This window comes from Dama dama, chromosome 22 (genome assembly GCF_033118175.1).
Source record: "Dama dama isolate Ldn47 chromosome 22, ASM3311817v1, whole genome shotgun sequence".
Lineage (NCBI taxonomy): Eukaryota > Metazoa > Chordata > Mammalia > Artiodactyla > Cervidae > Dama > Dama dama.
In genome coordinates this window covers 20,699,051-20,771,139 of record NC_083702.1, presented here as the reverse complement: position 1 = coordinate 20,771,139, position 72,089 = coordinate 20,699,051, and the positions used below count along the sequence as shown (strand labels likewise).

The 72,089-nt window shown below is 36.8% G+C and overlaps 2 protein-coding genes and 2 pseudogenes across 2 annotated transcripts; all 4 read right to left on the bottom strand.

Moving 5' to 3' along the window:
- Positions 1-228: 228 nt before the first annotated feature.
- On the bottom strand, positions 229-9,104 carry LOC133043271 (NKG2-A/NKG2-B type II integral membrane protein-like; annotated as a pseudogene).
- A 15,875-nt stretch (positions 9,105-24,979) lies between these two features.
- LOC133043770 (NKG2-A/NKG2-B type II integral membrane protein-like) lies at positions 24,980-36,505 on the bottom strand. Its single transcript, XM_061124996.1, has 7 exons — positions 36,278-36,505; positions 35,786-35,884; positions 35,257-35,310; positions 34,590-34,741; positions 27,501-27,601; positions 27,070-27,190; positions 24,980-25,108 (listed from the first exon to the last, which is right to left on the bottom strand). Exons 1-6 carry the CDS (start codon positions 36,462-36,464, stop codon positions 27,073-27,075), a joined length of 711 nt encoding a protein of 236 aa, XP_060980979.1. The 5' UTR covers positions 36,465-36,505; the 3' UTR covers positions 24,980-25,108; positions 27,070-27,072.
- An 8,544-nt stretch (positions 36,506-45,049) lies between these two features.
- Positions 45,050-48,287, bottom strand: LOC133043066 (solute carrier family 25 member 3-like; annotated as a pseudogene).
- Positions 48,288-56,521: 8,234 nt separating this feature from the next.
- LOC133043769 (NKG2-A/NKG2-B type II integral membrane protein-like) lies at positions 56,522-66,357 on the bottom strand. The gene is made up of 8 exons (XM_061124995.1): positions 66,261-66,357; positions 64,705-64,815; positions 64,054-64,152; positions 63,209-63,262; positions 62,093-62,244; positions 59,042-59,142; positions 58,608-58,728; positions 56,522-56,648 (listed from the first exon to the last, which is right to left on the bottom strand). The coding sequence occupies exons 2-7, from the start codon at positions 64,772-64,774 to the stop codon at positions 58,611-58,613; spliced, it is 594 nt and encodes a 197-aa protein (XP_060980978.1). The 5' UTR covers positions 64,775-64,815; positions 66,261-66,357; the 3' UTR covers positions 56,522-56,648; positions 58,608-58,610.
- Positions 66,358-72,089: the final 5,732 nt, after the last annotated feature.

The window sequence follows — 72,089 nt, the reverse complement described above, 5'->3', positions numbered from 1 at the left end:
TTCTCAAATATCAAATTTTGATATTTCATGTAAACAGACTCAGGAAACGTGACATTTTAGAAAGTTTGAAAGCCATAAACATATCGTTGAGTAAAAAAGGCCAGACACAAAAGGAGTGATATCTATACTTTTCGGTGTGCATATTATATTTCAACAGTGTTTTTAAAATTAATTTATTTTTTATTGAAGGAAATTTTTTTGAATTTTTATTTTGAATTTTTATTTTTTTATTTTATTTTGAACCTTTATTTTTATGTTTATTTTGAATTTTTATTGAAGGAATTTATTGAAGGAATGTTTATTGAAGGAATTTACAGAATTTCGATGTTTTCTTTCAATGGTTTTTGAAAACATTATTAAAACAAATAACATAATTCATTTCAAAATTTATGTAATCATAACAACATTTCCTTTTCATAAAAGATAAAGTTACTCAACAGCACCCAAACTCACTTTTTAATTCTCAAGCTTATGCTTGCAATTATATGCATTTGGAGTCTGACAGTCTTCTGCTTTTATGCCCCATGAGGATAGTACAGCACACTTATGTTCATCACGTAAATAGTATGTTATCCTGTTATAAACAAAAAGTATAATTCTGTTATATTCTATGAAGACAACTCATGAAGCAATAGTATTAAAATGTAACTGTAATAAAAGATATTTTGAAAATGGGTAATGACGTTTTTAATAAAATTTCAGTAAGAGTTTGTTATTAGGAAAATGGGCTACAGAGTAGCCCATTTTTGAACATTTATATCAACATTTTATTAACTTTCAACATCTTCTTCAGCTTTCTATAATTCAATGAAAACAAATGTATTCATATTAATAACATTTCTTTATTTTTCCTCTTCTATACAGCATTCATTTTAAAAACTTACTTTAGTTTGAAAATTGAACGGTTTAGCCACATCCATGGTTGACCACGACCTTCACGGAAGACTGGAATCCACGATGTAATTGATAGGGACATCAGAAATTTCTAGCCCAAAATAAAGAATTTTCACTTAAATATCATTATGAAAAATTTTTATTACTTTTTAAAATGCAAGTCAAAGGATGAATTCTTTCATAGGATCTTTAGTTCTTTGAACAAAATGAGTATGTTAGATTTTACATCTAACACTATAATACATAAAAGTTGAGTACACCAAAGCCTTGGACTGTGTGGATCACAACTGTGGAAAATTCTTAAAGAAATTGGGAATATCAGAGAAATTGGTATTTCTTACCTGCCTTACCTGCCTTCTGAGAAATCTGTATGCAGGCCAAGAAGCAACAGTTAGAATCAGACATGGAACAACAGACTGGTTCCAAATAAGGAAAGGAGTACGTCAAAGCTGTATACTGTCACCCTGCTTATTTAACTTATATGCAGAGTCCATCGTATGAAATGGCAAGCTGAATGAAGCACAAGCTGGAATCAAGATTGCCAGGAGAAATCTCAATAACCTCAGATATGCAGATGGCACCACCCCGCCCCCCCCCCCCGCCCCCCCTTCGCTTATGGCAGAAAGCGAAGAGGAACTGAATAGCCTCTTGATGAAAGTGAAACAAGAGTGAAAAAGCTGTCTTGAAACTCAACATTTGAAAAACTAAGATCATGGCATCTGGTCCTATCACTTTATGGTAAATAGATGGGGAAACAATGGAAACAGTTACAGACTTTATTTTCTTTGGCTCCAAAATCACTGCAGATGGTGACTGCAGCCCTGAAATTAACACTTGCTCCTTGGAAGAAAAGCTATGACCAACCTAGACAGCATATTAAAAGCAGAGACATTGCCGACAAAGGTCCGTCTAGTCAAAGCTATGATTTTTCCAGTAGTCATATATGGATGTGAGAGTTGAAGGAAAGCTGAGGAAAGCTGAGCGCTGAAGAACTGATGCTTTTGATCTGTGGTGTTTGAGAAGACTCTTGAGAGTCCCTTGGACTGCAAGGAGATCAAACCAGTCAAGCTTAAAGGAAATCAGCCCTGAATATTCATTGGAAAGACTGATGCTGAAGTTGAAACTCCAATACTTTGGTCACTTGCTGTGAAGAAATGACTCATTGGAAAAGACCCTGATGCCGGGAAAGATTGAAGCAGGAGAAAAGGATGACAGGGGATGAGATGGTTGGATGGCAGTCAATGGACGTGAGATTGAGCAAGCTCCTGGAGTTGGTGATGTATAGGGAAGCCTGGCATGCTGCAGTCCATGGGGTCTCAGAGTTGGACTTGACTGAGCGACTGAACTGAACTGAACTTAGTTCTTTGAATAGAATGAGCATGTTAAATTCCAAATGTAATACTAAAATCATAAAAGTTGTAAGCTGGAATTTTTAATATTGCAATAAATATTAACCATGTCTGTACTTTTGATTCAAAATTAATTCAAACATTTATACCCATCAGTTTATGACTTATCAGTTATCAAACACTTATACTTATTCTAATGTTAAAAAGGAATTTCGTTATTTTTGAGGACCATTTAATAAAGGGAGTATTTACAAAGACATGAATTAGTTGTACATATCCCACAAAAGAATACACTTAGTATATCAACTTGGGGATATTGACAGCTGTGAATTGTATCTAACCTTAAGCCTGAGGGATAAGAAGGTGGAGTAATTGAATAGAATATGTGCAGTAAGGAAAATTCTGATTCATGTAATTTAGTTTTTACTCATGTCAAAACTAATATAACAAGGCTTTAAATAAGTTTTAAGATTCTGTGATGTTCTTTTTTCTGGATACTGTGAGTATATCATTGCATTTCTCTACTATTATACAATCCTCAGAATTTCAGTTTTAGAAGAAAATTAAGGCAATGAAATTGAGAAAATAAGTGACATGAGAGCCGAAGATTTAGTTTTCTGAGTCTGACACCATTCTTTGACTAGATAAACCCCAAAGCAATCTATTTCTGTGGAATCCAGTGGACGAGACAAGGGGTCAGAGAATCATTTCTCTCTGTTACTCCCTGCTCAGTTCAACTGTAGACACGGGGACTAATGAAAGACACAAGAAAGAAGAACCCTGCATGTGGGAAGAGAAAAGTGAAGAGGTTTGAGACTATCCAGTAGCCCTAATCCTCTGTAATCTCTAATGACTTCTCCATGATGAGAGAACAAGGTGGGAGGGGCGGGAACAATAATTATGGGCATCTTGTATAGGGGACTTGATGAAAGTGAAAGAGGAGAGTGAAAAAGTTGGCTTAAGGCTCAACATTCAGAAAACTAAGATCATGGCATCTGGCCCCATCACTTCATGGAAAATAGATGGGGAAAAAGTGTCAGACTTTATTTTTCTGGGTTCCAAATCACTGAAGATGGTGATTGCAGCCATAAAATTAAAAGATGCTTACTCTTTGGAAGGAAAGTTATGACCAACCTAGGTAGCATGTTAAAAAGCAGAGACATTACTTTGCCAACAAAGGTCCGTCTAGTCAAGGCAATGGTTTTTCCAGTGGTCATGTACGGATGTGAGAGTTGAACTGTGAAGAAAGCTGAGTGCCAAAGAATTAATGCTTTTGAAGTGAGGTGTTGGAGAAGACTCTTGAGAGTCCCTTGGACTGCAAGCAGATCCAACCGGTCCATCCTAGAGGAGATCAGTCCTGGGTGTTCATTGGAAGAACTGATGCTGAAGCTGAAACTCCAATAGTTTCATCACCTCATGTGAAGAGTTGACTCATTGGAAAAGACCCTGATGCTGGGAGGGACTGGGGGCAGGAGGAGAAGGGGATGACAGAAGATGAGATGGCTGGATGGCATCACCAACTCGATGGACATGAGTTTGAGTAAACTCCGGGAGTTGGTGATGGACAGGGAGGCCTGGCGTGCTGTGATTCATGGGGTCGCAAAGAGTCGGACATGACTGAGTGACTGAGCTGAACTGACTGTATAGGGGACGACAGAGGATGAGATGGTTGGATGGCATCACTGATTCAATGGGCATGGGGTTGGGTAAACTCCGGGAGTCGGTGATGGAGAGGGAGGCCTGGCGTGCTGCAGTTCATGAGGTCGCTAAGAGTCAGACTCGACTGAGTGATTGAACTGAACCGTATCCTCCCCACCATCAGATAAAGTGACCTGGGCCTCTTACTTCCCAACACCCAATGACTAACCTAACTCTAGCAGGTGGCATAGGTCAGCCTTTCCTCCTGTGTTGAGAGAATCCTGTGGGCAACACAGGTGAGCCTTACAAGGTGGTCCATCAGAACACCTGCTAACAAGGAGCAGAAGAACTGGAAATCACCAAACGTGCATTAATGGTTTAAAAATGAAAATAAAGTATCATGAAGTCATATTCCATTGTTTAATGGAATATTAAGAGATCTTAAAATAAGCCAACTACAAATATGTACAAAAACACAAGTGAACTCTAACAAATGTAATATTGACTGAATCAAGCCTTTAATAAAGTGTTTGAAACACTTAATATCTTACCATTTCCTCTTCATTATCTATGTAAAGCAGAGTAGAATTCTTAGTAGTGCAGGACATCAAACTCCCATCCAATGTTTCTTTTTCCAAACTAATAGAATAGCAATTGTTGGAATATGTAAACCACTCTTTTGGACAACAACCACAATGAAATTCTGGAGAAAGATTATGAATTACTATTCAAAGGCAATTTGAATTTTAAAAAACAAAAATTAACTTACATGTATGCATAGATATAAACATGTATGTATATATATAACATAGCTATATGCCCTCAAGGCTGGTACATATAAAATAAATCTCACCCATACTTTCACAGCGTCAGTCTCTCCTACCCCAATTTATGTCTCTATATAAAGCAAACATATAAAAATATCTCCTCTTTACGTGTCCTAAAAATCAAGAAATGAATCTTTTATTCTAGAGTAGCAAAATTATTTGTCTTTTACCATATTACAGCAGGCAAAAATTGGAGTCAATTGCCAACAATGGATATGGTGATCATCTTGTTGCATAGGGAAAAACACTCTCCCTTAATCATTATTTAGGCAAGTTTGTTGCCCGATTTTGTAATTTATCTTCTACCCCTAAATCTTTTCTTATTTTCTCTAGCTTAAGATATCATATTTCCCTTAGGTCACATGTGAAAATTAACGGAAAATGGATGAAGCACAAACATGAAAAAGTAAAAACAATGCTTTAGATAACATAGGTGAAAGTTATGATCCTGTATTAGGCAACGATTTCTTAGATATGATACTAAAACCTCTGTTTTAGAACAACAATATTTTTTATATCTTATAGCAAGATAAAATTAGAGTCAATTGCCTATAATGGATATGGTGATCATATTGTTGCATAGGGAGAAAGCCTCTCTTATGATGAATATTTAGGAATAATTATAATTTATTTTCTACCCCAAAATCTATTTCTGTCTCTCTTATGATAAATATTTAGGAATATTTATAATTTATGTTCTACCCCCAAATCTATTTCTATCTCTCTTATGATGAATATTCAGGAATATTTATAATTTATGTTCTACCCCAAAATCTATTTCTAAGAGAGAGACAAAATACAAAGTATATTTATATTAGTGTTTGAAATCATTATGTACCTTTCTGGAGCTTTGTTACTGGAGAGGAATTATTCTGTTCTGATATTTGGTTACCTAGAAAAAAAAGGAAGTAACCTTTTAAAATATTAACTTGAGTTAAATAAGTTAATTGGGGCTTCCTGGTGGCTCAGATGGTAAACCGTCTGTCTGTAATGCGGGAGACCCGGGTTTGATCCCTGGGTCGGGAAGATCCCCTGGAGAAGGCAATGGTAACCCACTCTAGTACTCTTGCCTGGAAAATCCCATGGACAGAGGAGCCTGGTAGGCTACAGTCCGTGGGGTCGCAAAGAGTCGGACACGACTGAGCGACTTTACTTAAATAAATCATAACAATTTTAGTTTTTAGTTTAAACATTGTGTTTTTAGGATTTAGGATGATCTGGAAAAAATTGCTTTAAGAATAATTAATGAGGTAATGAAGACTGCTGCAGTTGCTGCTAAGTCGCGTCAGTTGTGTCTGACTCTGCCATAGACAGCAGCCCACCAGGATCCTCTGTCCTGGGGTGTGTATATTTCAAAAACCTTAGAGAAGAGACTCCACCACCTCTTACAATACTTGGTTCAAGCAGTCTCAAGAATTAATTTGTTTTTCTCAATAAGGCGTTTAAGTTTCCTAAAGTATATCTATGAGTTATGAAATCAGAAAATATCTGTGTATATATTTAATTTTCCCTACAATCATTCTGTAATTTATACTTTGCACAATCTCAGAATAACCCTTCAATACTTAGGCTAAATGCACACATTAAAATAAGAGTTATATTCCATAATAATATGAAATTTTAGAAGCACTGACGATCATTAAAATGAAAGGTTCAATCATAATCTTTCAAAACCTGACTTACGTGGAATAAAAGTTATCACTCTCACTATAGTATACATCAAGACAAAACAGATGATTCCCAGGATCACAATAATGAGCTACTCTCGAGCTGATGGTGAATCTACAGGGAGAGAAAAGGAAACACTGAGAAAGGAGTAATGTAAACAGTTATTTTAGAACAAAAGATCCCACATTCATGAGAATTCAAAGACATAAATTGGACCCCAAAACAACATTGCAATCCTCCTCCCAAAATATACCATTCTTTTTTCAGCGAATATAAGGCTTCACAATTTCTGGATCAAAGACTCCAAATTACAGCAATGCCTGGGTAGGTAGTCTTAGAAGAGGGCATGGCAACCTTCTCCAGTATCCATGTCTGGAGAATCCGCACAGACAGAGGAGCCTGGCGGGTTATAGTCCATGGGACTGCAAAGAGTCGGACACAACTGAGCGACTAAGCAGAGCACAGCACATATGTCATATTAGAATGCTGTATTTCAAACTCCAGCTGTAAGCCTCATTAATAAAATCATGTAAGCGGGTAAAGGCTTACACTTGCAGTGGTAGTTCCTGTCATTCCATTGACATAATGAGAGGCGTTTTGAAAGTTTAACTCCACGTAGGTTTTCTTCTGCTCAGCTGCTAAAATTGATCTTTTCACCCTCTTACCTCTCATTTGCTGTCTCCTGCCGTCCTTAACCAGACTCGGTTCTGAGTAGTTTTCCTTTTGGTTCTTCATCTCTGTGGCTGTTTAATGTCAAGGATGGTGCTCTATGGAAACTTTACATAAGTAGTTAATAAATGGGGTATAAAATCACAGGAAGCCTTGAAGGGTTAAACTGGGTGATGTGTGAGATCAGTTAAGAGCACTCACTTAGCAGCTGAGCAAATCCAAGTTTGGTTCTCATTTCAGTAGACCATTAGACAACTGTTTCAGGATAGAGTAAGTAGATTTAAAAATAGTATTTGGTGTTTAATAACCAAGAGTGGTGGTAAAGGGCAGGAGGTGAGAAGGAGATTCAAGAAGGAGGGGACATATGTACACCTATGGTTAATTCATGCTGATGTATGACAGAAATAAAACCAATATTGTAAACCAATCATCAATCAGTCAAAAACAAATAAATGTTAAAAAGATAATATTCTCTGTTTGACATAATGTTACTTCTTTATTGGAACAATGAAAATCAGTAGATTACTGAAAAAGTTCATGAATAGTAATATCCTGATCAATGGAAAGTCAAATTTCACAGAAACCCTTTAAAACTGTTATAATAACTTTGTTCAAATTAAATGTCCATATTGTGAAAAAATGCACCAATTATATCAGTAAATTTAAAATCCATTAAAAGTTAAAGACAGCTTTCTACAGATGAGGGAATAATAGTATTGGCATATATCATACACTCCACTAAATTATGTTAATTGGGACATTCATTTATGAAAAGGGAATGAGATGCTATCAAATAATTCTTCTACTTTGAGTGATTGTGGAGCTCTAAGAAATCATTAAAAAATCAAATATATATTTTACATGTAAAAATGGTACATAACATATTAAATTCTCCAAAACTTTTTATCATATAAAGACAAAACAATGTTAAAATGTCTTTAAATAAACACTTATTTTACATGAGTAATTGACAATTGACAATGGCTAAGATATGAAATCATAAAATGATAAGAAAAAGCATACATCATTTATGGAAGAACAATGTTGGTACAAACTTCCAGGAAGATCCTGAGGCTAAGTCACTGAGGGTAACTTCAGTTGTGTCAGCAATTATAATATGTCAATAATGTGCCTTAATAATTCAGTCAATGGATTCTGTAGTCAGTGCAATCTACAATTAATTCTGGCTTTGAAATTTACAATGTATAATCTTCAGAAATTATTTAGTATTTAGCAAATGAGTTTACTAATCTAAAATGAGAATATAAATGTGTATGATATAAAGCATGTAAAACACCAAATATTAAATTTTACATTAATTTTATTCCTTATTTTAATAAAATTGCCATGGTATTATTCATATCAGGCAATATAATTTATAAGACAGAAATCTCTGTTAGTGTGATTTATCTTTTTTCAATATTATGATCAAGGTTTTATAAAGCATTTGAGTGTATATAATTGAATTAATCCAGCATTTTACTGTAGGTATCATATTCTGATTTTTTTTTTAACTAGATCTGTGAAGAATTCTATTATCCATTAACAGTTCTATGAATCCATTTTAAGAATCTATTTTTAAGGGCTGAGTTAAATACTTAATAATATATCTAATTATATGTCTATTGATGACAAAATACAATGTGAACTGTTCCTTGTCCTGATGCTCATGATACTTCACTTTAAATTGCATTGATTAACAAACGCAGTTATACATGTATGTATTCCCCTGAATAATGTCTGCAGGCAAGAATTTGAACATTTTAAGAAATCTTCCAAATACTTCATATTTTTATTCTTAACTTTTCCCCAAAATTCAAATGCCAAAATATCAAATACAGATACCAATATCTTTCAAATTTCTTTGCTTAGCAATTATCCCTAAGTCAAACCACGTTAGCATTTGTAATCTCCTGATAAATGAGACGAGGAATTAGGAAGGAGAAGGAAACACATACCTTCTACAGGCCAGAGTCCTGCCTCTTCTCGAGATTGGCCAGGTTACTGTGATAATCAAACGATGTCTGTGGCCTTCACAGACTGCCCTGTGAAGGCCCAGAGTGAAGCAATAGTGGCAAAAGTACATTTCTCATCACTGTGTCACTGAAACAGGAAATTCTAAACTTGGGTATTTTGAAGAGAGTTTATTTCATCACACAGCTCCAGAATATAGGAGCCTTTGGTTATGGAGTGTATCAGTTAGTCTGTCCTTTAGCAAGTACATTTGAGAACTGATTTCACTTTTTAAAAGATATCGGGGGACAAAGGACATGACCACCATTCTGTTAACTAGCTTTCATTTCATTCATCAAAGCTGAACATTTACGCCTTATCAAGAGTAACTTCAATGTTTAAGTTTTACTTTTAGGTAAGTTTGCTAAATCTAGGCATTATTTATTTGTATTCCTTATACTCTCACTGTGTCATTTCTATTACAATGGAGAAAATCATAATTCCATTAACATTTCATATTTAAGGCTGCTGCTACTGCTGCTGCTGCTAAATCGCTTCAGTTGTGTCTGACTCTGTGCGACCCCATAGACAGCAGCCCACCAGGCTCCGCGGTCCCTGGGATTCTCCAGGCAAGAACACTGGAGTGGGTTGCCATTTCCTTCTCCAGTTCATGAAAGTGAAAAGTGAAAGTGAAGTCGCTCAGTCGTGTCTGACTCTCAGTGACCCCATGGACTGCAGCCTACCAGGCTCCTCCGTCCATGGGATTTTCCAGGTATGAGTACTGGAGTGGGTTGCCATTACCTTCTCTGATTTAAAGATACTTGTCCCTAATTCAGAAGAGTTACTATATTTTATTTATTTACTTTTCTTTCTTTTTTTTTCATTTATTTTTATTAGTTGGAGGCTAATTTCTTTATAATATTGTAGTGGTTTTTGCCATACATTGACTTGAATCAGCCATGGACATACATGTATTCCCCCTCCTGCCTCCCTCACCATCCTATCCCTCTGGTCTTCCCAGTGCACCAGCCCTGAGCACTTGTCTCATGCATCCAACCTGGGCTGGTGATCCGATTCACCCTTGATAATATACTTGTTTCAGTTGTATTCTCTCAGAACATCCCACCCTCGCCTTCTCCCACAGAGTCCAAAAGTCTGTTCTGTACATCTGTGTCTCTTTTTCTGTTTTGCATATAGGGTTATTGTTACCAACTTTTAAAATTCCATATATATGCGTTAGTATACTGTATTGGTGTTTATCTTTCTGGCTTACTTCACTCTGTATGATGGGCTCCAGTTTCATCCATCTCATTAGAACTGATTCAAATGAATTCTTTTTAATGGCTGAGTAATATTCCATGGTGTATATGTACCATATTTCTTATCCATTCGTCTCCTTTCTGTTTTGTTCCATTAATCTTCTTTCTCAAGACTGCTTTGGCTATTTGAGGTTTTTGTATTTCCATACAAATTGTGAAATTATTTGTTCTAGTTCTGTGAAAAATACCGTTGGTAGCTTGATAGGGATTGCACTGAATCTATAGATTGCTTTGGGCAGTATAGTCATTTTCACAATATTGATTCTTCCAATCCATGAACACGGTATATTTCTCCATCTATTTGTGTCCTCTTTGATTTCTTTCATCAGTGTTTTATGGTTTTCTATATATAGGTCTTTCATTTTTTAAGGTAGATATACTCCTAAGTATTTTACTCTTTTTGTTGCAATGGTGAATGGTATTGTTTCCTTAATTTCTCTTTCTGTTTTCTCATTGTTAGTGTATAGGAATGCAAGGGATTTCTCTGTGTTAATTTTATATCCTGCAACATTGATTAGCTCTAGTAATTTTCTGGTAGAGTCTTTAGGGTTTTCTATGTAGAGTATCATGTTGTCTGCAAGCAGTGAGAGTTTTACTTATTTTTTTCCTATCTGGATTCCTTTTATTTATTTTTCTGCTCTGATTGCTGAAGCCAACACTTCCAAAACTATGTTCAATAGTAGTGGTGAGAGTGGGCACCCTTGTCTTGTTCCTGACTTTAAGGGAAATGCTTTAAATTTTTCACCATTGAGGTTAATGTTTGCTCTGGGTTTGTCATATATAGCTTTTATTATGTTGAGGTATGTTCCTTCTATGCCTGCTTTCTGGAGAGTTTTTATCATAAATGGATGTTGAATTTTCTCAAAGGCTTTTTCTGCATCTATTGAGATAATCATATGATTTTTATCTTTCAGTTTGTTAATGTGGTGTATTACATTGATTGATTTGTGGATATTAAAGAATCCTTGCATTCTTGGGGTAAAGCCCACTTGGTCATGATATATGATCTTTTTTATATGTTGTTGGATTCTGCTTGCTAGAATTTTGTTAAGAATTTTTGCATCTATGTTCATCAGTGATATTGGCCTGTAGTTTTCTTTTTTTTTGTGGCATCTTTGTCTGGCTTTAGAATTAGGGTGATGGTGGCCTCATAGAATGAGTTTGGAAGTTTGCCTTCTTCTGCAATTTTCTGGAAGAGTTTGAGTAAGATGGGTGTTAGTTCTTCTCTAAATTTTTGGTAGAATTCAGCTGTGAAGCCATCTGGTCCTGGGCTTTTGTTTGCTGGAAGATTTCTGATTGCAGTTTCAATTTCCTTGCTTGTGATGGCTCTGTTAAGATCTTCTATTTCTTCCTGGTTCAGTTTTGGAAAGTTATACTTTTCTGAGAATCTGTCCATTTCTTCCAAGTTGTCCATTTTATTGGCATAGAGCTGCTGGTAGTAGTCTCTTATGATTCTTTGTATTTCAGAGTTGTCTGTTGTGATCTCTCCATTTTCATTTCTAATTTTGTTGATTTGGTTCTTCTCCCTTGGTTTCTTGATGAGTCTGACTAATGGTTTGTCAATTTTATTTACCTTTGCAAAAAACCAACTTTTAGCTTTGTTGATTTTTGTTACGGTCTCTTTTGTTTCTTTTGCATTTATTTCTGCCCTAATTTTTAAGATTTCTTTCCTTCTACTAACCCTGGGATTCTTCATTTCTTCCTTCTCTAGTTGCTTTAGGTGTAGAGTTAGGTTTTTTATTAGACTTTTTTCTTGTTTCTTGAGGTAAGCCTGTAATGCTATGAACCTTCCCCTTTAGCACTGCTTTTACAGTGTCCCATAGGTTTGCGGTTGTTGTGTTTTCATTTTCATTCTTTTCTATGCATATTTTTATTTCTTTTTTGATTTCTTCAATGATTTGTTGGTTATTCAGAAGCGTGATATTTAGCCTCCATATGTTGGAATTTTTAATAGTTTTTTTTTTTTTTTTTTTCCTGTAATTGAGATCTAATCTTACTGCATTGTGCTCAGAAAAGATGACTGGAATGATTTCAATTTTTTTTTTTAATTTACCAAGGTTAGATTTATGACCCAGGATGTGATCTATTCTGGAGAAGGTTCTGTGTGCACTTGAGAAAAAGGTGAAATTGATTGTTTTGGGGTGAAATGTCCTATAGATAGCAATTAGGTCTAGCTGGACAATTGCGTCAGGTAAAGTTTGTGTTTCCTTGTTAATTTTCTGTTTAGTTGATTTATCCATAGGTGTGAGTAGGGTATTAAAAATGTCTCCCACTATTATTGTGCTATTGTTAATTTCCCCTTTCATTCTTGCTAGTATTTGCCTTCCATATTGCAGTGCTTCTATGTTGGGTGCATATATATTTATAATTGTTATATCTTCTTCTTGGATTGATCCTTTGATCATTCTGTAGTGTCCTTCTTTGTCTCTTTTCACAGCCTTTATTTTAAAGTCTATTTTATCTGATATGAGTATTGAGACTCCTGCTTTCTTTTGGTCTCCGTTTGTGTGAAATATTTTTTTTTCCAACCCTTCACTTTCAGTCCATATGTGTCCCTTGTTTTGAGGTGGGTCTCTTGTAGACAGCCTATATAGGGCTCTTCTTTTGTATCCATTCAGCCAGTCTTTGTCTTTTGGTTGGACATTCAACCCATTTACATTTAAGGTAATTATTGATAAGAATGTTCCCATTGCCATTTGCTTTGGTGTTTTGGGTTCGTGGTCATACAACCTTTCTGTGTTTTCTGTTTAGAAAAGATCCTTTAGCATTTGTTGAAGAGCTGGTTTGGTGGTGCTGAATTCTCTCAGCTTTTGCTTGTCTGTAAAGCTTTTGAATTCTCCTTTATATCTGAATGAGATCCTTTCTGGGTACAGTAATCTGGGTTGTAAGTTATTCTGTTTCATTACTTTAAGTATGTCCTGCCATTCCCTTCTGGCCTGAAGAGTTTCTATTGAAAGATCAGCTGTTATCCTTATGGGGATCCCCTTGTGTGTTATTTGTTGTTTCTCCCTTGCTGCTTTTAATATTTGTTCTTTGTGTTTGATCTTTGTTAATTTGATGAATATGTGTCTTGGGGTGTTTCATCTTGGGTTTATCCTGTTTGGGACTCTCTGGGTTTCTTGGACTTGTGTCACTATTTCCTTCTCCATTTGGGGGAAGTTTTCAGCTATTATCTCCTCGAGTATTTTCTCATGGCTTTCTTTTTGTCTTCTTCTTCTGGGACTCCTATGATTCGAATGTTGGGGCGTTTCACCAGAGGTTCCTGAGGTTGTCTTCATTTCTTTTAATTCTTTTTTTCTTTTTTCCTCTCTGCTTCATTTATTTCCACCATTTTATCTTCTACTTCACTTATCCTATCTTCTGCTTCCGTTACTCTACTCTTGGTTTCCTCCAGAGTGTTTTTGATCTCATTCATTGCATTATTCACTGTTAATTGACACTTTTTAATTTCTTCTAGGTCCTTGTTAAACATTTCTTGCATCTTCTCAATCCTTGTCTCCAGGTTATTTATCTGTAACTCTATTCTGTTTTCAAGATTTTGGATCATTTGTGTTATCACTATTCTATATTGTTTCTCAGGTAGATTCCTTATCTCCTCCTCTTTTGTTTGGCTTGGTGGGCATTTTCATGTTCCTTTACCTGCTGGGTATTTGTATGCCTTTTCATCTAATTTAGATTGCTGTGTTTGGGGTGCCCTTTCTGTATTCTGGTAGTCTGAGGTTCCTTTTTATTGTGGAGGTTTCTCCCAGTGGGTGGGGCTGGACGATTGGCTTCTCGAGGTTTGCTGGTTAGGGAAGCTTGCATCGGTGTTCTGGTGGGTGGAGCTGGATTTCTTCTCTCTGGAGTGCAATGGAGTGTCCAGTAGTGAGTTTTGAGATGGGTCTATGGGTTTAGTGTGACTGTGGGCAGCCTGTATATTGATGCTCAGGGCTATGTTCCTGTGTTGCTGGAGAATTTGCGTGGTATGTCTTGCTCTGGAACTTATTGGCTCTTGAGTGGGGGTTGGTTTCAGTGTAGGTATGGAGGCTTTTGGATGGTCTCTTATTAATTAATGTTCCCTATAGTCAGGAGTTCTCTGGTGTTCTAGGTTTTGGGCTTAAGCCTCTGGCCTCTCGATTTGAGTCTTATTCTTCCAATAGCCTCAAGACTTCTCCATCCATACAGCACTGATAATAAAACTTCTTGGTTAATAGTGAAAGGATTCTCTACAGTGAGGGACACCCAGAGAGGTTCACAGAGGTACATGAAGAAGAGGAGAGGGAGGAAGGAGATAGAGGTGAGCAGGAGGAGAAAAGGGGGAATTCAAGAGAGGAGAGACAGATCTAGGCACTACTCTGTTCCCTAAGTGTTCTCCGCAGCCCAGAACACCCACAGAGATTCACAGAATTGGACTGAAAAGGGGGAGGGAGGAAATATAGGTGATTTGGGGGAGAAAAAGGAGAGTCAAAAGGGGGAGAGAGTGAGCAAACCAGTAATCCAACTCCTGAGTAAAAATGAGTACTGAAGCTTGGATTCTTAAATGTCCAAAATCATTATCAAATACTGAATAAAAAAGATTAAAAGTCTAGAGTAGAGGTTAGACTCTTAAAAGTACAATATTATTAAAAAAACAAAAACACAAAAAAATTAAGAAATATATATGAAGGTCGCCTTAAATATAGGGTCTTTTTTTTTTTTTTTTTGGCCAGGTTATAGTGGGTCATAAAAATGAAAATTAAGGAGTGATAGAGGAGTTTAAAAAAAAAAGAAAAAATTTTAATTAAAAAAATTATAATAATAGTAAAAATATATCTAGGAATTTCTCTGGAGCTGTTGTGGGCAGTGTGGGTTCCTTGTTCCAGCTTACACTTCTCAATATATAGGCCCCTTCCAGTGTGGCTGGTGTTAACTACAGAGATTTTAATCTGTTGCACCTGTCACTTCTAAACCGGTTCCCTTTGTTTATTTGGCTTCTGTTTGCTGGTCTCTTCAGTGTCTAATTTCCGCCCTGACACAAGTGGGCGGAGGTGGTCTCTTGTTTAGGTTCACTTGTTCAGTCGTGCTGTGGGGAGGGAGGGGCACTGCAGACAAATCTCACTGGCCTGTGTGGGGAGCACTTGCAGTGTTCCGGCCACACTGGGTTTGTCCCCACTCACGGCGTGTGTGCTTTCCCCGTCTACACTGCTCAGGCTCCAGGTTGCTCTACAGGGAGTGGCGGGCCCTGAGTTGCATGCACTTCCCAGGCCTAAGCCGCTCAGGTTCCAGTTTTCGGGTACTCCACAAAGGCGCAGACTCGGTTGGGCCTGCGTTTTGTGCCTCCCCACTGAGCAACTCAGGCAACCAGGAGCTTGACGAGCGCACTCTCCCCGGGTGCAGTGCGCCTTCTCCCCTCCGAGGTCCTGGCCTCAGTTTCCAGACGCGCTGGTCGGGTGCGCCTTGTGTCTCTTCTGGGGAGCTGATTTCTGGCTGTGGCCCTCCCGGCGGATGTCAACCATCCAGAATCTCCGGAAGTCTTTGGTTAGAGACTGGAAGCCTGTTTGCAGTTTGGTTGGGGATGCCGTCTCTGGGGCCGAGTTTGCCCCTTTCCTCTCCCCCCCTGTCTCCTGCCTCTGGCGGGGATGGGCCGGTGCACAGCCGGCTAGCTCTTCTCTGGAATTGCTCAGTACTTTGTTCTGCGATCGTGCCAGCAGTGTGTTCGGTTAGCGTGTTTTTCGCCGGTTAATTTTCTCTCTCTCTCTCTCTTGCTATCACACAGTTTGTGTTGTTCTCTCTTGTTAGCTCCCTCCGATTGCCCTCAGGGCACTCAGGCCCGGTCCTTACACTAAGCAATGCTGCCCGCTCCTCTCCGTTCAGCCCCCACTTGCTGGTGGCGGATGCGAGCGTCTGGGGTACTTTTCTCTGGGAGTTGTTTTTAGGCATGCAATCTGTGGGTTTTATTTATTTTTCCTCCCAGTTAGGTTCCCTCTGAGATTCAAAAAGTTCCCCCAGACCCGCCAGTGAGAGGGTTTCCTGGTGTTTGGAAACTTCCCCTATTAAGACTCCCTTCCTGGGACGGATCTCCTTCCCTAACTCTATTATCTCTCTTTTTATCTTTTATATTTTGTCCTACCTCCTTTCGATGACAATGGGCTGCTTTTCTGGGTGTCTGATGTCCTCTGTTAGTTATCAGAAGTTGTTTTGTGGAGTTTGCTCAGCGTTCAAATGATCTTTCGATGAATTTGTAGGGGAGAAAGTGGTCTCCCCATCCTATTCCTCCGCCATCTTAGCTCTTCTCCGAGTTACTACATTTTAAACTTTATTTTAACTGGCATCTAATTTTTAGCTTTCTAAAATCTAGAAAAATGGAATGTAAATCTGTAGTTATATACCAGTTTATTGTTGTTGTTCAGTCATGAAGCCGTGTCTGTCTCTTTGTTACCCTGTGGACTGCAGCAGGCAAAGCTGCCCTGTCCTTCACTATTGCCCTGAGTTTGCTCAAATTCACATCCATCGAGGGGCTTCCCTGGCTCAGATGGTAAAGAATCTGCCTGTGATGCAACAGACCCGGTTCAATCCCTGGCTGAGGAAGATCCCCTGGAGAAAGAAATGGCAACCTCCTCCAGTATTCTTGCCTGGAAATTTCCATGGAGAGAGGAGCCTAGCAGGCTGTCATCCATGGGGTCACAGGGTCGGACATGACTGAAGAGACCAGGCACACACACGACTACATGTCCATTGAGTCAGTGATGTCATCCAGCCATCTACTCCTCTGTGGGTCTCATCTCCTTTTGCATGGAATGTTTTCCAGCATCAGGGTCTTTTCCAATGAGTCAGCGCTTTGCATCAGGTGGCCAAAGTATTGGAGCTTTGGTTTCAGCCTCAGTCCTTCACATGAATACTCAGGGCTGTTTAGTTCCTCTTCACTTGCTGCCATTAAAGTGGTATCACCTGCTATCTGAGATTGTTGATATCTCTCCCTGCAATCTTAATTCCAGCTTGTGAGTCATCCAGCCCAGCATTTCATATGATGTACTTTGCGTAATAGTTAAATAAACAGGGTGACAATACACATCTTTGATGTACTCCTTCCCCAATTTGGAACCAGTCCGTTGTTCCATGTCTGGTTCTAACTGTTGCTTCTTGACCTGTATATAGGTTTCTCAGGAGGCAGGTAAAGTGGTTTGCTATTTCCATGTCCTTAAGAATATTGCACATTGGTTGTGATCCACACAATCAAAGGCTTTAGCGTAGTCAATGAGGCAGAAATAGATGTTTTACTGGAATTCCTTTGTTTTCTTTATGATCCAGTGGATGTTGGCAATTTGATTGCCACAGCATCATCCTTTAGGATTTGAAATACTGCAGCTGGAATTACACCACATCCACTAACTTTGTTTTTAGTAAAACTTCCTATGTCCCACTTGACTTCACACTTCAGGAAGTCTGGCGCCTGGTGAGTGACCACATCACTGTGGTTATCTGGATCATTAAGAGCTTTTCTGTACAGGTATTCTGGGTATTCTTGCCACCTTTCCTTAATCTCTTCTGCTTCTGTTAGGTCCTTGACATTTTTGTCCTCCCTTGTGCCTATCTTTGCATGAAATATTCCCTTGGTGTCTCCAATTTTCTTGAAGAGATCTCTAGTCTTTCCCATTCTATTGTTTTCCTCGATTTCATTGTATTGTTCACTTAAGAAAACTTTATCTCTCCTTGCTAACCTCTGGAACTCTGCATTCAGTTGGGTATATCTTTTCCTGCTCCTCTGCCTTTAACTTCTCTTCTTTTCAAGGTGTTTGTAAGCTGTTTGTAAGCTATTTGCAAGCTATATTATGTCCTAATAATATAGACTAATATTTTAAATTTCTATAGCAATTGCTAATGGCTACCTATATGGTGATGATCCTTATTGTATTTTATATTAATAAACTAAATAAACAATATTCTATTACCCACTTCATTGAAGTGAAGCAAGCGAAGCATTCCTTAGTGATGCCAAATAACATAAAATTCAGTAATATTCACTTTTAAAATTTGAAGGGAAAAATGAAAGTCCCTCAGTTGTGTCCAACTCTTTGCGAATCCATGAACTGTATGTAGCCCTCCAGGCTCCTCTGTCCATGGAATTCTCCAGGCAAGAATTCTGGAGTGGGTAGCCATTCCCTTCTTCAGGTGGTCTGCCCAACGCAGAGATTGAAACAAAGTCTCTTGTAATGCAGGCGGATTCTTTACCAGCTGAACTATGAGATAAGCTTTAATATCATGTTATCATACTCTTTGCTGGTTTCAATTAAATAATTTTGTACACATCATGTCCTTGGTTACATGCCCAAATATGTTGACTCTTCTGACATTTACTTTAACAAAATCTATGGTTAATCCACGTAGAGCCAAGATAAATACTCAAAATACTAAGAGTATTTTGAATTTACTGTTTCTTGCATAAATACGTGTTTGTGATTATATCTAAAATGGCAGTACCTAGTGACCTAACATAGATAGATAAATTGGATGTCCATACTAAGTGAAAATATCCTTATAACATGATGGCTACATGGATTCGTTTTCAAGGACGTTTTTCAAGTGGAAGGAGATTGCCAAAATTACCAAATGACTCTACATAAGGGAAACATTTTAAGGTCTTATAAGGAAGAAACTCTTATTCTAGTTGAAAATTTGGATATGCAGAAAGGAAAGACAAACTGAAGAAAATAACTTATGTGGTATATCCAAATAGATATTGACAGGTAAAATAGTAATGATAAAGTATCAAATTGTGAATATATGTTTGTGTTAGAATTCAAGGGAGCAAAAATGGCATGAGCAGTGAACAGTAGAGAGAAATTGTATCTTTTCATTGTTTGAGAAAAGTACAAAAGTATGAACTTACTAGACTATTAAGTAAAGAATGCATGCTGTAAAATGTAGGGCACTTATAGAACTAAGACAAATTTATAAATTCTTATAAAGGAAAGTTCGAAATATTTATTGTGAAAGATAAGAAAGCAAGATAATATAGAATTCAAAGTAACAGTATATTATACTTAAGTATTAACTATATGTACTTATATATAAATAATATGTGTAAATAGAACATATGATAATCTTAATTTACATTAAATATATATGGAATAGCTTTCCATTTAAATTCTAAGAATGTTTATATTTTAAAATATTTTGTTTAACACAGCTATGTATATAAAATAGTTATTTTAATAACTGTTAGTTTAGTGAGCCATGTTATTTTGTCAAAAGCCATGAACAAGAAAGTACAGAAAAAAAACATAAACTGCTTTAGTTAATGTACTCTCACAGTATAAAGCAAGAACCAAGTTACAAAAGATGGAGCCTGTTTAATAATTACATATTGAATATCTAAGCTATTAGCAATTAAAAAATGTACATACTGAATAGTACACGTTCAACACAGATTTGAAAATCATGCATAAGTAAACAATCATAATGGAGATTTAAACAATTTATCACCACTGCTTATCAAGCAAGCAGATATAGTAGTAGACAATAGAAATATCTAAACTAGACAATTAAGCAGTACATATAAACTAGACAATTAACCAGTACATATATGAACACATACACATACACTAACATAGAATATTCTTATCTTGTAAGTTCATTTTCCAAAAATGAACATTTTCCAAAAATTTTCTATATGCTCCTAAGTCCAGTTACATTACTAAAAAAGCTACAGAACTATGGTGTCACTGCACTAGCCCCCAGACAAGTTTGGCAAGTGGGCACTTGAAAGGTGAATATTCAAATTTAATTTTTAATTAATTAGAAGAAATAAACATTTCAGATTGACTTCATAGTTACATCAGCCATATGTAATAGACATACAGAGTATTTTCACTCTCATGAAAATTCTCCAACTAGTTTGCCTAAAATAAAAGTCAATAACCAAAATTATGAAAATCTTTTTCGGGTTTTATATTCAGTAATCTATTTCTAAATAACATATGAACCAAGGAAAAATACAAAGTCAAATTTCATAATTTTATGTGAATTAAAAGGAAAATATAACAGGAAGATTCTGTCTTGGAACATATTAATTGCCTTAAATGCATACATTAAAAATAAAATTAAAGAAAGAAGAAATTTGAGCACGCTTGACAAGAAACTTGACATGAAAAAGCAATTTTGGTGAAATTAAGGTAATTGACATAAAGACAAAGGAAGAAAATAGCAAATACAAAATATCATGACAAAGAAAAAAATTACAGTAGAGGAGAATAAAAGGGTCAAAGTTATTTTTGTTTGAAAGACAATAAAATCAATAAATGACACTTGGAGAATAGAGAAAACATGAATCTTTTATATCAATATAAACATGACAATTCAATAGATTCTTTGTTCTTGATAAAATTGCCAACATCTATTGGATCATCAGAAGAGCAAAAGACTTCCATAAAAACATCTTCTGCTCTCTTGACTACACCAAAGCCTTTGACTGTGTAGATCACAACCAACTGTGGAAAATTCTTCAAGAGACAGGACTTCCAGACCACCTGGCCTGCCTCCTGAGAAATCTGTATGCAGGTCAAGAAGCAACAGTTAGAACTGAAGGAACAACAAGGAACAACAGACTAGTTCCTCATTGGGAAAGGAGTACATCAAGGCTGTATATAGTCACCCTGCTTATTTTGCTTATATGCAGAGTACATAATGAGAAATACTGGGCTGGATGAAGCACAAGCTGGAATCACGATTGCTGGGAGAAATATCAATAACCTCAGATACGCAGATGACACCACCCTTATGACAGAAAGAGAAGACCTAAAGAGCCTCTTGATGAAAATGAAATAGGAGAATGAAAACACTAGCTTAAAACGTAACATTCAAAAAGTGAAGATCATGGCATCCAGTTCTATCACTTCATGGCAAAAAGATGGGGAAACAATGGAAAAAGAGAGAGACTTTATTTTTTTGGACTCCAAAATCATTGCAGATTTGACTGCAGCCATGAAATTGAAAGATGCTTACTCCTTGGAAGGAAAGTTATGACCAACCTAGACGGCATACTAAAATCAGAGACATTACTTTGCCAATAAATATCCATCTAGTTAAAGCTTGGTTTTTCATTAGTCATGTATGGATGTGAGAGTTGGACCATACAGAAAGCTGAGCACTGAAGAATTGATGCTTTTGAACCATGGTGTTGGAGAAGACTCTTGAGAGTCCCTTGGACTGGAGGAGATCAAACCAGTCCATCCTGGGGAAAATCAGTCCTGAATATTCATTGGAAGGACTGATGCTGCAGCTGAAACTCCAATACTTTGGCCACCTGATGGGAGGAACTGACTCACTGGAAAAGACAGTGATGGTGGGAAAGATTGAGGGTGGGAGAAGGGGACAACAGAGAGTGAGATGGTTGGATAGTGTCACCGAGTCGATGGATATGAGATTGACCAAGCTCTGGGAGTTGGTGATGGACAGGGAAGTCTAGCATGCTGTGGTCCATGGGGTTGCAAAGAGTTGGACATGACTGAGTGACTGAACTGAACTGAAACATGACAAAAACATTATGGTTTTTACGGATGTTAAACAGACAGTAAAGCTGTATTACGAAGCCATTTTACTATCTATATGAAACAGAATGTCTAGAAAATGCAAATTACCAAATGTAGTACAACAACTATTAACCTGTATAAACTTAACATGTGTTAAATATATTAAGTTCACTATGTAAACCTTCCTGCAAAAAATTCTAGGAGCTCTAATGGTAACAACAGTGGATAATAACACTTAAAACTACTGCAGGTCTTCCACCATAAAACAGAGACTTCTATAGAGCCTTGATAACAAAACATGTCAAGTTACACAATATTAATGGATTCAGTCCAAACTCTTTGTGATAATGGATGAAAAAAACCATCCTAGTCTAAATATAATATATGCAGTGATTTTTCAAAGGAGGAAAATAAGAATGATTTTTGTGGTTTTATTTCAGGAATGTATAATTGGTCAACATTGAAGGAAAGAGATATTTCAAAAACATGAAAAATTTTCTCATTCTATTGAAAGGAAAATAGTAAAATGGTAACATGACTGATTGCATATAAAACTTACAGGAAAATTATGAATAATATGGAATTGCTTTCATGTTAGAAAGGTATATGAAAAAACCCCAAAAAACACCTCCTATCTGATCATGAAATATTGAAACATTTTCCCCCAGTATAGGAAGGATACTTATAAGACCTTTACGACACCATCTGTCCAACATTGGAAATAAAAGCCAATTGGGTAAAAATAAGTCAAAATCAAGAAAAACAGGAAAAAAGAAAAGAATAACAAGAGAAAGTTATTGCACTTGGAGGGAAGAAATAAGACGGGATTATTCAGAGATGCACTATCTATTTATATAAAAAATCCAGAGGAATATATATTTGAAATGATAAAATTAATACATACACTCAGAGAAGTCATTGGGCACAATTCTCTTTGCAGCAGCAACCACGGCTACAAATTTAAAAACAAAATTGCTATTTAGAAAAGCATGGCTATGAAGTGTCCATATTTGTGTGGACTTTCAATATTGGAAACTATAAAATATTATAGGGGGATTTCGCTGCTTGTCCAGATTACCTGCTTCCCAGTGCAGGGATTGGGCATTCGACCCGTGTTCACTGAACCAAGATACCACATGCTGAACAGGGTCACACAAATAAACAAATAATAAAAATTGATCAATAAAATAGGGAGAATTTAAAGAAAACCTAATTGATTGGAAGGATAAAGCATGATATTGACTGGAAGAGTCAGTATTGTAAGATGATTATTTCAGAAATTATTTTAAAGATTAAATGCAGTCCCAAAGCTGTTGTTTTTAAAAAACTTTATTGAGGTGTAATTTACAGAGCATAAAATGTATGCATTTAAAATATATAAATCCATGATTGTAAAATTATTCACAGTTTACAACCATCACTACTATCAAAATCTAGAAAGCATTCATCACTAATCAGTTTGCAGTCTTTTCCTATTCCCATCTCTTCACAACCCTTAGAATCACTAATCTACTTTTGGTCTCTCTACTCCTGTTTTTGATATTACATGGAAATGGGCTCACACAATATGCAATCTTTTAGAAGTTTGAATGCCATAAACATCCTGTTGAGCAAAAAAAGTGAACACAAAAGTAATGATACCTATATATTTGAGTGTGTATATGATATTTCAATGGGGTTTCCCAGGTGGCGCTCGTGGTAAAGAAACTGCCTGCCAGGGTTTGATCCCTGGGTCAGGAAGATCCTCCAGGGATTATGAAATGCTAGCCCACTCCAGTAGTCTTTTTAAAAATTAATTAATTTATTTTAATTGGAGGATAATTACTTTAAAATATTGTGGTATTTTTCTCATCCATCAACATGAATCAGCCATGGGTGCACGTGTGTTACCCCATCCAAGAACCACCCTTCCCACCTTCCTTCCTGCCCCATCCCTCTGGGTTGTCCCAGAGCACCAGCTCTGAGTGTCCTGCTTCATGCATCCATCTTGCACTGGTCATCTATTTTATATATGGTAATATACATGTTTCAGTTCTCTCAAATCATCCCACCCTCGCCTTCTCCCACATACTCCAAAAGTCTGTTCTTTATATCTGTATCTCTTTTGTTGCCTTGTATATAGGATGGTTGTTACCATCTTTCTAAAGCCCATATATATGCATTAACGTAGTGTATTGATGGTTCTCTTTCTGGTTTAGTTCCCTCTGTATAATAGGTGCAGTTTCATCCCCCTCATTAGAACTGATTCAAATGCTGGGAAAACCGGTCAACCATATGTTAAAGAATGAAACTAGAACACTTTCTAACACCATAAACAAAGATAAAGTCAAAATGGATTTAAGATCTAAATTTAACACCAGAAACTATTAAAACTCTTAGAGGAAAACAGAGGCATAACACCCTCTGACATAAATCACAGCAAGATCCACCTTGCAGAGGAGTGGACATAAAAACAAAAATACAAATGAGACCTAGTGAAACTTAAAAGATTTTGCACAATGAATGTGCAAAGAAACACCAACGTTAAGAAGAAACAAAGAGATCAAATGAACAACTTGATCTTCCACTTCACAGAACCTCAGAAAGAAGAACAAGGACCAAAGTTAATGGATGGAAGGAAATAACAAAGATTGAAGTGGAAATAAATAGAGATAGAAAAGCAATATAAAAGATCAATGAAACTAAGAGCAAATAGAAAACTTGAAAAATACATCATAAATCATATTTCCAGGCATATTCACATAGCATACAGTAGTGGTGTCACTGCATTAGCCTCTAGACAGGTTGACAACTGGGCGCTTGAAAGGCGGGTGCTGTGCTTAGTTGTTCCGTCGTGTCTGACTCTTCGTGACCCCATGGACTGTAGCCCGCCAGGCTCCTCTGTCCATGGGAATTCTCCAGGCATATGAATGAATGTTCAAAAATTTTATAAGAAGTACAAGATAAATATTAAACCAAATGTCTGTCTTGTGAAGTATTGACTGTCTTATATGCTTACTTAACAAATGAAATAAAACAAAACAAAGTAGAAATCCAAGCTTGCATCACAAGAAATTAAAAATGAAAAAGGTAAAATTAGGTGAAATTAAAACCAAATGAAGTAGAAGGAAGAAAGCAATAATTAGTGCAAAATCAAGACAAAGGACAAAATTGCAATATGGAGAAACAAGACCAAATGTATTCTTATTGAATATATTTAATAAAATGGATAAAAGACTGCTGAAAAAAATTGAAAACGGGGAATTTCCAGGTGGTTCAGTGGTAAAGACTCCATGCTTTTACTGGTGATGGCCCAAGTTCAATATCTGTTTGGGGAAGTAAGACCCAAAAGCCATGAGGTGAGGCAAAAATACTTTTTTTGTTTTTAAAGAAGAATCAAATATTTTACAAGTATAATAAATAAAGGGATAATGTATAGTTTTTACAGATACTAAACAGATAAAAAGCAATATTATAAATACATTTTAGTGTCCATATAAAATAGAAAAATCCTAAAATCCAAATCACCAAAATAAAGCCCAGCAAATAGAAACCTGAGTAAACCTAACATATATTGTAAAATATTAAGTTCATTATATAAACTTTTCTACAAAATAGTTCTAGACGCTCAGATGGCATTGATAGTGAATAATAACAAGTAAAAATGTAGCAGTACTCTTTCACAAAGTTTCAGGTAAAAGAAAAAGAGAAATACTTCCTAATAATAGCTTTTGTAACAACCTGTCAAGTATGTAACATAACTGAAAACTCAGTTAAAGCTCTTTGTGAATGTAGATGAAGAAAAATAGCTTAATCTAGATATAACATATGCATTGATTTTTTAAGAAAACAGGCAACACAGATGATCACTGTGAGTTTATTTCAGAAGTGCAAGATTGGTTTAATATTGGTTTAATAGAAGAAATAAAGGTAATTTACTTCATAATCGTTATACAAAGAAAACATTTACTATTCCAACTGATGGAAAATAATGCAAATGTAACATCAACATCAATTGATTATAAAATTTGTTTGAAATATGAGAATATTATGGTTTCACATGAGAAAACATATGATGAAAAATACCTTAAGATAAATCTCATATTTAAGGATGAAATATTGAAATCTCTTCCTTGACTAAGAAGACATAGATACAGAATCTTTACTGTACCTTCTATTCAACTTTGGAAATTAAATTGTAGCCTATGAAAATAAGTCAAGAAAAAAAAATAATTGCACCTGAAAAAAAGACATGAACAACTATTATATATATACTAATCTCATATAAAATCCATAAGAATAAATATTTGAAATGATGGGCTTAATACAAAAAGTCAGAGAACTTATTGACTATAAGACCAACATGTAAACCTCAATATATTACTCTTTACTGCACCAAAAATTACTAAAATTTTTAAAATAAGAGTGTCATTTGCAAAATCATGACTATGAAACACCCATGTATATTTAACATCTCAAAATAGAGAAACACAAAATCTGACAGGGAAAATTTAAAGAAAACTTAACTCATGGAAGGATAAAGCATATTGACTGGAACAGCCAATATTTTAAAGATGACTCTCTTTATAAATTATTTTAAATATTAAATGCAATCCCAAGAAGTTTTTCTTTTAAACATATTTATTGAGGTACAATTTACACACCATAAAATCCATCTATTTAAACTATATAAATCAGTGATTTTAAATATGTTCACAGTTTACAACCATCACCACTATCAATATCTAGAAAATATTCATCACTGATCAAGTAGCAGTCATTTCCTTTCTCACCTCCCCATAGCTCTTGGTAATTGCTCCTTTTGGTTCTTGTTCTCAAATATCAAATTTTTTGATATTTCATGTAAACAGACTCAGGAAACGTGACATTTTAGAAAGTTTGAAAGCCATAAACATATCGTTGAGTAAAAAATGCCAGACACAAAAGGAGTGATATCTATACTTTTTGGTGTGCATATTATATTTCAACAGTGTTTTTAAAATTAATTTATTTTTTATTGAAGGAAATGTTTTTTAATTTTTATTTTTAATTTTTATTTTTTTATTTTATTTTGAACCTTTATTTTTATGTTTATTTTGAATTTTTATTGAAGGAATTTATTGAAGGAATGTTTATTGAAGGAATTTACAGAATTTCAATGTTTTCTTTCAATAGTTTTTGAAAACATTATTAAAACAAATAACATAATTCATTTCAAAATTTATGTAATCATAACAATATTTCCTTTTCATAAAAGATAAAGTTACTCAACAGCATCCAAACTCACTTTTTAATTCTCAAGCTTATGCTTGCAATTATATGCATTTGGAGTCTGACAGTCTTCTGCTTTTATGCCCCATGAGGATAGTACAGCACACTTATGTTCATCACGTAAATAGTCTGTTATACTGTTATAAAAAAAATGCATAATGTTGTTATATTCTATGAAGACAACTCATGAAGCAATAGTATTAAAATGTAACTGTAATAAAAGATATTTTGAAAATGGGTAATGACGTTTTTAATAAAATTTCAGTAAGAGTTTGTTATTAGGAAAATGGGCTACAGAGTAGTCTATTTTTGAACATTTATATCAACATTTTATTAACTTTCAACATCTTCTTCAGCTTTCTATAATTCAATGAAAACAAATGTATTCATATTATTAATATTTCTTTATTTTTCCTCTTCTATACAGCATTCATTTTAAAAACTTACTTTAGTTTGAAAATTGAACCATTTAGCCACATCCATGGTTGACCACGACCTTCACGGAAGACTGGAATCCACGATATAATTGATAGGGACATCAGAAATTTCTAGCCCAAAATAAAGAATTTTCACTTAAATATCATTATGAAAATTTTTTATTAATTTTTAAAATGCAAGTCAAAGGATACATTCTTCCCTAGGATCTTTAGTTCTTTGAACAAAATGAGTATGTTAGATTTTACATCTAACACTATAATACATAAAAGTTGAGTACACCAAAGCCTTGGACTGTGTGGATCACAACTCTGGAAAATTCTTAAAGAGATTGGAATATCAGAGAAATTGATATTTCTTACCTGCCTTACCTCCCTCCTGAGAAATCTGTATGCAGGCCAAGAAACAACGGTTAGAATCAGACATGGAACAACAGACTGGTTCCAAATAAGGAAAGGAGTACGTCAAAGCTGTATACTGTCACTCTGCTTATTTAACTTATATGCAGAGTACATCATAGGAAATGGCAAGCTGAATGAAGCACAAGCTGGAGTCAAGATTGCCAGGAGAAATTTCAATAACCTCAGATATGCAGATGGCACGCCCCCCGCCCCCCCCCCCCCCCCCCCCAGCCCCGCCGCCTTATGGCAGAAACTGAAGAGGAACTGAACAGCCTCTTGATGAAAGTGAAACAAGAGAGAAAAAGCTGTCTTGAAACTCAACATTTGAAAAACTAAGATCATGGCATCTGGTCCTATCACTTTATGGTAAATAGCCAGAGAAACAATGGAAACATTTACAGACTTTATTTTCTTTGGCTCCAAAATCACTGCAGATGGTGACTGCAGCCCTGAAATTAACACTTGCTCCTTGGAAGAAAAGCTATGACCAACCTAGACAGCATATTAAAAGCAGAGACATTGCCGACAAAGGTCCGTTTGGTCAAAGCTATGATTTTTTCCAGTAGTCATATATGGATGTGAGAGTTGAACCATAAGGAAAGCTGAGTGCTGAAGAACTGATGCTTTTTTTTTTTTTTTTCGTTGGAGGCTAGTTACTTTACAATATTGTAGTGGGTTTTGTCATACATTGACATGAATCATCCATGGATTTACATGTATTCCCCATCCCGATCCCCCCTCCCACCTCCCTCTCTAACCAATCCCTCTGGGTCTTCCCAGTGCACCAGGCCCGAGCACTTGTCTCATGCATCCAACCTGGGCTGGTGATCTGTTTCACTATAGATAATATACATGTTTCAATGCTGTTCTCTCGAAACATCCCACCCTTGCCTTCTCCCACAGAGTCCAAAAGTCTGTTATGTACATCTGTGTCTCTTTTTCTGTTTTGCATATAGGGTTATCATTATCATCTTTATAAATCCCATATATATGTGTTAGTATGCTGTAATGTTCTTTCTTTCTGGCTTACTTCACTCTGTATAATGGGCTCCAGTTTCATCCATCTCATTAGAACTGATTCAAATGAATTCTTTTTAATGGCTGAGTAATATTCCATGGTATATATGTACCACAGCTTCCTTATCCATTCATCTGCTGATGGGCATCTAGGTTGCTTCCATGTCCTGGCTATTATAAACAGTGCTGCGATGAATATTGGGGTGCACGTGTCTCTTTCAGATCTGGTTTCCTCAGTGTGTATGCCAAGAAGTGGTATTGCTGGGTCATATGGCAGGTCTATTTCCATTTTTTTAAGAAATCTCCACACTGTTCTCCATAGCAGCTGTACTAGTTTGCATTCCCACCAACAGTGTAAGAGGGTTCCCTTTTCTCCACACCCTCTCCAGCATTTATTGCTTGTAGACTTTTGGATAGCAGCCATCCTGACTGGCGTGTAATGGTACCTCATTGTGGTTTTGATTTGCATTTCTCTGATAATGAGTGATGTTGAGCATCTTTTCATGTGTTTGTTAGTCATCTGTGTGTCTTCTTTGGAGAAATGTCTGTTTAGTTCTTTGGCCCATTTTTTGATTGGGTCATTTATTTTTCTGGAATTGAGCTGCAGGAGTTGCTTGTATATTTTTGAGATTAATCCTTTGTCTGTTGCTTCATTTGCTATATTTTCTCCCAATCTGAGGGCTGTCTTTTCACCTAGCTTATAGATCCTTTGTTGTGCAAAAGCTTTTAAGTTTCATTAGGTCCCATTTGTTTATTTTTGCTTTTATTTCCAATATTCTGGGAGGTGGGTCATAGAGGATCCTGCTGTGATTCATGTCGGAGAGTGTTTTGCCTATGTTCTCCTCTAGGAGTTTTATAGTTTCTGGTCTTACATTTAGATCTTCAATCCATTTTGAGTTTATTTTTGTGTATGGTGTTAGAAAGTGTTCTAGTTTCATTCTTTTACAAGTGGCTGACCAGTTTTCCCAGCACCACTTGTTAAAGAGGTTGTCTTTTTTCCATTGTATATTCTTGCCTCCTTTGTTGAAGATAAGGTGTCCATAGGTTCGTGGATTTATCTCTGGGCCTTCTATTCTGTTCCATTGATCTATATTTCTGTCTTTGTGCCAGTACCATACTGTCTTGCTGACTGGCTTTGTAGTAGAGCCTGAAGTCAGGCAGCTTGATTCCTCCAGTTCCATTCTTCTTTCTCAAGATTACTTTGGCTATTCAAGGTTTTTTGTATTTCCATACAAATTGTGAAATTATTTGTTCTAGTTCTGTGAAAAGTACCGTTGGTAGCTTAACAGGGATTGCATTGAATCTATAGATTGCTTTGGGTAGTATAGCCATTTTGACAATATTGATTCTTCCAATCCATGAACACGGTATGTTTCTCCATCTGTTTGTGTCCTCTTTGATTTCTTTCATCAGTGTTTTATAGTTTTCTATGTATAGGTCTTTTGTTTCTTTAGGTAGATATACTCCTAAGTATTTTATTCTTTTTGTTGCAATGGTGAATGATATTGTTTCCTTAATTTCTCTTTCTGTTTTCTCATTGTTAGTGTATAGGAATGCAAGGGATTTCTGTGTCAATTTTATATCCTGATACTTTACTATATTCGTTGATTAGCTCTAGTAATTTTCTGGTAGAGTCTTTAGTGTTTTCTATGTAGAGGATCATGTCATCTGCAAACAGCGAGAGTTTCATTTCTTCTTTTCCTATCTGGATTCCTTTTACTTCTTTTTCTGCTCTGATTGCTGTGGCCAAAACTTCCAAAACTATATTGAATAGTAGTGGTGAGAGTGGGCACCCTTGTCTTGTTCCTGTTTTTATGGGAAATGCTTTCAGTTTTTCAGCATTGAGGGTAACGCTTGCTGTGGGTTTGTCATAGATCACATCCTGGGCCATAAATCTAGTCTTGGCAAATTCAAAAAAATTGAAATCATTCCAGTCATCTTTTCTGACCACAGTGCAGTAAGATTAGATCTCAACTACAGGAAAAAAATTGTTAAAAATTCAAACATATGGAGGCTAAATAACACGCTTCTGAATAACCAACAAATCATAGAAGAAATCAAAAAAGAAATAAAAATATGCATAGAAACGAATGAAAATGAAAACACAGCAACCCAAAACCTATGGGACACTGTAAAAGCAGTGCTAAAGGGGAAGGTTCATAGCATTACAGGCTTACCTCAAGAAACAAGAAAAAGTCTAACAAATAACCTAACTCTACACCTAAAGCAACTAGAGAAGGAAGAAGTGAAGATTCCCAGGGTTAGTAGAAGGAAAGAAATCTTAAAAATTAGGGCAGAAATAAATGCAAACGAAACAAAAGAGACCATAGCAAAAATCAACAAAGCTAAAAGCTGGTTTTTTGGACAAATAAACAAAGTTGACAAACCATCAGCAAGACTCATTAAGAAACAAAGGGAGAAGAACCAAATTAACAAAATTAGAAATGAAAATGGAGAGATCACAACAGACAACACTGAAATACAAAGGATCATATGAGACTACTACCAGCAGCTCTATGCCAATAAAATGGACAACTTGGATGAAATGGACAAATTCTTAGAAAAGTATAACTTTCCAAAACTGAACCAGGAAGAAATAGAAGATCTTAACAGAGCCATCACAAGCAAGGAAATCAAAACTGTAATCAGAAATCTTCCAGCAAACAAAAGCCCAGGACCAGATGGCTTCACAGCTGAATTCTACCAAAAATTTAGAGAAGAGCTAACACCTATCTTACTCAAACTCTTCCAGAAAATTGCAGAAGAAGGTAAACTTCCAAACTCATTCTATGAGGCCACCATCACCCTAATTACAAAACCAGACAATGATGCCACAGAAAAAGAAAACTACAGGCCAATATCATTGATGAACATAGATGCAGAAATCCTTAAAAAATTCTAGCAAACAGAATCCAATAACATATTAAAAATATACACCATGACCAAGTGTAGGGCTTTATCCTAGGAATGCAAGGATTCTTTAATATCTACAAATCAATCAATGTAATACCCCACATTAACAAACTGAAAGATAAAAACCATATGATTATCTCAATAGATGCAGAGAAAGCCTTTGACAAAATTCACACCCATTTATGATTAAAACTCTCCAGAAAGCAGGAATAGAAGGAACATACCTCAACATAATAAAAGAACGGATAGTTTTGATCTGTGGTGTTTGAGAAGACTCTTGAGAGTCCCTTGGACTGCAAGGAGATCAAACCAGGCAAGCTTAAAGGAAATCAGCCCTGAATATTCATTGGAAAGACTTATGCTGAAGTTGAAACTCCAATACTTTGGTCACTTGCTGTGAAGAAATGACTCCTTGGAATAGACCCTGATGCTGGAAAAGATTGAAGGTAGGAGAAAAGGATGACAGGGGATGAGATGGTTGGATGGAAAACTCAATGGATGTGAGATTGAGCAAGCTCCAGGAGTTGGAGATGCATAGGGACGCGTGGCAGGCTAGGCTGCAGTCCATGGGGTCTCAGAGTTGGACTTGACTGAGCAACTGAACTGAACTGAACCTAGTTCTTTGAATAGAATGAGCATGTTAAATTCCAAATGTAATACTAAAATCATAAAAGTTGTAAGCTGGAATTTTTAATATTGCAAAAAATATTAATCATGTCTGTACTTTTGACTCAAAATTAATTCAAACATCTATACTTATCAGTTCCACAGTTTTCTAATGTTAATAAGGAATTTTTTTTTGAGGACCATTGTATAAAGGGAGTATTTACAAAGACATGACTTAGTTGTACATATCCAACAAATAATACACTTAGTATATCAAAACTTGGGATATTGACAGCTGTGAATTGTATCTAACATTAAGCCTGAGGGATAAGAAGGTGGAGTAATTGAATAGAATATGTGCAGTAAGGAAAATTCTGATTCATGTAATTTAGTTTTTACTCATGTCAAAACTAACATAACAAGGCTTTAAATAAGTTTTAAGATTCTGTGATGTTCTTTTTTCTGGATACTGTGAGTATATCATTGCATTTCTCTACTATTATACAATCCTCAGAATTTCAGTTTTAGAAGAAAATTAAGGCAATGAAATTGAGAAAATAAGTGACATGAGAGCCGAAGATTTAGTTTTCTGAGTCTGACACCGTTCTTTGACTAGATAAACCCCAAAGCAATCTATTTCTGTGGAATCCAGTGGACGAGATAAGGGGTCAGAGAATCATTTCTCTCTGTTACTCCCTGCTCAGTTCAACTGTAGACATGGAGACTAATGAAAGACACAAGAAAGAAGAACCCTGCATGGTGGGAAGAGAAAAGTGAAGAGGTTTGAGACTATCCAGTAGCCCTAATCCTCTGTAATCTCTAATGACTTCTCCATGATGAGAGAACAAGGTGGGAGGGGCGGGAACAATAATTATGGGCATCTTGTATAGGGGACTTGATGAAAGTGAAAGAGGAGAGTGAAAAAGTTGGCTTAAGGCTCAACATTCAGAAAACTAAGATCATGGCATCTGGCCCCATCACTTCATGGGAAATAGATGGGGAACCAAGGTCAGACTTTATTTTTCTGGGCTCCAAAATCACTGCAGATGGTGATTGCAGCTGTAAAATTAAAAGACAGTTACTCCTTGGAAGGAAAGTTATGACCAATCTAGATAGTATGTTAAAAAGCAGAGACATTACTTTGCCAACAAAGGTCTGTTTAGTCAAGGCAATGGTTTTTCCAGTGGTCATGTATGGATATGAGAGTTGGACTGTGAAGAAAGCTGAGTGCCAAAGAATTAATGCTTTTGAAGTGAGGCGTTGGAGAAGACTCTTGAGAGTCCCTTGGACTGCAAGGAGATCCAACCAGTCCATCCTAGTGGAGATAAGTCCTGGGTGTTCATTGGAAGGACTGATGTTGAAGCTGAAACTCCAATACTTTGGCCACCTCATGCGAAGAGTTGACTCATTGGAAAAGACCCTGATGCTGGGAGGGGCTGGGGGCAGGAGGAGAAGGGAACGACAGAGGATGAGATGGCTGGATGGCATCACCAACTTGATGGACATGAGTTTGAGTAAACTCCAGGAGTTGGTGATGGACAGGGAGGCCTGGCGTGCTGTGATTCATGGGCTCGCAAAGAGTCGGACATGACTGAGTGACTGAGCTGAACTGACTGTATAGGGGACGACAGAGGATGAGATGTTTGGATGGCATCACTGACTCAATGGGCATGGGGTTGGGTAAACTCTGGGAGTTGGTGATGGACAGGCAGGCCTGGCGTGCTGCAGTTCATGAGGTCGCAAAGAGTCAGACTCGACTGAGTGACTGAACTGAATCGGATCCTCCCCACCATCAGATGAAAGTGACTTGGGCCTCTTACTTCCCAACACCCAATGCCTAACCTAACTCTAGCAGGTGGCACAGGTCAGCCTTTCCTCCTGTGCTGAGAGAATCCCGTGGGCAACACAGGTGAGCCTTACAAGGTGGTCCATCAGAACACCTGCTAACAAGGAGCAGAAGAACTGGAAATCACCAAACGGGCACTAATGGTTTAAAAATGAAAATAAAGTATCATAAAGTCATATTCCATTGTTTAATGGAATATTAAGAGATCTTAAAATAAGCCAACTACAAATATGTACAAAAACACAAGCGAATTCTAACAAATATAATATTGGCTGAATCAAGCCTTTAATAAAGTGTTGGAAACACTTAATATCTTACCATTTCCTCTTCATTATCTATGTAAAGCAGAGTAGAATTCTTAGTAGTGCAGGACATCAAACTCCCATCCAATGTTTCTTTTCCCAAACTAATAGAATAGCAATTGTTGGAATATGTAAACCACTCTTTTGGACAACAACCACAATGAAATTCTGGAGAAAGATTATGAATTACTATTCAAAGGCAATTTGAATTTTAAAAAACAAAAATTAACTTACATGTATGCATAGATATAAACATGTATGTATATATATAACATAGCTATATGCCCTCAAGGCTGGTACGAATAAAATAAATCTCACTCATACTTTCACAGCGTCAGTCTCTCCTACCCCAATTTATGTCTCTATATAAAGCAAGCATATAAAATATCTCCTCTTTACATGTCTAAAAATCAAGAAATGAAGCTTTTATTTTAGAGTAGCAAAATTATTTGTCTTTTACCATATTACAGCAGGCAAAAATTGGAGTCAATTGCCAACAATGGATATGGTGTTCATCTTGTTGCACAGGGAAAAACACTCTCCCTTAATCATTATTTAGGCAAGTTTGTTGCCCGATTTTGTAATTTATCTTCTACCCCTAAATCTTTTCTTATTTTCACTAGCCTAAGATAGCGACAAAATACCAATTGTATTTATATCAGAGCTTTAAAATCATTATGTACCTTTTTGGAATCTTGCTATCCGAGAGGAGTTATTCTGCTCCCGTATTACAGTAGCTACAAAATTAATCATTATAAAAATTAACATTGCTCTAAATAAATCATAATGATTTCAGTTTGTGAGTTTGAAATTCAGTTTATTGTTTAGGATTAGAGTAGTCTGGAAGAAAGCTGATTTTACCAAAAAAAATTAATTTGGTAATGAAGATTTGGTGGAAAAAATATTTTAAAAACCTAAAGGAGTAGATTTTACCACCCCTTATCAATCTCAAAAATTAATTTGTGTTTCTCAATAAGATCTTTCAATCTCCTAAAGCATGCTTTTGAGTTATGAAATCAGAATATCCATATACATACTCTCTGTAATTGTCTTGTGTTGTATGTATTTCACAAATCCCAAATACATTCTGCATTTAGTCTAATTGCATGTATTTTAATGATAGACACATTCTATAATCTTATGAAATGTTTAGAGAACTGACTATCATTAAAGTGAAAAGTTCCCTTATAGTTTTTTCAAAAATGTACTTACAGGGAGTAACAACGATCATTGTCACCACAGTGGACATGAGGACAAGGCAGATGATTCCCAGGATCCCAGCAATGCACTTCTCTGGAGGTGATGGTGAACCTGTAGGGAGATAAAAGGAGACAGTGAGAAAGGAGTGAAGGAGTGCTGGGGACAGTTGGTTAGATTTTATATACACGAGAACCCATATGAACAGGGATTTATGGATATAAACTTGGACCCCAACCCATTTCTACCACTGTAGTCTTTCTCTAACATATATCACATTTTCAGCAAATATAATGCTGAATGAGTTGTTGATCAAAGACTTCAAATTATAGCAATGCCAGAACAAAAGTAGTCTTGCAATTTCACATTAGAATACCACAACCAACTTTAAGCTCCCTTTCTCAAAATGAAAAATATGTGAGCTTTTCCCCTGTTCGTCCTCCACACCTCTGCACACCAACTGCAAATCCTAAAACAGTTTCTTTGTGTGACTAGTAAGTGTTTTACCTTTGGAGTGGTAGTTCTTGTCATTCTCATGAAGATTCTGAGAAGCATTTTGAAGATTTAGTTCTGCATATGTTAATTCCTGCTCAGCTATTGAACTGGAACTTTTAGAAATCTTCGGTTTCATTTGCTGTCTCTTTGAGCTCTTGACTGCCTTCAGTTCTACATAAGTTACTCCTTGGTTATTCATCTTTGCAGCTGAGTGAGGTCAAGGACCATGCTCTAAGTGAACTGAGGAATAAGTGGTGTAGATGAGATAAGAACCTTAGTATAATAAGATGGGTGTGGCAAAGAGTTTAGTGTTCACTTTGCAGCTGAACAAACATAAAACCTGATTCTAAATTCTCAGTACTTTAAACAAGCCTTTCATGAAAGAATACTTTTTAAAAAAGATATTCTGTATTTGACAATATATTATTGGTTGAAACAATGAAAAGCAATAAATTAGGGAGCAGTAAAGAAGTTCGTGGCTAATAATATCTTCACTGAAGTCAGATTCCACAGAAATATTTTAAAATCATCATAGTGCTTGTATTAAAATTAAAATGTTCTATTAACAAGGGAGATTCACCTATATTTGTAGTAATTTTGAAATTTAATAATGACTTAAAGACTGAGTTCTTTAAAGATGAGGAGAGAGAATGTTGGCATATACAACAATCTGCTGCACTAAATTACACTATTTGGTGACTTACTTTGATGAATGAAAAGGGGTGTCAAATGGTGTTTATTTTGAATGGTGGAGGAGTTCTGAGAAATCATTAACAACTGAGGAAATGTTTCCTAGATTGTAAAATATCACATGACACACTAATCATATATAAACTAAACAATATGAAAAATAAAACAACAGAAAAAGACTAAAAAATACTTACTTTACAAAAGTTGTTGATAAGTGATTTAATGGCTAATATTTGAACCCACAAAATGAAAAACAGGAATAGGTCATTTATGGAAGACACCTTTGGTTCAAACTTTCAGAAAGATCCTATAAATGTGAAAGTTAGTAAAGGTCATTTTAGTTGTATAAGTGATGGTGATTACTTATGAAAAATCCAGATAACATAACAATAATTCAGACAGTTGATGCAGTAGTCAGAAATATCTGGAAATGAATTGCAGCTTTTAAATTGACAAAATGTGACCTTCAAAAAGTTATTTAGTATCTAGTATCATATTATAATCTAAAATGGAAATAAGGTTATGTAATATATAGTACATGTAACATTGAACACTCAACCTGGCACTTATAAGTTCTCAATAAATATCAGTTTTAATTATTATTTTGGTCATCATTTTTATGGTACTATTTCTTTTTTTTTTTTTATTAAATTTATTTATTTATTTTTTTATTAGTTGGAGGCTAATTACTTCACAACATTTCAGTGGGTTTTGTCATACATTGATATGAATCAGCCATGGAGTTACATGTATTCCCCATCCCGATCCCCCCTCCCACCTCCCTCTCCACCCGATTCCTCTGGGTCTTCCCAGTGCACCAGGCCAGAGCACTTGTCTCATGCATCCCACCTGGGCTGGTGATCTGTTTCACTGTAGATAATATACATGCTGTTCTTTTTAAACATCCCACCCTCACCTTCTCCCACAGAGTTCAAAAGTCTGTTCTGTATTTCTGTGTCTCTTTTTCTGTTTTGCATATAGGGTTATCGTTACCATCTTTCTTATTTATATCAGTTAGTATCTTTAATTAGTTTAGCATATCATTCATGTGATGTCTGATTTTTTTAAAAAATGCTTTCATTACTTACAATTAAGTTTAAATTAGCCTTTAGGAAGTTACCTCAATTTGATTTTTATTAAAAATTTGGATTGTTGCATTCAATCTAATACATGTATGAGGAATTATGTTTGGCCTTTGCTATACAATGAATTCCTTTCCAAGAATCTATTTATAAAGTTTGAGCACAAATATATTAACATATTATTGTACAAAAAACTTACCTTCTACTGATCATGAAATCCAAAACTAATTGTTCCCTGTCATGAGGTCTTTGGGTTCCACTTAATATTATATACAAACCCATTCATGCCGTGTGTATGCACTTGAATAACATTCCACAGGCAATAATTTTAATACTTGGAGAAATGGTCCATCATATTTGATGTCTTATTATTGCTTTTTACTTCATATTGTTTTTTAAAAAACAATGTTCTACTTTGATTTTGCCATATATAAACTGTACTTCACTTGCATCACATTTAACATTCGTTAGTGCCCACTAAGTGAGATGGTCTAATAGAGAGACAAGAGAGGAGAGACACATACCTTCTGTTGGCCAGAAAGTCGTGCATCCTTTAGTAGGGAGGTCAGGTTACTCTCATAAAAGAGGCCTGCTATGGCTGGGTAATAAAAGGAGAAATTTAAAGCATAAATCCAGGACAAGAATAAGCAATGTCTGTGACTTTCACAGACTGCCCTGTGAAGGCTCAGAGTGAAGCAAGAGTGGAAAAAGTTGATTTGTCATCAATGTGTCACTTCAAGTTTGAACAGGAAATTCTCACACTTAGGCTATTTGAAGAGAGTGTAGCTCATCACACACCTCCAGAAAATAGGACACTTTGGGCTGCATTTAAAAGCACAAATGGATCTCTAAGTGTGTTATTTATATTTTCCATTTTTAAATGCCTCTGAGAAATTGTTATCATATTCTATAAGATCTGAGGAGGTGGAGGTTTAATCACCTATACAGGTATCTTGTTTCCATCTCGGTCACATACACTGAAAACTTAGAATAGCTCAAGTTTTACTTTTAAAACTAGGTTGCTAAATCTTGGCAGTGGATACACCTTTCCTTCACATCCATTGTTATTTTACTTCTATTGTCATAGAAAAAGTTCTAAAAATCATAATCCCATTTTCAACAGGTATTTAAGGATATTTGTCACTAATTATTCTGCAGAATTGCTACATTCCCAACCGTATTGTGTCTGGAACAAAGGCCATCATTTTCAAAATACCACTTCTTTTCTCTGCCCTAGTTTTTGTATTCAGTTTTATTCTTATGAAATAAAAAATTTAATCTCCAGACTTTCTCTGACAAAAACACATGCCCTTGAAAGAACAAAATAAGAACACTATATTCATAAGTTGAAATATTAAATAAATAGTTATTATGTCATTCATGAATTCATCCTGTAATCATCACTAGTTGGATTTTACTAGGAATATTTGATGTAACAACATAGATTCAAGTACTACTATACAGTTCAAGAAAAGATAATTTTTAAAAATATCAGCTAATCAAACAATGGCAAGAAGATGAAGAGAAGGCTTAAACCACAAGATAAATAGAACATTCAAATGAAAATGACAAGAAAGACATGTAACAATGCTCATATAAGACAAAATAGTCTTTAAAGGAAAGCTCATAATGAAACATAAACAAGAACACTGTATAACGACAGAGGGATCAATATACAAAGAAGATATTACACTTGCTAATATATGACCCCAATATATTAATGGCTTCCTAGGTGGTACCGGTCTAAAGAATCTGCCTATCAATGCAAGAGACACAAGAGGCATGAATTTGATCCCTGGGTCTGGAAGTTCCTCTGGTATAGGAAATTACAACACCTAAATACATAAAACAAACACTAATGATATAAAAAGAGAAATTAAAGGGAATACAATAATAGTAGGAGATCTTAACACCACATTGACATCACTGGACAGATCTGCCAGATATAAAATCAATAAGGTAACCAAGATTCTTAATGACACAATAGAACAGTTGAACTTAATTGATGTCTGCAGGACTGTTTACATACAAAAACCCCAGAACACACTTTGTTTTTAAGTGCACGTGAAACATTCTCAAGGATAGATCACATTCCAGGACACACAACCAGCCTCAGGAAATGGAATGGATAGAAATTATTTCAAACATTTTTTCTGACCACAACTGTATGTAACTGGAAATAAAACACAGAAAGGAAAAGAAAAAAAAAAAGATAATTATATAGATACTACAAACATGATACTAAGAACCAATGGGTAACCGAAGACATGAAAGAGAAAGTCAGAAAATACCTGGAGGATGTGAGAGTGATCTGGTTTTGACTTCCATCACCCCACTGATCTCTGGGGATGATTCAGCTGATCTGGCTGGCTATGTGGGTGACCCTTTCCTCCCTCATCATTCCATGTGTGTTCCTCTCGAAGCTGCACACTCGGTTGAAGAGGACAACCATCCCTGATAGAGGAGGACTGGTCTTCAGTCAAGGGTATCTAGTGGAACAGATCATTTTGATTCTGATGCTTTTAATGGGCAACTTTCAAAACCACTCAACATTTTAAGCTTTTCAATTATAGTTGCCATTTTTTATTGGAAGCCAATGTCTGTTTCCTCAGACAATTTAAAGAGAACACAAAAAACACAAAGAAATCTGCCATTATTCAAATCAGTCAACCCAATATTGCATATATTTACTATATTGCATCAATCAGTTTGGCTATGCTCAGTATGTGCTTAAACATTTAGGGTGATATTTATGTACACTTTGATATTTTTTATTTTTATCTATAAATCATCAACTAATCTATTTTCAGAGGTTTTGAATTTAGTTATTGACTATTTCCTACCCTCATGAGTCTGAAGAGGCTTTGATTTTTCAAGTTTATGTTGGCTGCTAAAATTCATGTTTGGTTTGATCTATGACATGATGATAAAATTTGGCATTTTAATTCTCTATGATTCTTGTCTGACAGAGTGTGAAGTAAATGAGATACTGAAACCCCCAGAAATTTTCTGAGTGGGGATATTGAATGTTATTTGATCATTGGCTATCTTTTTCTGACATCATGTCTCTGAAGCCAGTCATAAATATCAACACGGACCTCCTACTCTTAAAGCAGAGATGAAAGGCCAGCTGAGAGAGCTCGTCCTAGCTGTGTTCAAGTTGTCCTCCAATTGATGAAATCTCAAGGCACAGACACAGATGTTATCAGGCAGTGTGGGCATGTAATTCTGCTGTCACATTGTTCAACAAGAGTGATACAGGAGAACTTGCTATAGGTAAGCTATGTAGAAATTTTGGAGGGCTCTGGATTGTTGCAGGGAATAACTTACCTTGAGGTACCTGTTAATTAATATTAATGTTAACTACAGATGAAGACAATAATGAATCAAAACGAGAGTGGGTCAAAATATATTATGCAGAATATAATCTTTATGTCTCCAGATGTTTTGGGAAATATTTAATTCATTTTTTGATGCTAAATTGTGTGTGTGTGGGGGGGGGGCGTGGTTTCTCCACAGCTATTGGTATTACCTGCCTGGTTAGCAATAAAATTTCCAATGTTCAAATTCCCTCATCTGCAAATTCAATGTAATATGAAAGTTTAAATGGCTTGGTTTCTATCAACATAAATCCAGTTTTGCTTTTGTAAATTTATTTTTTTGTGCATATAATACAAGTAGTCAATGGTGAATAAAGCTAAATGAAAATAGTTTGCCTGGAATTTATTTTATCTATTATAGGATTTACTCTATAATTTGGCATTGTATGAGGGAGAATATTTGCTGAAAATTAAATGGTAGTATATTTATCCATTTTATCATTATTTAATGATTGTTCAAATCCAAATTTCTCAAATTACAAAGTAACTAAATGGTAAAATATTAAGACATTTAGAAACCCAAGAGTCAATCCTAACCTATGAGAAACAAAGTTCTGCCAATGTTTATAGGTCATAAAAATATTTTTCAGGAAAAATATGGGTTTTTATTCCTTTATTTACTAGTACTTTCAAACTCCACAGTAATTTATTTTGTATTGAAAGTGGAAGTGAGTGAAAGCGAAAGTCTCTCAGTCATGTCCAACTCTTTGGGATCCCATGGACTATAGAGGCCATGGAATTCTCCAGGCCAGAACACTGGAGAATTGTCTTTTCCAGGAGATGTTCCCAACCCAGGATTTGAACCCAGGTCTCCCTCATTGCAGGCAAATTCTTTATCAGCTGAGCCACAAGGGAAGCCCAAGAATACAGGAGTGGGCAGCCTATCCCTTCTCCAGTGGATCTTTCCAATGCAGGAACTGAATCATGGTTTCCTGCACTGCATGCGGATTCTTTACCAACTCAACTATGAGGGAAGCCCATACTCATCCTGTATTTGGTATTCAGTTCAGTTCAGTTCAGTCGCTCAGTCGTGTCTGACTCTTTGTGACCCCATGAATCGCAGCACGCCAGGCCTCCCTGTCCATCACCAACTCCTGGAGTTTACTCGAACTCATGCCCATCGAGTGGTGATGCCATCCAGCCATCTCATCCTCTGTCGTCCCCTTCTCCTTCTGCCCCCAATCCCTCCAGGCATCAGAGTCTTTTCCAATGAGTCAACTCTTCGCATGAGGTGGCCAAAGTATTGGAGTTTCAGCTTCAACATTAGTCCTTCTAATGAACACCCAAGACTAATCTTCTCTAGGATGGACTGGTTGGATCTCCTTGTAGTCCAAGGGACTCTCAAGAGTCTTATCCAACACCATAGTTCAAAAGCATCAATTTTTCAGTGCTCAGCTTTCTTCACAGTCCAACTCTCACACCCATACATGACCACTGGAAAAACCATAGCCTTGACTAGATGGACCTTTGTTGGCAAAGTAATGTCTCTGCTTTTTAATATGCTATCTACATCGGTCATAAGTTTTCTTCTAAGGAGTAAGCATCTTTTAGTTTCATGGCTGCAATCACCATCTGCAGTGATTTTGGAACCCCAAAAAATTAAGTCTGACACTGTTTCCACTGTCTCCCCATCTATTTCCCATGAAGTGATGGGACCAGATGCCATGATCTTAATTTTCTGAATGTTGAGCTCTAAGCCAACTTTTTCACTCTCCTCTTTCACTTTCATCAAGAGGCTTTTTAGTTCATCTTCACTTTCTGCCATAAGGGTGGTGTCAATATTTGGTATTAGTCATCTGCAAATTCATCTAAAAATTTTAAAATATTTGTGTATTGATGCTATGAGATTCAGTGATATCCATTTTGTATTTGTTTATTTAAAATAATCTCATAAATCAGAAATTAACATATATTCATAGTATGTCATGTGGAAAATAGATGGGTGTCATTGACTCCACAGTCTTCACTGAACACTGTGCACTTTGAAGTCTACTATGTTATGAAAAGGCATTGTGACGTAAACAGACCCCTACTTCATTAACATTGTTATGCCCGATGTCCGAATCCCTGAGCGGGAAGAAAGAAGGCCTCCAAGACAATGCAACTCACAGGAAGGGAAGTTTATTACTGACTCAAGCCAGGACTCTCTGTCCGCAACCTACGCAGTGGTGTGGGTCAGAGAGCCCCAAGCCCAAGCTGTTACACAAATTTATAGGGTGAGAAGCGGATTGGTTACACGTTTGCAAAGCAATTTCATTGGTCAATACTTTTGCACGCGTGGGGCTTTCCTGGGGGTTTCCACCCCATTCCTAATTTCCTAATTGGCAAACATCGGTGAAAGCTAATTGGTCCTAATTGGCAAACAGTGGTCATTGTTAAGTGAAAGCTACCTGATAGTAGGAAGGCCTACTCCTAATCTAAGTTGCCTTACTTCTGCTCACCTCACATTCCCCCCTGTCTGTTGTTCAAGTAGAGGAATCTTCCTCTTTTCCATCTTGGGCTGCTGACGCTATAAGTGGACCCAGGAGGGTGGAAATTAAGGTAGTTGAAAACAAGACTCAAACCATCTCTGCTGGGCTTCCCTTTCTCTCTTTCTAATCAAGACCACCTCAGACAAGGAAGTCAAAGACTTCTCTAAATGACTGATTGATTCTCTTACCACTCTTGTATGGTCTGCATAGAAACCTCGCAGACCCTACCCTGTTGGAGAAAAATCAAGTCGTCTACAGCAGCTCGTAGGGAGGAAAGCCCTTGGCCTTGCAGAGATAGTAAAGCTTGGTTCACCCATATCTGAGGTACTTGGCCCTGCAGGTTGCACCACACTCAGGTCTACCAAATCTCTGTTTCCTACGTCCCATTCCCGGGGCCCATCACAAGAGGTTACACAGCTTCAGCTCCTGCAATAATCAGCAGGAGAATTAGGAGAGCTCCCGGCAGATGAGTCAAAGGATTTGACGGGTGAGGTCTGGCCTTCCATTCTTCTCCTCTTCTTCCGGTGTGGCTTGCCACACGTGATTGCAGTGAACCCAGGGTCCAATCCCATCGACCTTTACAGCAGTAGGAGTGGTAAGGAGAACAACATAAGGGCCTTTCCATCTAGGTTCTAATACACACAGGAGGGGTCTTCCATACAGAATCTCAAAAGGGCAGCTTATAAGGGGTGTTACGTGCCTGAAAGAGTGCGAAGGGAAGGAGGGTCACCCAGTCCCCGCCAGTCTCTATTGCCAACTTCGTTCTGATTCATTCTCTCAACCTGTCCTGAGCTCTGGGGATTATATTCACAATATAACTTCCATTTCGTCCCCAGAGCTTGGGCCAGCCCTTGTACAATCTGGCTCACAAAGGCAGGTCCGTTATCAGAGCCCATAGTCACCGGCAGCCCGTACCTAGGCACTATCTCCTCTAAGCTCTCCCTTCCACTCACCCCGAGAAGGTATCTACCAGAACTAACATATAGCGATACCTGTACTTGCCTGGCCTTACCTCAGTGAAATCTGTCTCCCAGTGTTGCCCTGGCTCTTCCCCTCGGTACCTCGTTTATGCTTCGCAAGCCTGGATTATCTCTCGCCCAGTTGTATTTTCCTCAAACACTGATCAATATGCAGATTCAGTTCATATTTGCTTTCATTTATCTACTGAGTGTACCCAAGCTTCTTTTTCAGACTCTGGCATCTCAGGGGGAGGAGGGCAAGGGAGCCTGAAGTAGACCTTCACAGAATCATAGATAAACCACTGTAGTGCAGTCAGAGTGCCGATCATGATGATACCCTTCCATACACCTCTAAATCCAAGTCTCTTGAGGATCTGAGAGGCACTGCTACCCTTCTCCTTATTCAACACAGACTCCACGGAATCGGCAACAGTACATTCAAAGCAGGCAAACTTCATGGTATCTGTCTCATCCAAAGAGGAGCAACCCCTTTGTAGAATGCCTTTAAGCCTTCTTCCTTATACATTTTGGGAGCTGCATCCCTCAGAGTGTTACCGTAACCTGGTTGGGTTTGAATTTGAACTTTAGCAACTTCCATAGTCTCACTCAGAGCCTCATTAGGGGAGTTCTTGAACCCCTGTGGGAGGCGGGTCCAAGTTAATTGTCAGCAAAGAATTCAGCACTGGCAGAGGCAGCCAAATACAGTGATGTGTGCCACAGATAGGCATTCTCTCCAAGCATGTAAAAGCCAAACTTGCAAAGCCCCTGCAGGGAGTAGCCAATGAGGGTCGGGGCCCATCCTTTGGCCAAACCACGGAAACCATCCTCTTTGAGTGTAACTGAAAATCCATTAAGAATGCCCTTGTACTTCTGTGGGTCCACCTGCATACGGCATTTTACCAAATCCAGAGGAACAACAGCAGTGTGTGTCAGACCACAACTTAAGACCCCACCAAAGCCACACAATGCATAAAACTTCACGGAGCCATATTCAGTGGCTCCAACTTTCCTTTGCCCATCTCTTACATAGCTGCTCCCATTGGTGAACCATACTAGCTCACTGTTGTCTAGTTAAGTCTTTTCGTGCCGCCAGAGGCTTAGCCAGTATCTCGCTGCAATCATGGAGTTACAAACAGCTGGAGTGGCTTATTTGGGTTAGGCAGGGCAAGGGCTGGGGCTTCTAGTAGGGCCCGTCTGAGTGTCTGGAAAGCCTGTTTCATTGGCTCAGTCCAAGTCCAGTTTGGGGTCTCTTTACTTCCCTCATACAAGGGCCGAGCCTTCTCAGCAAACCCCATGATCCACAGTCTGCAATATCCAACAGTCCCCAGAAACTCTCTCACCTGGCGGGGGGTCTTGGGCCTTCATGGCCTGGGTTAGCCACCTTTGCCCCTGCCTGATCTTATACCCCAAACAGGTGACCTCTTGCTGGGCTATTAATTGTGTAGCAGAAGGACCTCTGGGTGGCAGGTCCTCACTCAGAGCCTCTTGAACCTCTGTGGGATTACTGGTTGGCTTTCCCCCTCAGTCCACTCAAAGGCAAATATCTCCTGGCTCTGGGCCGCCAGGGGTAGGCTGAAAAAGGCATCTTTCAAGTCCAACACAGTGTACCAAGTGTACTCAGGCAGCAAACTGCTCAGGAGGGTATACGGGTTAGAGACAGTGGGGTGTATGTCACTCACCCGTTTGTTGACTACTCGCAGGTAATCTCTCCCCCCTGGCTTCTTCACCGGCAGTAAGGGGGTGTTCCAAGGGGATTGACACCACTTGAGAATTCCGGCATCCATGAGACGTCGAATGTGGGGAGTGATCCTCCACCGAGCTTCCTGGCTCATGGGGTACTGTCTCACCCTCACAGGAGTTGCCTAGGCCTTTAGCTCGATGACGACCGGATGTCTGTTTGGCCATTCCCATCCCTGCCGTTTCAGCCCAGGCCAACGGGTATTTATTCATCCCTTAAGGCTAGGGATCATTCTCCCAGCTCTGTAGGAAAACCCAATGGCCTCTCCTTTCTTCCACAGAATCTTAGCATAATCAGTACTGCTATGACACAGGAATGGGATCTCATTTTTCTCCATTTCCTGCTTTAACCACTCTCTCCTCAAGAGTTCTCACTTGCTTAAGCCTCTCTCTAGAAGGGACAGATGTTTTAGTCCTCAGGTGCAAAAAGAGCAAGCTGATCTCCACCATAGAGAGGTACAAAGCCTACATTTGACAGGCTAATAGGATCCAGATTTTCAGGGTCCCAACACCTCAGATCTAACATGTAATCTTCAGCAGAATTTTCCAACATATCCACAGGGAATGCCATCAGCCACAAGTCTCTTCCAAGTAGAGGGGCTGGGCATTCTGGTATCACCAAAAACGAATGGGACTCCTGGTGGGTCCCCAGATCATTAATATCTTTTTGTCCCCATGGCTCCTTACACCAAACTGGTCTACCATGAAGCCAACGGGTTTCCCTTCCACATGTATGGTTACCCAGGATTCAGGGAGGGGTGCTGAGTCTTGACTCCCTTAGTCACTGTCTTCCCCCGCATATAGAACTTGAGTTCCAGGGGAGATTCTCTGTCTCTGGGTCGTACCTCTCCTCAGGTTCCTCTTAGGGCACTCGTTTTTCCAGTGCCCCTGTTCTCTGCAGTAGGCACACTGATCTTTCTTTAGGGCCTGCCTTTTTGGTTTCTCCTTTTCTCTCGTCCAGAGGTCTCGAGGTTCCCTCAATTCTGTTCTGGCTTTTATCCCCACAAAAAGAATCTGGGCTAGCTCCCTCTGGTTCTTCCAGTTTTCCCTCGTTCTATCCTTCCTGATCTTCTCAGCTAATTCCCTTTCCTCCCGTGGAATTCACTCTTCCCTTTCTTCTGGGGTCTCCCTATTATTAAATACCTTTTCAGCTGCTTTCAATAAATCCTGTATCGTCTGTTCTCCCAATCCCTCTATCTTTAGTAATTTCTTCCTAATATCTGGGGCTGCCTGATTTACAAATGCTAACAGGACTGCAGCGTGTGACTCCTCAGCCTGGGGGTCCATAGGTGTATATGGCCTGAAAGCTTCCTTTAGCCTCTCTAGGGAGGCTGCCGGGCTCTCAGTGGGCTCTTGCCTTACTAAATTGGCTTTCTTGCTGCGGCCCGCAGGCCAGCCATCAGAGTCTGGCGGTACACTCGGAGACACTCTCTACCTTCCGCTCTCTCAAAATCCCAGTTAGGCCGCAACAGAGGAAACCCCTTGTCCACGAGATGAGGCTGGGCGGCTGGCCTCCCGTCGGCCCCTGGGACCCGTTTCCACGCTTCTGCCAGAATTTGCTCCTGCAACAGCTGTTGACAATCATAGTGAAAGGAGAGTTTCACCTGGTTGGGCTCTAGTTACTGAGGTTCACTTATTGTAGGGCCTTCAGAGTCCGCCAGAGTGTAGCCCTGGCTGGGACTCATCAATTGCCCCACAACCATTCGCCTGTTCACTGAAACTCCTGCCTGAAAAGAGTCTAATTAAAAACCAGAGACAATGCCGGCACACACACAAACACTGACAAACACGGAGAGCCGAAGACAAACACACAGACAGACAAACGTCGGCCGACAACACAGCGCTGGGTTTTCGGGCCCCCTGACCAGACTTGGGATCAGGAGAGGAACTCTCCTTCCCACAGAGCCGGCTGCCTTCCAGCACGCTCACTGGCCTCGGCCTTATGCCGGCTGGAGAAAGCATTCTCCTGTGCCAGATAACTTCCTGCTTCACAGCAGGGCCCCAGAATTACTCTGGGCTTTTCCTGTGCCAGATACCTTCCTGCTTTGCAGCAGGGCCCTGGAATTACTCTGGGCTTTTCCTGTGCCAGATACCTTCCTGCTTTGCAGCAGGGCCCTGGAATTACTCTGGACTTTTCCTGTGCCAGATACCTCCCTGCTTTACAGCAGAGCCCCGGTTTTACTCTGGACTTCCGGTCCTGCCTGAGACAATGCCGGCACACACACAAACACTGAGAGCCAAAGACAAACACACGGACAGCTGACAACACAGTGCTGGGTTTTGGGGCCCCCTGAGTTTTCCTGAGCACTGGTGCTATTATCTATCCTTCCCCTCTGTCCTGGAAGTGTTCTCTTCCCCCGGTAAAGGGATCCCGGACGAGCCCCCAAATGTTATGCCCGATGTCCGAATCCCCAAGCGGGAAGAAAGAAGGCCTCCAAGACAATGCAACTCGCAGGAAGGGAAGTTTATTACTGACTCAAGCCAGGACTCTCTGCCCACAACCAACGCAGTGGTGTGGGTCAGAGAGCCCCAAGCCTAAGCTGTTACACAAATTTATAGGGTGAGAAGCGGATTGGTTACATGTTTGCAAAGCAATTTCATTGGTCAATACTTTTGTGCGCGCGGGGCTTTCCTGGAGGTTTCCGCCCCGTTCCTAATTTCCTAATTGGCAACCAGCGGTCAATATTAAGTGAAAGCTAATTGGTCCTAATTGGCTAATTGGTTGTATCCAGGTGGCCTGATAATCTTACCAAGTAGGAAGGCCTATTCCTAATCTAAGCTGCATTACTTCTTCTTGCCTCACAAAGAGTAATGGAAATAAAAATACAAATGGGACCTAATTCTACTTAAAAGCTTTTGCAGAACAAAGGAAACTATAAGCAAGTTGGAAAGGCAGCCTTCAGAATGGGAGAAAACAGCAGCAGATGAAACTGACAAAGAACTCCAAACTATATAAGCAGCTCATGCAACTTGATACCAAAAAAATGAACAACCCAATCAGAAAGTGGGCCAAAGAACTAAACAGACATTTCTCCAAAGAAGACATACAGATGGTGAATAAAGACATGAAAAGATGCTCAACATCACTCATTATTAGAGAAATGAAATCAAAGCAAAAACCAGAATGAGGTATCATCTCACACTGGTCAGAATGGCCACCATCAAAATGTTGACACGCAATAATAGCTGGAGAGGGTGTGGAGCAAAGGGAACCCTCCTTCGCTGTTGGTGGGAATGCAAACTGGTACAGCCACTATGGAGAACAGTGTGGAGATTCCTTAAAAAACTGGAAATAGAACCAGTCCAGTATTCTTAACTGGAGAATTCCTTGGACAGAGAAGCCTGCTAGGCTACAGTCCATGTGGTCTCAAAGAGTTGGACACGACTGAGCAAATGAGCACACACAATTATATTTCAATTGTTTTTGAAAAAACATTCATTATCAGAAAAAATAATACAATTCATTTAAAATTTTATACAATCAGAATATTATTTCCATTTCATAAAAGGTCAAGTTACTCACAAGCATCCAAACTCATATTTTAATTCTCAGGCTTATGCTTGCAATTATATGCCTTTGGAAACTGGCAACTTTCTGCTCTTATTCCCCATAAGGTTAGTATAACACAGTACGTTCACCAGGTAAAGAGTCTTCTATCCTATAATAGAAAAAAATGCATAATTCTATTATAGTCTATGAAGACAACTCATGAAACAATGGCATTTTCCAAGTAACTAGAATACAAGATATTTTAAAATGGTTAATTATGTCTTTAACAAGATTTCAATGAGTTTGTTATTGGGAAAATAGACTACAGAGTAGCCTATTTTTCAACATTGATATCAACATTTTATTAACTTTCAACATCTTCCTTCAGCTTTCTATAATTTGACTAAAACAAATGCATTTATATTGTTTTAAAAAATTTCTCTTTATGTACTTTTCCTCCTCTATATAGCAATCTTTTAAAAAAAACTTATTGTAGTTTTCAAGTTGAACCATTTAGCCACATCCATGGATGACTGCGATCTTCACAAGAGACTGGAATCCATGATATAATTGATAGGGATATCAGAAATTTCTAGCCCCAAATAAAGAATTTTCACTTGAACAGTTTCTAATGAAATGTTTTCATTAATTTTTAAAAGGTAAGTAAAGATGTGTTTTTTTAATAGGGTCTTTCATTCTTTACCATGCTATAAATGAGCATGTTAGATTCTAATGTAACACTAAAATACAAAAAGTTGAAAGCTGAAAGCTTTTAATATTGCCATAAATATTAACCAATGTCTGTACTTTTGATTCAAAATTAACTTAAACATTTATACTTATCAGTTTCTCTGTTTTCTAATGTTAATGAGGAAAATTCTTTTTTTTTTTTTTTTTTAGGGCCATTTAACAAAGGGAAATTTACAAAGACATGAATTAATTGTAGAGATCCCACAAAAGAATACACCTTGTATAACAACTTGGGGATATTGACAGCTGTGAATAGTATCTAACATTAAGCCTGAGGAATAAGAAGGGGAAATTGACCTGGCTGTAGGGGGTGGCACAGATTTTTCTCCTGTGTTGAGAAAAATCATATGGGCAACACAGGTGAGCCTTACAAGGGGGTCCATCAGAACACCTGCTAACAAGGAGCAGAAGAACTGGAAATCGCCACATGTGCATTAATGGTTTAAAAATGTAAATAAAGTATCATAAAGCTATATTCCATTGTTTAATGGAGTATTAATAGATCTTAGACAAACTACAAATATTAATATTTGTATACAATACAAATTCTATACTAATATAAATATCACTAGACAAACTACAAATATGTACGAAAACACAAGTGAATTCTAACAAAGATAATATGGACCAAATCAAGCCTTTAACAAAGTATTGGAAACGTTTAATATCTTATCTTTTCCTTTTCATTATCTATATAAAACAGAATAGAATTCTAAGTAGTGCAGGACATCAAACTCGCATTCAACACTTTTTTCCACAAACGAATAGAATAGCAATCGTTGGAATATGTAAACTACTCTTTTGGACAGCAACCACAGCGAAATTCTGGAGAAAGATTGTGAGTTACTATCCAAAGGCAATTTGAATTAAAAAAAATAGAAGTTAACTTACATGTATGCATAGATATAAACAGGTATGTAAGTATGTATATATATATACACACATAAAACATATCTATGCACCCTCTAGGATGGTACATATAAAACAAATCTCACTCATACATTCACAGACAGGGTCAGTCTCTCATACCCCAATTTATGTCTCCATATAAAATAAACATTATCTTCTCTTAACACATCTTGAAAATCAAGAAATGAAACTTCTATTTTAGAATAGCAAAATTATTTGTCTTTTACCATGTTACAGCAGGTGAAAATTGGAGTCATTTGCCAACAATGGACATGGTGATCATACTGTAGCTTAGGGAAAGCACTCTCCCATGATCATTCCTTAGGAATGTTTGTTGCCTGATTTTATGAGTTATGTTCTATGCCTTAATCTTTTCTTATGTTCACTAGCCTAAGATAGGGACAAAATACAAGTTGCATTTACATCAGAGATTTAAATCATTATGTACCTTTCTGGAATCTTGCTATCAGAGAGAAGTTATTCTGCTCCTTCTTCTGCTTTGTTGATTACACCAAAGCCTTTGACTGTGTAGATCACAACAAACTGTGCAAAATTCTTCAAGAGATAGGACTACCAGACCACCTGGCCTGTCTCCTGAGAAATCTGTATGCAGGTCAAGAAGCAACAGTTAGAACTGGACAAGGAACAACAGACTAGTTCCTAATTGGGAAAGGAGTACATCAAGGCTGTATATAGTCACCCTGCTTATTTTACTTGTATGCAGAGTACATCATGAGAAATACCAGGCTGGATGAAGCACAAGCTGGAATCACGATTGCTGGGAGAAATATCAATAACCTCAGATACGCAGATGATACCACCCGTATGACAGAAAGAGAAGACCTAAAGAGCCTCTTGATGAAAATGAAATAGGAGAGTGAAAAAGCTGGCTTAAAACTTACCATTCAAAAAGTGAAGATCATGGCATCCAGTCCCATCACTTCATGGCAAAAAGATGGGGAAACAATGGAAACAGTGAGAGACTTCAGTTTTTTGGACTCCAAAATCATTGCAGATTTGACTGCAGCCATGAAATTGAAAGATGCTTACTCCTTGAAAGGAAAGCTATGACCAACCTAGACAGCATACTAAAATCAGAGACGTTACTTTGCTGACAAGGATCCATCTAGTCAAAGCTTGGTTTTTCACTAGCCATGCATGTAGTGAGAGTTGGACCATATAGAGAGCTGAGCACTGAAAAATTGATGCTTTTGAACCATGGTATTGGAGAAGACTCTTGAGAGTCCCTTGGACTGGAGGAGATCAAAACAGTCCATCCTGGGGAAAATCAGTCTTAAATATTCATTGGAAGGACTGGTCCTGCAGCTGAAACTCCAATACTTTGGCCACCTGATGGGAGGAACTGACTCATTGGAAAAGACAGTGATGCTGGGAAAGACTGAAGGTGGGAGAAGGGGACAACAGAGAGTGAGATGGTTGGATAGTGTCACTGAGTCGATGGACATGAGTTTGACCAAGCTCTGGGTGTTGGTGATGGACAGGGAAGGCTGGCATGCTGTGGTCCATGGGGTTGCAAAGAGTTGGACATGACTGAGTGACTGAACTGAACTGAAACGTGACAAAACCATTATGGCTTTTACGGATGTTAAACAGACAGTAAAGCTGTATTATGAAGCCATTTTACTATCTATATGAAATAGAATGTCTAGAAAATGCAAATTACCAAATGTAGTACAACAACTATAAACCTGTATAACCTTAACATGTGTTAAATATATTAAGTTCACTGTGTAAACCTTCCTGCAAAAAATTCTAGGAGCTCTAATGGTAACAGTAGTGAATAATAACACTTAAAACTATTGCAGGTCTTCCACCATAAAACAGAGACTTCCATAGATCCTTGATAACAAAACATGTCAAGTTACATAGTATTAATGGATTCAGTCCAAACTCTTTGTGATAATGGATGAAAAAAACCATCCTACTCTAAATATGATATTTGCAGTGATTTTTCAAAGGAGGAAAATACAGGATGATTTTTGTTGTTTTATTTCAGGAATGTATAATTGGTCAACATTGAAGGAAAGAGATATTTCAAAAACATTTAAAAATTTTCTCATTCTATTGAAAGGAAAATAGTAAAATGGTAACATGACTGATTGCATATAAAACCTACAGGAAAATTATGAATAATATGGAATTGCTTTCATGTGAGAAAGGTATATGAAAAAACCCCCCAAAACACCTCCTATTTGAGCAGGAAATATTGAAGCATTTTCCCCCAGTATAGGAAGGATACTTATAAGACCTTTACGGCACCACCTGTTCAACATTGGAAATAAAAGCCAATTGGGTAAAAATAAGTCAAAATCAAGAACAACAGGAAAAAATAAAAGAATAACAAGAAAAAGTTATTGCACTGGAGGGAAGAAATAAAATGTGATTCTTCAGAGATGCACTATCTATTTATATAAAAAATCCAGAGGAATATATATTTGAAATGATAAAATTAATACATACAATCAGAGAAGTCATTGGGCACAATTCTATTTGCAGCAGCAACAACTGCTGCAAATTTAAAAACAAAATTGCTATTTAGAAAAGCATGGCTATGAAGTGTCCATATTTGTGTGGACTTTCAATATTGGAAACTGTAAAATATTATAGGGGGATTTCGCTGGTGGTCCAGTGGTTCGAATTACCTGCTTCCCAGTGCGGGGATTGGGCATTTGATCCCTGGTCACTGAACCAAGCTACCACATGCTGAACAGGGTCACACAAATAACCAAATAATAAAAATTGATCAATAAAATAGGGAGAATTTAAAGAAAACCTAATTGGTTGGAAGGATAAAGCATGATATTGACTGGGAGAGTCAGTATTGTAAGATGATTATTTCAGAAATTATTTTAAAGATTAAATGCAGTCCCAAAGCCGTTATTTTTAAAAAACTTTATTGAGGTCTGATTTACAGAGCATAAAATGTATCCATTTAAAATATATAAATCCATGATTGTAAAATTATTCACAGTTTACAGCCATCACTACTATCAAAATCTAGAAAGCATTCATCACTAATCAGTTTGCAGACTTTTCCTATTCCCATCTCTTCACAACCCTTAGAATCACTAATCTACTTTTGGTCTCTCTACTCCTGTTTTTGATATTACATGGAAATGGGCTCACACAATATGCAATCTTTTAGAAGTTTGAATGCCATAAACATACTCTTGAGCAAAAAAAGTGAGACACAAAAGAAATGATACCTATATCTTTAAATGTGTGAATATTATTTCAATGGGGTTTCCCAGGTGGCCCTCGTGGTAAAGAAACTGCCTGCCAATGCAGGAGATGAGGGTTTGATCCCTGGGTCAGGAAGATCCTTCAGGGAATATGAAATGCTAGCCCACTCCAGTAGTCTTTTTTAAAAATCAATTAATTTATTTTAATTGGAGGATAATTACTTTAAAATATTGTGGTATTTTTCTCATACATCAACATGAATCAGCCATGGGTGCACGTGTGTTACCCCATCCAAGAACCACCCCTCCCACCTTCCTTCCTGCCCCATCCCTCTGGGTTGTCCCAGAGCACCAGCTCTGAGTGTCCTGCTTCATGCATCCATCTTGCACTGGTCATCTATTTTATATATGGTAATATACATGTTTCAATGCTATTCTCTCAAATCATCCCACCCTCGCCTTCTCCCACATACAACCAAAAGTCTGTTCTTTATATCTGTGTCTCTTTTGTTGCCTTGCATATAGGATCATTGTTACCTTCTTTCTAAAGTCCATATATATGCATTAACATAGTGTATTGATGGTTCTCTTTCTGGTTTAGTTCCCTCTGTATAATAGGCTGCAGTTTCATCCACCTCATTAGAACTCATTCAAATGCTGGGAAAACCGGTCAACCATATGTTAAAGAATGAAACTAGAACACTTTCTAACACCATAATCAAAGATAAACTCAAAATGGATTTAAGATCTAAATTTAACACCAGAAACTATTAAAACTCTTAGAGGAAAACAGAGGCATAACACCCTCTGACATAAATCACAGCAAGACCCACCTTGCAGAGGAATGGAAATAAAAACAAAAATACAAATGGGGCCTAGTTAAACTTAAAAGATTTTGCACAATGAATGTGCAAAGAAACACCAACGTTAAGAAGAAACAAAGAGATCAAATGAACAACTTGATCTTCCACTTCACAGAACCTCAGAAAGAAGAACAAGGACCAAATTTAATCAACTGAAGGAAATAACAAAGATTGAAGGGGAAATAAATAGAGTCAGAAAAGCTATATAAAAGATCAATGAAACTAACAGCAAACAGAAAACTTGAAAAATACACCATAAATCATATTTCCAGGCATATTCACATAGCATACAGTAGTGGTGTCACTGCATTAGCCTCTAGACAGGTTGACAACTGGGCGCTTGAAAGGTGGGTGCTGTGATTAGTTGTTCCGTCGTGTCTGACTCTTCGTGACCCCATGGACTGTAGCCCGCCAGGCTCCTCTGTCCATGGGGATTCTCCAGGCATATGAATGAATGTTCAAAAATTTTATAAGAATTTCAAGATAAATATAAAACCAAATGTCTGTCTTGTGAAGTATTGACTGTCTTATATGCTTACTTAACAAATGAAATAAAACAAAACAAAGTAGAAATCCAAGCTTGCGTCACAAGAAATTAAAAATGAAAAAGGTAAAATTAGGTGAAATTAAAACCAAATGAAGTAGAAGGAAGAAAGCAATAATTAGTGCAAAATCAAGACAAAGGACAAAATTGCAATATGGAGAAACAACAAGACCAAATGTATTCTTATTGAATATATTTAATAAAATGGATAAAAGACTGCTGAAAAAAATTGAAAAGGGGGAATTTCCAGGTGGTTCAGTGGTAAAGACTCCATGCTTTCACTGGTGATAGCCCAAGTTCAATACCTGTTTGGGGAAGCAAGACCCAAAAGCCATGAGGTGAGGCAAATATACTTTTTTTTTTTTTTTTTTGGAGAGGAATCAAATCTTTACATGTATAACAAATAAAGGGATAATGTATAGTTTTTACAGATACTAAACAGATAAAAAGCAATATTATGAATACATTTTAGTGTCCATATAAAATAGAAAAATCCTAAAATCCAAATCACCAAAATAAAGCACAGCAAATAGAAACCTGTGTAAACCTAACGTATATTGTAAAATATTAAGTTCATTATATAAACCTTTCTACAAAATAGTTCTAGATGCTCAGATGGCATTGGTAGTGAATAATAACAAGTAAAAATGTAGCAGTACTCTTTCACAAAGTTTCAGGTAAAAGAAAAAGAGAAATACTTCCTAATAATAGCTTTCGTAACAACCTGTCAAGTACGTAACATAACTGAAAACTCAGTTAAAGTTCTTTGTGAATGTAGATGAAGAAAAATAGCTTAATCTAGATATAACATATGCATTGATTTTTTAAGAAAACGGGCAACACAGATGATCACTGTGATTTTATTTCAGAAGTGCAAGATTGGTTTAATATTGGTTTAATGGAAGAAATAAAGGTAATTTATTTCATAATCGTTATACAAAGAAAACATTTACCATTCCAACTGATGGAAAATAATGCAAATGTAATATCAACATCAATTGATTATAAAATTTGTTTGAAATATGAGAATATTATGGTTTCACATGAGAAACATATGATAAAAAAACCTTAAGATAAATCTCTTAAGGATGAAATATTGAAATCTCTTCCTTGACTAAGAAGAGATAGATACAGAATCTTTACTGTACCTTCTATTCAACTTTGGAAATTAAATTGTAGTCTATGAACATAAGTCAAGAAAAAAAATAATTGCACCTGAACAAAAGACATGAACAACTATTATATATATACTAATCTCATATAAAATCCATAAGAATAAATATTTGAAATGATGGACTTAATACAAAAAGTCAGAGAAATTATTGACTATAAGACCAACATGTAAACCTCAATATATTACTCTTTACTGCACCAAAAATTACTAAAATTTTTAAAATAAGAGTGTCATTTACAAAATCATGACTATGAAACACCCATGTGTATTTAACATCTCAAAATAGAGAAACACAAAATCTGACAGGGAAAATTTAAAGAAAATCTAACTCATGGAAGGATAAAGCATATTGACTGGAACAGCCAATATTTTAAAGATGACTCTCTTTATAAATTATTTTAAATTTTACATGCAGTCCTAAAAAGTTTTTATTTTAAACAGATTTATTGAGGTACAATTTGCACACCATAAAATCCATCTATTTAAACTATATAAATCAGTGATTTTAAATATGTTCACATTTTACAACCATCACCACTATCAATATCTAGAAAATATTCGTCACTGATCAAGTAGCAGTCATTTCCTTTCTCATCTCCCCATAGCTCTTGGTAATTGCTCCTTTTGGTCCTTGTTCTCAAATATCAAATTTTTTGATATTTCATGTAAACAGACTCAGGAAACGTGACATTTTAGAAAGTTTGAAAGCCATAAACATATCGTTGAGTAAAAAAGGCCAGACACAAAAGGAGTGATATCTATACTTTTCGGTGTGCATATTATATTTCAACAGTGTTTTTAAAATTAATTTATTTTTTATTGAAGGAAATGTTTTTTAATTTTTATTTTTAATTTTTATTTTTTTATTTTTTTTTGAACCTTTATCTTTATGCTTATTTTGATTTTTTAATTGAAGGAATTTATTGAAGGAATTTTTATTGAAGGAATTTACAGAATTTCGATGTTTTCTTTCAATGGTTTTTGAAAACATTATTAAAACAAATAACATAATTCATTTAAAAATTTATGTAATCATAACAACATTTCCTTTTCATAAAAGATAAAGTTACTCAACAGCACCCAAACTCACTTTTTAATTCTCAAGCTTATGCTTGCAATTATATGCATTTGGAGTCTGACAGTCTTCTGCTTTTATGCCCCCTGAGGATAGTACAGCACACTTATGTTCATCACGTAAATAGTCTGTTATCCTGTTATGAAAAAAAAAGTGCATAATTCTGTTATATTCTATGAAGACAACTCATGAAGCAATAGTAGTAATATGTAACTGTAATAAAAGATATTTTGAAAATGGGTAATGATGTTTTTAATAAAATTTCAGTAAGAGTTTGTTATTAGGAAAATGGGCTACAGAGTAGCCCATTTTTGAACATTTATATCAACATTTTATTAACTTTCAACATCTTCTTCAGCTTTCTATAATTCAATGAAAACAAATGTATTCATATTATTAATATTTCTTTATTTTTCCTCTTCTATACAGCATTCATTTTAAAAACTTACTTTAGTTTGAAAATTGAACGGTTTAGCCACATCCATGGTTGACCACGACCTTCACGAAAGACTGGAATCCACGATATAATTGATAGGGACATCAGAAATTTCTAGCCCAAAATAAAGAATTTTCACTTAAATATCATTATGAAAAATTTTTATTAATTTTTAAAATGCAAGTCAAAGTATGCATTCTTTCATAGGATCTTTAGTTCTTTGAACAAAATGAGTATGTTAGATTTTACATCTAACACTATAATACATAAAAGTTGAGTACACCAAAGCCTTGGACTGTGTGGACCACAACTGTGGAAAATTCTGAAAGAGACTGGAATATCAGAGAAATTGGTATTTCTTACCTGCCTTACCTCCTTCCTGAAAAATTTGTATGCAGGCCAACAAGCAACGGTTAGAATCAGACATGGAACAACAGACTGGTTCCAAATAAGGAAAGAAGTATGTCAAAGCTGTATACTGTCACTCTGCTTATTTAACTTATATGCAGAGTACATCATAGGAAATGGCAAGCTGAATGAAGCACAAGCTGGAGTCAAGATTGCCGGGAGAAATTTCAATAACCTCAGATATGCAGATGACACGCCCAGAAAGCGAAGAGGAACTGAATTGCCTCTTGAAGAAAGTGAAACAAGAGAGAAAAAGCTGTCTTGAAACTCAACATTTGAAAAACTAAGATCATGGCATCTGGTCCTATCACTTTATGGTAAATAGACGGGGAAACAATGGAAACAGTTACAGACTTTATTTTCTTTGGCTCCAAAATCACTGCAGATGGTGACTGCAGCCCTGAAATTAACACTTGCTCCTTGGAAGAAAAGCTATGACCAACCTAGACAGCATATTAAAAGCAGAGACATTGCCGACAAAGGTCCGTCTAGTCAAAGCTATGATTTTTCCAGTAGTCATATATGGATGTGAGAGTTGAACCATAAGGAAAGCTGAGTGTTGAAGAACTGATGCTTTTGATCTGTGGTGTTGGAGAAGACTCTTGAGAGTCCCTTGGACTGCAAGGAGATCAAACCAGTCAAGCTTAAAGGAAATCAGCCCTGAATATTCATTGGAAAGACTGATGCTGAAGTTGAAACTCCAATACTTTGGTCACTTGCTGTGAAGAAATGACTCTTTAGAAAAGACCCTGATGCTGGGAAAGATTGAAGCAGGAGAAAAGGATGACAGGGGATGAGATGATTGGATGGCAAACTCAATGGATGTGAGATTGAGCAAGCTCCAGGAGTTGGTGATGGATAAGGAAGCCTGGCATGCTGCAGTCCATGGAGTCTCAGATTTGGACTTGACTGAGCGACTGAACTGAACTGAAATTAGTTCTTTGAATAGAATGAGCATGTTAAATTCCAAATGTAATACTAAAATCATAAAAGTTGAAAGTTGGAGTTTTTAATATTGCAATAAATATTAACCATATCTGTACTTTTGATTCAAAATTAATTCAAACTTTTATACTTATCAGTTCCACAGTTTTCTAATGTTAAAAAGGAATTTTGTTATTTTTGAGGACCATTTAATAAAGGGAGTATTTACAAAGACATGAATTAGTTGTACATATCCCACAAAAGAATACACTTAGTATATCAATTTGGGGATATTGACAGCTGTGAATTGTATCTAACATTAAGCCTGAGGGATAAGAAGGTGGAGTAATTGAATAGAATATGTGCAGTAAGGAAAATTCTGATTCATGTAATTTAGTTTTTACTCATGTCAAAACTAACATAACAAGGCTTTAAATAAGTTTTAAGATTCTGTGATGTTCTTTTTTTCTGGATACTGTGAGTATATCATTGCATTTCTCTACTATGTTACATTCCTCAGAATTTCAGTTTTAGAAGAAAATTAAGGCAATGAAATTGAGAAAATAAGTGACATGAGAGCCGAAGATTTAGTTTTCTGAGTCTGAAACCATTCTTTGACTAGATAAACCTCAAAGCAAACTATTTCTGTGGAAACCAGTGGACGAGACAAGGGGTCAGAGAATCATTTCTGTCTGTTACTCACTGCTCAGTTCAACTGTAGACACAGGGACTAATGAAAGACACAAGAAAGAAGAACCCTGTATGGTGGGAAGAGAAAAGTGAAGAGGTTTAAGACTATCCAGTAGCCCTAATCCTCTGTAATCTCTAATGACTTCTCCATGATGAGAAACAAGATGGGAGGTGCGGGAACAATAATTACGGGCATCTTGTATAGGGGACTTGATGAAAGTGAAAGAGGAGAGTGAAAAAGTTGGCTTAAGGCTCAACATTCAGAAAACTAAGATCATGGCATCTGGTCCCATCACTTCATGGAAAATAGATGGGGAAAAAGTGTCAGACTTTATTTTTCTGGGTTCCAAAATCACTGAAGATGGTGATTGCAGCCATAAAATTAAAAGATGCTTACTCTTTGGAAGGAAAGTTATGACCAACCTAGGTAGCGTGCTGTGATTCATGGGCTCGCAAAGAGTCGGACATGACTGAGTGACTGAGCTGAACTGACTGTATAGGGGACGACAGAGGACGAGATGGTTGGATGGCATCAGTGACTCAATGGGCATGGGTTTGGGTAAACTCCGGGAGTTGGTGATGGACAGGGAAGCCTGGCGTGCTGCAGTTCATGAGGTCGCAAAGAGTCGGACTCGAGTGAGTGATTGAACTGAACCTATCCTCCCCACCATCAGATGAAAGTGACCTGGGCCTCTTACTTCCCAACACCCAATGCCTAACCTAACTCTAGCAGGTGGCACAGGTCAGTCTTTCCTCCTGTGTTGAGAGAATCCTGTGGGCAACACAGGTGAGCCTTACAAGGTCGTCCATCAGAACACCTGCTAACAAGGAGCAAAAGAACTGGAAATCACCAAATGGACATTAATGGTTTAAAAATGAAAATAAGGTATCATAAAGTCATATTCCATTGTTTAATGGAATATTAAGAGATCTTAAAATAAGCCAACTACAAATATGTACAAAAACACAAGTGAACTCTAACAAATATAATATTGACTGAATCAAGCCTTTAATAAAGTGTTGGAAACACTTAATATCTTACCATTTCCTCTTCATTATCTATGTAAAGCAGAGTAGAATTCTTAGTAGTGCAGGACATCAAACTCCCATCCAATGTTTCTTTTTCCAAACTAATAGAATAGCAATTGTTGGAATATGTAAACCACTCTTTTGGACAACAACCACAATGAAATTCTGGAGAAAGATTATGAATTACTATTCAAAGGCAATTTGAATTTTAAAAGACAAAAAATTAACATACATGTATGCATAGATATAAACATGTATGTATATATATAACATAGCTATATGCCCTCAAGGCTGGTACATATAAAATAAATCTCACTCATACTTTCACAGCGTCAGTCTCTCCTACCCCAATTTATGTCTTTATATAAAGCAAACATATAAAAATATCTCCTCTTTATATGTCCTAAAAATCAAGAAATGAATCTTTTATTCTAGAGTAGCAAAATTATTTGTCTTTTACCATATTACAGCAGGCAAAAATTGGAGTCAATTGCCAACAATGGATATGGTGATCATCTTGTTGCATAGGGAAAAACACTCTCCCATAATCATTATTTAGGCAAGTTTGTTGCCTGATTTTGTAATTTATCTTCTACCCCTAAATCTTTTCTTATTTTCACTAGCTTAAGATATCATATTTCCCTTAGGTCACATGTGAAAATTAACGGAAAATGGATGAAGCACAAACATGAAAAAGTAAAAACAATGCTTTAGATAACATAGGTGAAAGTTATGATCCTGTATTAGGCAACAGTTTCTTAGATATGATACTAAAAACCTCTGTTTTAGAACAACAATATTTTTTATGTTTTAGAGCAAGATAAAATTAGAGTCAATTGCCTAAAATGGATATGGTGATCATATTGTTGCATAGGGAGAAAGCCTCTCTTATGATGAATATTTAGGAATAATTATAATTTATTTTCTACCCCAAAATCTATTTCTGTCTCTCTTATGATAAATATTTAGGAATATTTATAATTTATGTTCTACCCCAAAATCTATTTCTATCTCTCTTATGATGAATATTCAGGAATATTTATAATTTATATTCTACCCCAAAATCTATTTCTAAGAGAGAGACAAAATACAAAGTATATTTATATTAGTGTTTGAAATCATTATGTACCTTTCTGGAGCTTTGTTACTGGAGAGGAATTATTCTGTTCTGATATTTGGTTACCTAGAAAAAAAAGGAAGTAACCTTTTAAAATATTAACTTGAGTTAAATAAGTTAATTGGGGCTTCCTGGTGGCTCAGATGGTAAAGCGTCTGTCTGCAATGCGGGAGACCCGGGTTTGATCCCTGGGTCGGGAAGATCCCCTGGAGAAGGCAATGGTAACCCACTCTAGTACTCTTGCCTGGAAAATCCCATGGACAGAGGAGCCTGGTGGGCTACAGTCCGTGGGGTCGCAAAGAGTCGGACACGACTGAGCGACTTTACTTAAATAAATCATAATAATTTTAGTTTTTAGTTTAAACATTGTGTTTTTAGGATTTAGGATGATCTGGAAAAAATTGCTTTAAGAATAATTAATGAGGTAATGAAGACTGCTGCAGTTGCTGCTAAGTCGCATCAGTTGTGTCTGACTCTGCCATAGACAGGAGCCCACCAGGATCCTCTGTCCTGGGGTGTGTATATTTCAAAAACCTTAGAGAAGAGACTCCACCACCTCTTACAATACTTGGTTCAAGCAATCTCAAGAATTAATTTGTTTTTCTCAATAAGGTGTTTAAGTTTCCCAAAGTATATCTATGAGTTATGAAATCAGAAAATATCTGTGTATATATTTAATTTTCCCTACAATCATTCTGTAATTTATATTTTGCACAATCTCAGAATAACCCTTCAATACTTAGGCTAAATGCACACATTAAAATAAGAGTTCTATTCCATAATAATATGAAATTTTAGAAGCACTGATGATCATTAAAATGAAAGGTTCAATCATAATCTTTCAAAACCTGACTTACGTGGAATAAAAGTTATCACTCTCACTATAGTATACATCAAGACAAAACAGATGATTCCCAGGATCACAATAATGAGCTTCTCTCGAGCTGATGGTGAATCTACAGGGAGAGAAAATGAAACACTGAGAAAGGAGTAATGGAAACAGTTATTTTAGAAAAAAAGATCCCACATCCATGAGAATTCAAAGACATCAACTTGGACCCCAAAACAACATTGCAATCCTCCTCCCAGAATATACCATTCCTTTTTCAGCGAATATAAGGCTTCACAATTTCTGGATCAAAGACTCCAAATTACAGCAATGCCTGGGTAGGTAGTCTTAGAAGAGGGCATGGCAACCTTCTCCAGTATCCATGTCTGGAGAATCCGCACAGACAGAGGAGCCTGGCGGGTTATAGTCCATGGGACTGCAAAGAGTCGGACACAACTGAGCGACTAAGCACAGCACAGCACATATGTCATATTAGAATGCTGTATTTCAAACTCCAGCTGTAAGCCTCATTAATAAAATCATGTAAGCGGGTAAAGGCTTACACTTGCAGTGGTAGTTCCTGTCATTCCATTGACATAACGAAAGGCATTTTGAAAGTTTAATTCCACGTAGGTTTTCTCCTGCCCAGCTGCTAAAATTGATCTTTTCACCATCTTACCTCTCATTTGCTGTCTCCTGCTGTCCTTAACCAGACTCGGTTCTGAGTAGTTTTCCTTTTGGTTCTTCATCTCTGTGGCTGTTTAATGTCAAGGATGGTGCTCTATGGAAACTTTACATAAGTAGTTAATAAATGGGGTATAAAATCACAAGAAGCCTTGAAGGGTTAAACTGGGTGATGTGTGAGATCAGTTAAGAGCACTCATTTAGCAGCTGAGCAAATCCAAGTTTGGTTCTCATTTCAGTAGACCATTAGACAACTGTTTCAGGATAGAGTAAGTAGTTTTAAAATTAGTATTTGGTGTTAAATAATCAAGAGTGGTGGTAAAGGGCAGGAGGTGAGAGGGAGATTCAAGAAGGAGAGGACATATGTACATCTATGGTTAATTCATGCTGATGTATGATGTATGACATATGTACACCTATGGTTAATTCATGCTGATGTATGACATTCATGTATGATGTAATTCATGTATGATGTATGACATCATGCTGATGTATGAAATAAAACCAGTATTGTAAACCAATCATCAATCAGTTAAAAACAAATAAATATTTTAAAAGAATATTCTCTGTTTGACATAATGTTACTTCTTTATTTGAAAAATGAAAATTAGTAGATTACTGAAAAAGTTCGTGAATAGTAATATCCTGATCAGTATAAAGTCAAATTTCACAGAAACACTTTAAAACTGTTATAATAACTTTGTTCAAATTAAATGTCCATATTGTGAAAAAATGCACCAATTATATCAGTAAGTTTAAAATCCATTAAAAGTTAAAGACAGCTTTCTACAGATGAGGGAATAATAGTATTGGCATATATCGTACACTCCACTAAATTATGTTAATTGGGACATTCATTTATGAAAAGGGAATGAGATGCTATCAAATAATTCTTCTATTTTGAGTGATTGTGGAGCTCTAAGAAATCATTTAAAAAATCAAATATTTTACATGAAAATATGGTACATGACATATTAAATTCTCCAAAAGTTTATATCATATAAAGACAAAACAATGTTAAAATGTCTTTAAATAAACACTTATTTTACATGAGTAATTGACAATTGACAATGGCTAAGATATAAAATCATAAAATGATAAGAAAAAGCATACATCATTTATGGAAGAACAATGTTGGTACAATCTTCCAGGAAGATCCTGAGGCTAAGTCATTGAGGGTAACTTTAGTTGTGGTCAACAATTATAATACGTCAATAATGTGCCTTAATAATTCAGTCAATTGATTCTGTAGTCAGTGCAATCTACAATTAATTCTGGCTTTAAATTGCATTGATTAACAAATGCAGTTATACATGTATGTATTCCCCTGAATAATGTCTGCAGGCAAGAATTTGAACATTTTAAGAAATCTTCCAAATACTTCATATTTTATTCTTACTTTTCCCCAAAATTCAAATGCCAAAATATCAAATACAGATACCAATATCTTTTTAATTTGTTTGCTTAGCAATTGTCCCTAAGTCGAACCACACTGGCATTTGTAATCTGATAAACGAGACGAGGAATTAGGAAGGAGAAGGAAACACATACCTTCTACAGGCCAGAGTCCTGCTTCTTCTCATGAGTGGCCAGGTTACTGTGATAATCAAACAATGTCTGTGGTCTTCACAGACTGCCCTGTGAAGGCCCAGAGTGAAGCAATAGTGGCAAAAGTACATTTCTCATCACTGTGTCACTGAAACAGGAAATTCTAAACTTGGGTATTTTGAAGACAGTTTATTTCATCACACAGCTCCAGATTACAGGAGCCTTTGGATATGTAGTGTATCAGTTAGTCTGTCCTTTAGCAAGTACATTTGAGAATTGATTTCACTTTTTAAAAGATATCGGGGGGCAAAGGACATGACCACCATGCTGTTAACTAGCTTTCATTTCATTCATCAAAGCTGAACATTTACGCCTTATCAAGAGTAACTTCAATGTTTAAGTTTTACTTTTAGGTAAGTGTGCTAAATCTAGGCATTATTTATTTGTTTTCCTTATACTCTCACTGTGTCATTTCTATTACAATGCAGAAAATCATAATTCCATTAACATTTTTTATTTAAGGCTGCTGCTACTGCTGCTGCTGCTAAGTCACTTCAGTTGTGTCTGACTCTGTGCCACCCCATAGACAGCAGCCCACCAGGCTCCGCTGTCCCTGGGATTCTCCAGGCAAGAACACTGGAGTGGGTTGCCATTTCCTTCTCCAGTTCATGAAAGTGAAAAGTGAAAGTGAAGTCGCTCAGTCGTGTCTGACTCTCAGTGACCCCATGGACTGCAGCCTACCAGGCTCCTCCGTCCATGGGATTTTCCAGGTATGAGTACTGGAGTGGGTTGCCATTGCCTTCTCTGATTTAAGGATACTTGTCCCTATTTCAGAAGAGTTACTATATTTTATTTATTTTTCTTTCTTTTTTTTTTCGTTTATTTTTATTAGTTGGAGGCTAATTACTTTATAATATTGTAGTGGTTTTTGCCATACATTGACATGAATGAGCCATGGATTTACATGTGTTCCCCATCCTGATCCCCCCTCCTGCCTCCCTCTCCATCCCATCCCTCTGGGTCTTCCCAGTGCACCAGCGCTGAGCACTTGTCCCATGCATCCAACCTGGGCTGATGATCTGATTCACCCTTGATAGTACACTTGTTTCAGTGCTGTTCTCTCAGAACATCCCACTTTCGCCTTCTCCCACAGAGTCCAAAAGTCTGTTCTGTACATCTGTGTCTCTTTTTCTGTTTTGCATATAGGGTTATTGTTACCATCTTTTTAAATTCCAAATATATGCATTAGTATACTGTATTGGTGTTTATCTTTCTGGCTTACTTCACTCTGTATGATGGGCTCCAGTTTCATCCATCTCATTAGAACTGATTCAGCTGAAATCTTTTTAATGGCTGAGTAATATTCCATTGTGTATATGTACCACAGCTTTCTTATCCATTTGTCTGCTGATGGGCATCTAGGTTGCTTCCATGTCCTGGCTATATAAACAGTGCTGCGATGAATATTTGGGTGCACATGTCTCTTTCAGATCTGGTTTCCTTGGTGTGTATGCCCAGGAGTGGGATTGCTGGGTCATATGGCAGTTCTATTTCCAGTTTTTTAAGGAATCTCCACACTGTTCTCCATAGTGGCTGCCCTAGTTTGCATTCCCACCGACAGTGTAAGAGGGTTCCCTTTTCTCCACACCCTCTCCAGCATTTATTGCTTGTAGACTTTTGGATAGCAGCCATCCTGACTGGTGTGTAATGGTACCTCACTGTGGTTTTGATTTGCATTTCTCTGCTAATGAGTGATATTGAGCATCTTTTCATGTGTTTGTTAGCCATCTGTATGTCTTCTTCAGAGAAATGTCTGTTTAGTTCTTTGGCCCATTTTTTGATTGGGTCATTTATTTTTCTGGAATTGAGCTGCAGGATTTGCTTGTATATTTTTGAGATTTATCCTTTGTCCGTTGCTTCATTTGCTATTATTTTCCCCCATTCTGAAGGCTGTCTTTTCACCTTGCCTATAGTTTCCTTTGTTGTGCAAAAGCTTTTAAGTTTCATTAGGTCCTATTTGTTTAGTTTTGCTTTTATTTCCAACATTCTGGGAGGTGGTTCATAAAGGATCCTGCTGTGATTTATGTCGGAGAGTGTTATGCCTATGTTCTCCTCAGGAGTTTCATAGCTTCTGGTCTTACATTTAGATCTTTAATCCATTTTGAGTTTATTTTTGTGTATGGTGTTAGAAAGTGTTCTAGTTTCATTCTTTTACAAGTGGTTGACTAGATTTCCCAGCACCACTTGTTAAAGAGGTTGCCTTTTTTCCATTGTATATCCTTGCCCCCTCTGTCAAATATAAGGTGTCCATAGATATGCGGATTTGTCTCTGGGCTTTCTATTTTGTTCCATTGATCTATATTTCTGTCTTTGTGCCAGTACCATACTGTCTTGATGATTGTGGCTTTGTAGTAGAGTCTGAAGTCAGGCAGGTTGATTCCTCCTGTTCCATTCTTCTTTCTCAAGACTGCTTTGGCTATTCAAGGTTTTTGTATTTCCATACAAATTGTGAAATTATTTGTTCTAGTTCTGTGAAAAATACCGTTGGTAGCTTGATAGGGATTGCATTGAATCTATAGATTGCTTTGGGTAGTATAGTCATTTTCACAATATTGATTCTTCCAATCCATGAACACGGTATATTTCTCTATCTATTTGTGTCCTCTTTGATTTCTTTCATCAGTGTTTTATGGTTTTCTATATATAGGTCTTTCGTTTTTTTTTTTTGGTAGATATACTCCTAAGTATTTTATTCTTTTTGTTGCAATGGTGAATGGTATTGTTTCCTTAATTTCTCTTTCTGTTTTCTTATTGTTAGTGTATAGGAATGCAAGGGATTTCTCTGTGTTAATTTTATATCCTGCAACATTACTGTATTCATTGATTGGCCCTAGTAATTTTCTGGTAGAGTCTTTAGGGTTTTCTATGTAGAGTATCATGTCGTCTGCACGCGGTGAGAGTTTTACTTCTTCTTTTCCTATCTGGATTCCTTTTATTCATTTTTCTGCACTAATTGCTGAAGCCAAAACTTCCAAAACTATGTTCAATAGTAGTGGTGAGAGTGGGCACCCTTGTCTTGTTCCTGACTTTAAGGGAAATGCTTTAAATTTTTCATATTGAGGATAATGTTTGCTGTGGGTTTGTCATATATAGCTTTTATTATGTTGAGGTATGTTCCTTCTATGCCTGCTTTCTGGAGAGTTTTAATCATAAATGGGTGTTGAATTTTGTCAAAGGCTTTTTCTGCATCTATGAGATAATCATATGGTTTTTATCTTTCAGTTTGTTAATGTGGTGTATTACATTGATTGATTTGTGGATATTAGAGAATCCTTGCATTTCTGGGATAAAGCCCACTTGTTCATGATATATGATCTTTTTTATATGTTGTTGGATTCTGCTTGCTAGAATTTTTTAAGGATTTTTGCATCTATGTTCATCAGTGATATTAGCCTGTAGTTTTCTTTTCTTTTTCTTTCTTTCTTTTTTTTTTTTGTGGCATCTTTGTCTGGTTTTAGAATTAGGGTGTTGGTGGCTTCATGGAAAGAGTTTAGAAATTTGCCTTCTTCTGCAATTTTCGGGAAGAGTGAGTAAGATCGGTGTTAGTTCTTCTCTAAATTTTTGGTAGAATTCAGCTGTGAAGCCATCTGGTCCTGGGCTTTTGTTTGCTGGAAGATTTCTGATTACAGTTTCGATTTCCTTGCCTGTGATGGGTCTGTTAAGATCTTCTATTTCTTCCTGGTTCAGTTTTGGAAAGTTATACTTTTCTAAGAATTTGTCCATTTCTTCCAAGTTGTTCCTTTTATTGGCAGATAGCTGCCGGTAGTAGTCTCTTATGATCCTTTTTATTTCAGAGTTGTCTGTTGTGATCTCTCCATTTTCATTTCTAATTTTGTTAATTTGGTTCTTCTCCCTTGGTTTCTTGATGAGTCTTGCTAATGGTTTGTCAATTTTATTTACCTTTTCAAAAAACCAACTTTTAGCTTTGTTGATTTTTGCTATGGTCTCTTTTGTTTCGTTTGCATTTATTTCTGCCCTAATTTTTAAGATTTCTTTCCTTCTACTAACCCTGGGAATCTTCACTTCTTCCTTCTCTAGTTGCTTTAGGTGTAGAGTTAGGTTATCTGTTAGACTTTTTCTTGTTTCTTGAGGTAAGCCTGTAATGCTATGAACCTTCCCCTTTAGCACTGCTTTTACAGTGTCCCATAGGTTTTGGGTTGCTGTGTTTTCATTTTCATTCGTTTCTATGCATATTTTTATTTCTTTTTTGATTTCTTCTATGATTTGTTGATTATTCAGAAGCGTGTTACTTAGCCTCCATGTGTTGGAATTTTTAATAGTTTTTTTTTCCTGTAATTGAGATCTAATCTTATTGCACTGTGATCAGAAAAAATGACTGGAATGATTTCAATTTTTTTTGAATTTACCAAGGCTAGATTTATGACCCAGGATGTGATCTATTCTGGAGAAGGTTCCATGTGCACTTGAGAAAAAGGTGAAATTGATTGTTTTGGGGTGAAATGTCCTATAGATAGCAATTAGGTTTAGCTGGACAATTGTGTCATGTAAAGTTTGTGTTTCCTTGTTAATTTTCTGTTTAGTTGATTTATCCATAGGTGTGAGTAGGGTATTAAAAATGTCTCCCACTATTATTATGTCATTGTTAATTTCCCCTTTCACTCTTGTTAGCATTTGCCTTACATATTGCGGTGCTTCTATGTTGGGTGCATATATATTTATAATTGTTATATCTTCTTCTTGGATTGATCCTTTGATCATTCTGTAGTGTCCTTCTTTGTCTCTTTTCACAGCCTTTATTTTAAAGTCTATTTTATCTGATATGAGTATTGAGACTCCTGCTTTCTTTTGGTCTCCGTTTGTGTGAAATATTTTTTTTTTCCAACCCTTCACTTTCAGTCCATATGTGTCCCTTGTTTTGAGGTGGGTCTCTTGTAGACAGCCTATATAGGGCTCTTCTTTTGTATCCATTCAGCCAGTCTTTGTCTTTTGGTTGGGCATTCAACCCATTTACATTTAAGGTAATTATTGATAAGAATGTTCCCATTGCCATTTGCTTTGGTGTTTTGGGTTCGTGGTCATACAACCTTTCTGTGTTTCCTGTTTAGAAAAGATCCTTTAGCATTTGTTGAAGAGCTGGTTTGGTGGTGCTGAATTCTCTCAGCTTTTGCTTGTCTGTAAAGCTTTTGAATTCTCCTTTATATCTGAATGAGATCCTTGCTGGGTACAGTAATCTGGGTTGTAAGTTATTCTCTTCCATTACTTTAGGTATGTCCTGCCATTCCCTTCTGGCCTGAAGAGTTTCTATTGAAAGCAGCTGTTATCCTTATGGGGATCCCCTTGTGTGTTATTTGTTGTTTCTCCCTTGCTGCTTTTAATATTTGTTCTTTGTGTTTGATCTTTGTTAATTTGATTTATATGTGTCTTGGAGTGTTTCACCTTGGGTTTATCCTGTTTGGGACTCTCTGGGTTTCTTGGACTTGTGTCACTATTTCCTTCTCCATTTGGGGGAAGTTTTCAGCTATTATCTCCTCGAGTATTTTCTCATGGCTTTCTTTTTGTCTTCTTCTTCTGGGACTCCTATGATTCGAATGTTGGGGCGTTTCACATTGTCCCAGATTTTCCTGAGGTTGTCTTCATTTCTTTTAATTCTTTTTTTCTTTTTTCCTCTCTGCTTCATTTATTTCCACCATTTTATCTTCTACTTCACTTATCCTATCTTCTGCCTCTGTTATTCTACTGTTGGTTCCCTCCAGAGTGTTTTTGATCTCATTTATTGCATTATTCACTTTTAATTGACATTTTTTAATTTCT

Coding starts and splice junctions, on each gene's coding strand:
- LOC133043770 (XM_061124996.1), bottom strand. CDS start 36,464: ATGAATAACCAAGGAGTAACTTATGTAGAACTGAAGGCAGTCAAGAGC. Junction 27,602..34,589: donor TAGATAATGAAGAGGAAATG/GTAAGATATTAA, acceptor ATTTTGGGCTAG/AAATTTCTGATGTCCCTATC. Junction 27,191..27,500: donor GGTTCAATTTTCAAACTAAA/GTAAGTTTTTAA, acceptor TTTTTATAACAG/TATAACAGACTATTTACGTG.
- LOC133043769 (XM_061124995.1), bottom strand. CDS start 64,774: ATGAAGAACCAAAAGGAAAACTACTCAGAACCGAGTCTGGTTAAGGAC. Junction 63,263..64,053: donor AGTGATAACTTTTATTCCAC/GTAAGTCAGGTT, acceptor TTTTTTTTCTAG/GTAACCAAATATCAGAACAG. Junction 62,245..63,208: donor AGTAACAAAGCTCCAGAAAG/GTACATAATGAT, acceptor ATCTTTCTCCAG/AATTTCATTGTGGTTGTTGT.